Source organism: Panthera uncia, chromosome B4, assembly GCF_023721935.1.
Source record: "Panthera uncia isolate 11264 chromosome B4, Puncia_PCG_1.0, whole genome shotgun sequence".
Classification (NCBI taxonomy): domain Eukaryota; kingdom Metazoa; phylum Chordata; class Mammalia; order Carnivora; family Felidae; genus Panthera; species Panthera uncia.
In genome coordinates this window covers 4,756,348-4,828,436 of record NC_064809.1, presented here as the reverse complement: position 1 = coordinate 4,828,436, position 72,089 = coordinate 4,756,348, and the positions used below count along the sequence as shown (strand labels likewise).

Genomic DNA, 72,089 nt, shown 5'->3' with positions numbered 1-72,089 from the left:
TATAATCATCAAAGGAACAATCCAACAGGAAGACATAACAATTGTAAATATTTATGCGCCCAACACTGGAGCACCCAATACATAAAGCAGGCAATACCAAACATAAAGGAACTAATCTATAGTAATACAATAGTAGTAGGAGACTGTTAACACCCCATTTATATCAATGGAGAGATTATCTAATTGGAAAATCTACAAGGAAACAGTGGCTTGAATGACACATTACACCAGATGGATTTAGCTGATATATTCAGAACATGCCATCTTAAAACAGGAGAATACACATTCTTTTCAAGTTCATATGAACAGTTTGCAGACTAGATCATGTTAGATCACAAAAAAAGCCTCAACAGCTTCCAAAAAACCAAAGTCATTTCATGCCTCTCTTCTGACCACAGCCCTATGAAACTAGAAATCAATCACAAGAAAAAAAAATCTGAAAAGAGCACAAATACATGAAGATTAAACACCAAGCTACTAAACAATAAATGATTCAACCAAAAAATCAAAGAAGAAATAAAAAAATGGAAACAAATGAAAATTAAAACACAACAATCCCAAACCTTTGGGATGCAGCAAAAGTGGCTCTAAGAGGGAAGTTTACAGCAATAGAAGCCTACCTTAAGAAGCAAGAAAAATCTCAAACAACCTAAGCTTACACCTAAAGGAGCTAGAAAAAAAGTAAACAGAACACAAAAATATCAATATGAAGGAAATAACAAGGATTAGAGCAGAAATAAATGAAATGGAAGCGCAATAAACAATAGAACTGATCAATGAAACCAGGAGCTTGTTCTTTGAATAGATCAACAAAATTGATTAACCTTTAGCCAGATTGAGAGAAAGAGAGAGAGAGAGAGAGAGAGAGAAAGAAAACTCAAAATTATATCAGAAATGAAAGAAGAGAAATAATAACCAACACCATAGAAATACAAAGGATTATAAGAGAATATCATGAAAAAGTATATGCCAATGAATTGGACAACCTAGAAGAAATGGATAAATTCCTAGAAACACATAACCTGCCAAAACTGAAACAGGAAGAAAATTTGAACTGTCCAATTATCAGCAGCGAAAGTGAATCCGTAATCAAAAAACTCCCAACAAACAAAAGTCCAGGATCAGATGGCTTCACAGGCAAATTCTACCGAACATTTAAAGAATAGTTATTACCTACTTTTCCCAAACCATTTCAAAAAATTGAAGAGGGAGGAAAAGTTCCAAATTCATTCTATGAAGCCAGCAGTACCCTGATCCCAAAACCAGATAAAAACACTACCAAAAAGAGAACTACAGGCTAATACCTCTGATGAAGATAGACGCAAAAATCCTCGACAAAATACTAGCAAACCAAATCCAACAATACACACACAAAAAAATCATTCACCACGATCATGTGGGATTTATTTCCAGATGTCAGGTGGCTCAGTATTTGCAAATCAATCAATGTGATACATCACATCAATAAGAGAAAGGATAAAAACCATATGATCATTTCAATAGATGCAGAAAATGCACAACCCCCATTCATGATAAAAACCCTCCACAAAGCAGGGTTAGAGGGAACATACCTCAACATAATAAAGGCCATATATGAACAACTCACAGCTACAATCATATTCAATAATGAAAAAGTGAGAGCTTTTTCCCTAAGGTCAGGAACAAGACAAGGATGTCCACTCTCATCACTTTTATTCACCACAGTACTGTAAGTCCTAGCCACAGCAATAACACAAGAAAAAGGAATAAAAGGAATACAAATTGTAAGAAAGAAGTAAAATTAGCAGTATTTGTAGATGGCACGAAACTATGTATAGAAAATTTTGATGACTCCACCAGAAAACTACTAGAACTGATCAATGAATTCAGTGAAGTCTCAGGATACAAAATCAATGTACAGAAATGTGTTGCATTTCTTTTTTTCTTTTTCTTTTACCTTTTTAGAGAGAGAGGGCATAAGCAGCAGAGGAGGCAGAGGAGGCAGAGGGAGAGAGAGAGAGGGAGAGGGAGAGGGAGAGGGAGAGGGAGAGGGAGAGGGAGAGGGAGAGAGACAGACAATGACAATCTTAAACAGGTTCTACACTCATCATGGAGTCTGATGTGGGGCTTGATACCATGACCATGTGTTCATGACCTGAGCCAAAATCAAGAGTCAGACGCCCAATCGAATGAGCTTCCCAGGTACCTTCTGTTGTATTTCCACACACTAAATAATAAAGCTGCAGAAAGAGAAATTAAAAACACAGTCCCACTTATAATGGTACCAAAATAATAAAAACACATAGGAATAAACTCAATCAAAGAGATGAAATACCTATACTCTATAAACAATAAAACAATGATGAAAGGAATTAAATATGACACAAACAGAAAGACATTTCATGCTCATGGATTAGAAAAACAAATATTGTTAAAATGCCCATACTACCCAAAGAATTCTACAGATTCAATGCAATCCCTATCAAAATACCAGCAGCATTTCTCACAGAGCTAGAACAAACAATTCTAAAGTTTGTATGGGAACACAAAAGACCCCAAATAGCCAAGGCAAGCTTGAAAAAGAAGAACAAACTGGAGGTATCACAGTCCCAGATTTCCAGATATACTACAAAACTGTAGTAATCAAAACAGTATGGTAGTAGCATAAAAATAGACACACAGATCAACGAAACAGAATAGAAAGCCCAGAAATGAGGTAAGAAGATACAATGGGAAAAAGAGAGTGTCTTCAACAAATGGTTTTGGAAAAACTGGACAGCTATATGCAAAAGAATGAATCTCAACCAGTTTCTTACACCATGTGTAAAAATGACTCAAAATGGATTAAGTACCTAATTGTGAGTCATGAAGCCAGAAAAATTCTAGAAGAAAACACAGGCAGTAATTTCTCTGACATTGGCCATAACAACATTCTTCTAGATACGTCTCCTGAGGGAAAGGAAACAAAAGAAACATAACCTTTGGGGCTACATCAAATAAGAAAGCTTCTGCACAGGGAGACCGTGGGAAGATTGTGCAGCAGAAGCAACCTAAGTTTGCCTTATCCTGTGGATACAACTAAACAACACTTGGATCAGCTTAAATAGCACAGAGATGGGTCCAAAGACTGACAGAATGAGCTCCACAACTAAAAGGTAGAAAGGAGGACACACAGAAAAAGAGAGGAAATGTGGAGACAGGATTTGAGACCTCAAGGAACTGTGGCCATCTGCAGATGAGAAGGAACAGGAAGAGTGGGTGAAGGCCGAGAAACAGATGACCCTACCAGGGATCCTGCCCTGGGAAGATGAACTTCTGTAACACTTGGCTTTGAAAGCAAGAGGGGCCAAGTTTTGTGAGTTCTTGTAACCAGCAGGACTTAAAGCCTGGAATTCTTAAAATCAGTGTGTTCAGCTCTGGGAGAGACCTGAGGGTGTTAGGAAGCAGAGTCCCTGTCCTTAAAGAGGCAGCAGGACAAGCAGGCTGAGCACATAGAGTGTAGAACCAGCACTTGGAAAAAAGCCAGAGGCAGATGAGAAGGAGAATGATTTACTCATCACAGGGGTGTCCTGGAGAGATAGGGATCTCAGAAAGGCTCTCCAGGAACAAAGGAGCTGGCAGGTACCACTTCTCTCCTCTGCCTCCCAGCATAAACACAAGGCCACCTGTGGGAACTATTGCAACACCCACACATGCTACCTAACTTGCCTGCACAGTGCCTCCCCCCACTTTAGGAGATCTGCCCTTCCCAATCACACTTGCTTCGGTCCCAGCACTTTGGGCCCCTCCCAAAGAAGATCAACACAAAGGTGACCGGCACTGTGTCTCCTCACTAGTGCCTTTTGCAGGGCCTTGGTCTTGGCCTCCTTGGTGGAGGCAGGTGCTGCAGAAGCCTGTGGCAAACTTTGGTACAAGTGCAGGATCCACCCACATGCACTTTGCAGATCTGCTGAGTTTGGCTGGTCCAGCAGCTGTGGCTTCAAGCCTCAGTTAGTAAGCAGATCAGCAGGTACCTTGTTAAAACACACACCACACTCCCCAGGGACCAAACACTGACCACAACAGGCAAAGAGAGCCACTTTAGGTAACTGAACTGAAGAGAGGCAGGAACAAAACAGGACACATGCAACACACACAGGAGTGTGAAGTGCCAGGTCCCGGGGAAGAAGAGACACAGCACCGCAGGGCATTTCAGGACCTCTTCTTCATAAGACCATTACCTTCAACAGCAGGAGATGTAGTGACTTTCATAACAGACAGAAACAGAAACAGAACATTAGACAAAATGAAGATACAGAAAAATATATCCCAAAGAGAGAACAGGACTAAACCACAGCAAGAGACCTAAGTGAAATGGATATAAGTAATATGCCTTATATAGAGAATTTACAGTAATGATCATAAAGACTTGAGAAAAGAGTAGAGAGCATCAGTGAGACCTTTAACAAAGAGATAAAAAAGAACCAAGTAGAGATGGGAAACTTAATAAATGAAATAAAAAATGTACTTGACAGAATAATGGCAGGCTTGATGAAGCAGAGAAATGAATTAGTGACCTGGAAGACAGAGTAATGGAAAGTAACCATTATGAACACACAAAAGGCAAAAATATTATGCAAATTGAGAATAGTTTTTGGGAACTCGGTGACTCCATCAAGCATAACAACATTCACTTCACAGGGATCCAGAAGAGGAAGAGAGAAAAGAGGAAAGAACATTTATTTGAAGAATTAATAGCTGAAAATTTCCCTATGCTAGGGAAGGAAACAGAAATCCAGATCTAGGAGGCACAGGGAGCCCCTAACAAAATCCACCCAAGGAGGTCCACACCAAGACACATAGTAATTAAAATGGCAAAAAGTAATGATAAAGAAAAATCTTAAAAGTAGCAAGAGGTGGGACAGCTGCGTTGCTCAGTCAGTTAAGTGTCCAAATCTTTGTTTCAGCTAAGGTCATGATCTCATGGTTGTGAGATAGAGCCCCATGTCAGGCTCTGTGATGAGTGTGGAGCTTCCGTAAGATTCTCTCCTTCTCTCCCCCTCTGCCCCTCTCCCTTCCTCACTCTCATGCTCTCTCTCTCTCTCTTAAAAAAAAAAAAGCAACAGAAAAGATGACAGTTACATACAAGGGAAACTCCATAAGTCTATCAGGAGATCTTTCAGCAGAAACTTGACAGGCCACAGGGGAGTGGAATGATATATTCAAAGTGCTGAAAGGGAAAAATCTTCAGCCAAGAATACTGCATCCAAAGACGATCATTCAGAAGAGGAAGAGATAAAGAGTTTCCCAGAAACACAAAAGGTAAAGAAATCCATCAACAGTAATCCAGCTCTACAAGAAATGTTAAAAAGCATTAAAATTAAGTGTCTCTGTAAAAATCAGTCAAGAGACTCACAAAATAAAAGGATGTAAAATATGACACCAAATACCTAAAACATGGGAGGAGAGAAGTAAAAATGTAGTGCTTTTAGAATGGGTTGAAGTTAATATGATCCTCAACTTAATATAGATTGTTATATACTTAAGATATTATATATAAACCTAATGGTAACCACAAATCAAAAACTGGTAATAGATAAGCAAAGAATAAAGAGAAAGGAATCCAAGTTTATAATTTATAATCCAGCAAACCATGAGAGAAGAGAGCAAGAGAAGAAAGGAACAGATAAGGACTACAAAAAAAAAAAAAAAACAAAAAACAAAAAACCCAACAACAACAACAACCAGAAAGCAAGTAACAATATAGCAATAAATACATAGTTATCAACAGTTACTTTGAATGTAAATGGACTAAATGCTCCAATCAAAAAATATAGGGTGATGGAATGGATAAAAAGCAAGACTCATATATATGCATATATATTGACTCATTTTAGACCTAAAGACCCATGCAGATTGAAAGGGAAGGGGTGGAGAAACATTTATCATGCATGAGATGTGAAAAGAAGTATGGGGTAGCCATACTTATATTGCACAAAATAGACCTTATTTTTATTTTTTTAAATTTTATTTATTTTGAGAGAGATGGGAAGCATGAGTGGGGGAGGGGTAGAGAGAGAGAGAAAGAGAGAGAGAGAGAATCCCAAGCAGGCTCCTCACTATCAGTTCATAGCCCAATGTGGGGCTCACACCCACCATGAGATTATGACTTGAGCTGAAGTTGGATGCTCACACCCACCATGAGATTATGACTTGAGTGAAGTGGGACTGACCCACCCAGGCACCCTGCACAAAATAGACTTTAAAACAAAGACTGTAATAAGAGATAAAGAATGATATTATATAAACATCAAGGAAACAATCCAGCCAGAAGATACAATTGTAAATATGCACCCAACATGGGAAAACTCAAATACAAAAAGCAATACCAAATGTAAAAGAAATATAATAGTACAATAACAGTACGAGATGTTCAACACCCCGCTTGCATCAATGGACAGATCATCCAAACAGAAAATCAACAAGGAAAGAGTCTTTGAATGACACATTGCACCAGATGGATCTAACAGATGTATTCAGAACATTCTATCCTAAAACAGCAGAGGACACATTCTTTACAAGTGCACGTGGAACATCCTCCAGAATAGTTGTCTAACATGGAGACAAATAAAAATGAAAACACGTTGTCCAAAATTTTGGGGATGCAGCTGTTCTAAGAGGGAAGTTGATTGAAATACAGGTCTACCTCAAGAAGAAAGAAAAATTTCAAATAAACAACCTAAACTATACCTAGTGGAGCTAGAAATACAAGAACAAAACCCCAAAGCAGTAGAAGGAAAGAAATAACAAAGATTAGAGATGAAATAAACAAACTAGAAACTGAAAAGAACAATAGAACAGATGATTGAAACCAGGGAGTTGGTGCTTTGAAAAGATTAACAAACTCAGTAAACCTTTAGCCAGACTGATTAAAAGAAAGAAAAAGAGAGAGGGCTCAAATAAACAAAATCAGAAATGACAGAGGAGAAATAACAACGGACACCACAAAAGATTGTAAGAGAATATTATGAAAACTTATATGCCAACAAATTGGACAACCAAGAAGAAATGCGGGTGGGGGGATGGGTGAAATAGGTGATAGGTATTAAAGAGTACACCTATGATGAACACTGAGTAATGTACAGAACTGTTGAATCACTATATTTTTTAAAATGTATTTTGGAGAGAGGGAGAGCACTAGCAGGGGAAAGGGGTAAAGGGAAAGAGAGAGAATCTTAAGCAGGCTCCATGCTCAGCCCTCATAGGGGGGCTCAGTCCCAAAACCCTGGGATCATACCTTGGGCTGAAATCAAGAGTCAGATGCTCAACTGACTGAGCCATACATACACCTTTGAATCACTATATTGTACACCTGAAACTAACATAACACTGTGTGTTTACTATACTGGAATTTTAAACATTAATAAGAAAATTTTAAAAACTTAGAAAATGGGGATAAATTCCTAGAAACATATATCCTCCCAAAACTGAATCAGGAAAAAACAGAAAATTTGAAGATGCCAATTAGCACCAATGAAAATGAATCAGTAACAGAAAACTCCCAACAGACCGAAGTCCAGGACCAGGACTTAACCAAGGAGGTGAAAGACCTGAATCTGAAAACTATAAAACACTGATGAAAGCAATCAAAGATGACACAAACAAATGGAAAGACACCCCACGCTCATAGATAAGAGAACAAATATTGTTAAAATGTGCATACTACCCAAAGCAGTCCACTGATTTAATTCAATCCCTGTCAAAATACAAATAACATTTTTCACAGAACTAGAACAAATAATCCTAAAATTTGTATGTAATCAAAAAATATCCCCAATAGCCAAGAAGAACAAAACTGGAGGTACCACAATCCCAGATTTCAAGACCAACAAATGGCGTTAGGAAAACTGGATAACTATATGCAAAAGAAGGAATCTGGACCACTTTCTTAACACCATGCCAAAAAATAAGCTCAAAATGGATTAAAGACACAAATGTGAGACCCGAAACCATAAAAATCATACAAGAGACCACAGGCAGTAATTTCTCAGATATTGGATGTGGCAACATGTTTCTAGATATGTCTCCCAAGACAAGGGAAATAAAAGCAGAAATAAGCTATTAGGACTACATCAAAATAAAAAGTTTCTCCACAGCCAAGGAAATAATCAACAAAACCAAAAGACAACCTACTAAATGAAAGAAGATATTTGCAAATGGCATATCTAAAAAAAGGTTAGTGTCCAAAATATATAAAAAACTTATAAAACTGAATACCAAAACCCCCAAACAATCCAATTTAAAAATGAGAAAACATGAACAGACATTTCTCCAAAGAAGACATACAGACGGCCAACAGACACATAAAAAGTTGTACACTGTCACTAATCAGCAGGGAAATGCAAATGAAATCACAGCAAGATATCACCTCGCACCTGTCGGGATGGCTAAAATTAAAAACACAGGAAACAACAAGTGTTGGTGAGGATGTGGAGAAAAAGGAACCTTCTTTCACTGTTGGTGGGAATGCAAGCTGGTGCAGCCACTTTGGAAAACAGTATTGAGGTTCTTCAGAACATGAAAAATGGTTACCATATGATCCAGTAATTCTACTTCTGGGTATCTATCCAAAGAAAACAAAAACACTGAATTTGAAAAGATAGATGAACCCCTATATGTTTATTGCAGCATGATTTACAATAGCCAAATTATGGAATCAACCCAGATGTCCACTGATAGATGAATGGATAAAAAAAGATGTGTTATATATAATACCATTCAGCCATGAAAAAAATGACATCTTGCCATTTACAACAACATGGATGGCTCTAGAAGGTATAATGCTAAGGGAAATAAGTTAGAGAAAGGCAAATACTGTATGATTTCCCTCATGTGGAATTTCAGAAACAAAACAAATGAAAGAAGGAAAAAAGAGAGAAACAAAAAAACCAGGCTCTTAAATGTAGAGGAAAAAACTGATGGTTACCAGAGGCAAGGTGGTTGGGGGATGGATGAAATAGGTGAAGAGAATTAAAAGAACACTTACCCCAATGAGCACTGAGTAATGTATAGAGTTGTTGAATTACTATATTGCACACCAGAAACTAACATAACACTGTATGTTAATTATGCTAGAATTAAAATTTAAAAAGAAAGGCTAGATGCAAAAATGAAATAAAGACATATCAAGACAAAAGATGAGAGAATTTGTTGCCAGGAGACCTGTACTATAATGTTAGAAGTTCTTCAGTCTGCCCCAAATAATTCCAGATGTAGTCTTGGTTCCCAAAGCAACATAGAATTCTTGAAATGCTAAATTAAAATTATATAGAAAAGATATTTTTCTCCTTTTAAACAATGTCTTTAAAGACAATTGATGGAAGAAGCACTTTGAGAATGACAGAGTACAGACCTTCAAAAAATCCACTCCTCTATAAAAAGCAACTGGCAAAAGTTGTCAAAATGATTTTGTCAGAATTCTGGAATTTATACAAAGGCCTACAATAATCTGATGAAATTTATTTAAGAGACATGGCTGGATCACAGTAAAAAGAGTAAGCGTTGTGGCATTTTGACTTGCCCTACTCTTCCCCCTTCCCTGCCCAAGCTATGCCGTGTTTGGTAAAATCAACTGCCTCACAACCATGGTAGCTATGAGAATCAGTACCCTAGCAGACATCAGAGACATGTCCCAAGCAGACTTTTGCTGGGAACTTATCAATGTGAAAGGTAATGTGGGAAAATGTGAGAATGAGAAAAAAATAATTTTAAGACAACGAGAGTTAATGTTTTTTTGAGACTTAGCAGAGATGGGTACATTCTAAGTATTAATCTGCCTAAGCTGTTTGAGAACAGATGTATGTGAAACAGATACCCAGTCTTCTGTTGTGTGCATCCAAAGTGAGACATCTGTCAGTGGACCTTGTGGTCAGAAATAATGGAAGCAGGGTTTAAACCCCAAAGTGACCTGTCATGTGAATTATTGAAGGATTAATTACTCAGTAAAACATAATGTTTTGATTCATCACTCTGCATATAAGAAAATACTTCTTAAAAAATTGTCAATCTGTTTCTAAACTGTCACATTTGAAGGAATTTTTAAAAGATGCATGTGAAAAATCAAGTTCACCAAGTAACTGCATGTTCTGTTTCTTAAATATTTAAGTGCTCCGAAAGGTCTAAAAACTTATTGTATAAATATTAAATAGTCATATTTAATGGCAGAGAATTGTCACTATTTAATCTGCTAGAGGCTTCCTAGAAAGATTCTACTCACATGGTTTGTCTTTATTTCACCTGAAAAAGATTTTGCTTAGTGAAAAATACCCAAAGCAAAAAACATTGATTGAAAACAATCAGTGGCAACTCTTGTTTAAGAGGAAGCCACCTGAGAAGGTGAAACCAATTTGGGAAAATGAGAGGGTAACCAAGGACTTAAACGGAAGACCTGGTGAATGAGATCTCTATAGGGAGCTTTTAAAAACTCCAATATATCTGTGAAGATCTAGGAAGCCAAGTATGTGTGTAGAGTTGTGCACATGGGCAGAAAGAACTCCAAGTATGATAAATTAAAAGAGATCCATATTTACAGACATCAGCATCAAACTAGTGGAAATAAAAGAGAGAATCCTGAAAGCAACAAGGAAAAAAGGAGGGGGAAAGACTCATTATGTACACTAATAAGATTAACAGCTCAATAAGATTAACAGCTAACTTCTCATCAGAAACCATAGAAGCCATGGGGCGCCTGGGTGGCTCAGTCTGTTAAACATCAAACTCCTGATTTCAGTTCAGGTCATGATATCACTGTTCAAGAGATTGAGCCTCATGTCAGGCTCTGTGCTGACAGCACAGAACCTGCTTGGGACTCTTTCTCCCTTTCTTTGCTCCTCCCCTGCTCAAACACTCACTCTCTCTCAAATAAACAAACTTAAAAAAAAAAAAAAAAGAAACCATAGAAGCCAGAAGGCACTGGGATGACACAAAGTGCCAACAAACAAACAAACCAAGAATTCTATATCTAGCAAAACCATACTTCAAAGCTGAAAAAAAAAAATCCCAGGTAAAAACAAAGAGAATTTGCCACTGGCAGTTTTGTCCTAGAAATGTCAAAGGTGGTTCTTCAAACTGAAATGAAAAAAACACTAGACTATAATCCCAATCCAGATGAAGAATATGTATTAGTAAAGGCAACAACATAGGAATATATAAAATGTAGTAGAGGGGCACATGGATGGCTCAGTCGGTTAAGCCTCCAACTCTTGATCTTGGCTCAGGTCATGATCTCACATTTCAAGAGACTGAGTCCCACATCAGGCTCTGTGCTGGCAGCATGAAGCCTGTTTGAGATTCTCTCTCTGTCCCTCCCTCTCTCTCTCTCTCTCTTTCAAAATTAACAAACTTAAAAAAATAGTAGATATGTATTTTAGTTTGTAACTTTTTTCTACTATGTGATTTAAAATATCATTGCTCATATCAATACTTATAAAACTTTTAATGGGCATATGATGCATAAAGATACAATTTGCATCACAGAAACAGCAAACAAAAGGTGAGATAATGAAACTTTACTGGAGCAAAGTTTTTATACACTGTTGCAATTAAGTTGGTATTAATCTGAACTAGATTGTCTTAAATTAAGATGTCAATTATAATCTCCACAGCAATACTAAAAAAGAAAAACCTTCAAAAATATACTAAAATAAATAAAAAAGAATTTGAATGGTGCACTATAAAATATCTATTTAACATATAAAAAGGCAGTCATGCAAAAATAAAGGCTCAAAAAAGAAATAAACATATAGAAAATAGCCAGATGGCAAGCAAAAAGCCCACTTTATCAGTGATTACATGAACTATAATGGATTAAACATTAAAAAAGGCATAGATTGTCAGATGGATTAAGAAAACATTATACAATAATTATACAATAATACAATAACATTACATTATACAATAATTATACAATAATTATACAATAATAAACTGTTTACAAGAGATACATCTAAGATTAAAAGACACAAATAGGTTTAAAGTAAAAGGATGGGAAAAGATATCCTATGCAAAAAGTAACCAAAAGTGAGATGGAGTAAATAGTATAACTAAGATCAGACAAAGTAAACTTTAAGAGAAAAATTGTTGCTAGAGACAAAGAAGGTCATTTTATAATGATAATAGTGTCATCTCATCAAGAATATATAACAACTGGGGGACCTGAATAGCTCAGTCGGTTAAGCATCTGACTTTGGCTCCGGTCATGATCTTGTGGTTCATGGGTTCAAGCTCCACCTCAGGCTCTGTGCTGACAGCTCTGAGCCTGGAGCCTGCTTCAGACTCTGTGTGTCCCTCCCTCTCTGTCCCTCCCCTGCTCATACTCTATCTCTCAAAAATAAATAAACATTAAAAAATATAACATATAACACCTGCAAACATATGCATCAAACAAGAGGGCACGAAAACAAATAAAGCAAAACCTGATAGAATTGAAGGGAAAGCAGACAAGTCAACAAATTCAAGAATGATAGTTGGAGGCTTCAACATCCTACTTTCAATAATGGATGGGACAGTTAGAAAATCGACAAGGGACTGGAAGACTTAACCAGCACTATTAATCAATTGTACCTAATAGACATCTAGGAAACAATTCACCCAAAGCCAGCAGAATACACATTCTTCTCAGGTGCTCCAGATAGATCATATGCTATGTGATAAAAGAAGGTTCAATAATTTTGAAAGGATTGAAATCATAGAAAGTATTTTCTGCAGTCACAATGGCAGGACCTTTGGGAAATACACAAACGTGTGGAAAATGAACATGAGGTTTTTTGCTTTTTGAACAACACATGGGTAAATAGCCAATTGGTCAAAAAAATAAATTATATCAGATATTATACAGGAGGCATAATTACTAACCTTATAAAAGTAAAGAAGATTATAAGGTAATACTATATAAGAAACCTACAGCAAGTGAAGAGATTAAATCAGTAATTAACTTTGCAGTAACAAAAGTGCAGACCCAGAAGTCCTCACTGACAGATTCTATCCAACATTTAGAGAAGAATTAACACCAAGATTTTACAAAATCTCCCCCCTAAAAATGTAAAACAAGGGAACACTTCCAACATCATTTTATAAGTTTCCTATCATCCTGATACCAGAGGTAGAAAACATAAGCAGAAGACTGAAGACCAACATCTCTCATAAATACAGATTCAAAAATATTCTATAAATTTTATATAGTCCCAATAGTTTATTTTTGCTTTTGTTTCTCTTGAAACCTCAGGAGACCTGAGGAGAAAGGAGGTCATGACCAATGTCGGAGAAATTACTGTTTTGCTCTCTTCTAGGATTTTCATGGCTTCAGGTCTCACATTTAGACACTTAATCTATTATGAATTTTTGTGTATGGTGTAAGAAAGCTGTCTAGTTTGATTCTTTTGCATGTAGTTGTCCAGTTTTCCCAGCACGATTAGTTGAGGAAACTGTCTTTTTCCCATTGCTTATTCTTGCCTCCTTTATCAAAGATTAATTGACTATCTAATCACACGTTTGTTTCTGGGCTCTCTATTCTGTTCCATTGATCTGTGTGTCTATTTATGTGCCAGTACCATGCTGTTTTGATTACTACAGCTTTGTAATATAGCTTGAAATCCAGAATCATGAAGCCTCGAGTTTTGCATTTTATTTGAGAGAGACAGAGACAGACACAGAAATAGAGAGAGAGAGAATCTAAGCAGGTTCCACTCTTACCATGGATCCCAATGTGAGGCTCAATCCCATGACCCTGGGGTCATGACCTGAGCCAAAAACAAGAGTCGGATGCTCAACCAACTGAGCCACCCAGATGCCCTTTGCTTTTCTTTTTTTAAGATTGCTTTGGCTATTTAGGGTCCTTTGTGGTTCTATACAAATTTTAGGATTGTTCTATTTCTGTGAAAAAATGCTGTTGGTATTTTGATTGCCTTGGGTATTGTGGGCATTTTAACGATATTTGTTCTCCCAATCCATGAGCATAGAATGTCTTTCCATTTATTTGTGTCCTCTTCAATTTCTTTCATCAATGTTTATGGTTTTCAGAGTATAGGTCTTTCACTTTGGTTAAGTTTACTCCTAGGTATTTTATTATTTTTGGTGCAAGCATAAATGGGATTTTTTTTCTTAATTTCTTTTTTTGCATCTTCATTATTGGTGTATAGAATGCAGTGAATTTCTGTATTTTGAATTTATATCCTGCAACCTTACTGTATTCATTTGATCATTTATACTGTTTTTTTTTTTTTTTTGGTTGAATCTTTCAGGTCTCCTACATATAGTATCATGTCATCTGAAGATAGTGAAAGTTATACCTCTTATTCACCAGTTTGAATATTAATGGAATAAAATACTAAAACTATATGAGAATCACAATAAGTACAAAAAAGTGACAAAATCCAACATACTCTCATGATAAAAGAATTTTTTAAAATTTGAACAGAAGGGAACATCTCCAATCTAATAGACAATATCTATAGAAATCCTTTCTAATATAATACCTACTAGTAAGAGACTATTTTACCACTAAGATCAAGAATAAGACAGGATGTCTGTTCTCACCAATTCTCTTCAACATTGAACTGGAAGTTACAGCAAGGACAAATACACAAGTGAATGGGGGTGGGGGTGGGTAACACACCTATATTGAAAAGGAAGAGGTAAAAGCATGATCTTGTATATATAATTCCTAGAGAGTGCACGTCTGCACCAGAACTATTCAAACTGATCAATGAGTTCAGCAAGGATGCAGGATATAAGATCAATATACAAAAATCAATTGTATTTCTAAATGCTAGCAGTGAATAATCCCAGACAGACAGCTTTCACAAGGAGACCCCTCCAGGAACAAAGGAACTGGTGGGCACTATTTCTCTACCCTACCCTTCAGCATAAACATAAAGCCACTGGTGGGAACCAGCACAGAGCCAACCCTCACTACCTAACTTGCTTACAGCAAGCCTTGCCACCCCCATGCTCCAATGGAACAGCCCCTTCCAGTCACATTTCCCTCAACCCCAGAGCAGTGGGTCTCCTCCTCCAGAAGACTGACCCATACCTTGTCCACACCACCTTTCCTAGTGAAGGAGTTTTGCAGAGCCTCATTTGGTGGTGGTGGCAAAAGGTCTCCTTTCACAAACAGACCAGAGGACACCTAGTTATAATGCACCACATTCAGGCCAGGGACTAAACACTGCCCACAACAGGCAATGCAGATGACTGACCTGAATTATAAAACAGGTGGGACAAATCAGCAGAGCACACACAGCACATAGCAGAGACACTCCCTGTAGTGACAGGCCCTGGGGAACAAGGGAAACTACATAGCAGGGCACTATAGAACCTCTTCTTCATAAGGCCATTACCCTCAAGCACAGGAGATGTAGCTGAATTCCTAACACACAGCAACAAGCACAGAAACTTAGACAAAATGAGAAGACAGAGAAATTTATCCCAAATGAAAGAACAGGACAGGGCCACCACCAGAGATCTAAGAGAAACAGACCTAACTAACATGCATGCCTGATAGAGAATTTAAAGTAATGATCATAGGATATTCACCAGACTTGAGAAAAGAGTGGAAGACACAGGTGAGACACTTAACAGAGAGAGAGAGGGCTCAATAAATGAAATGAGAAACACGCTAGATGGAATGAACAGCAGGCTGGAAGAAGCAGGGGAATGCATTAATACCCTAGAAGACAGAGTAATGGAAAGTCATCAAGCTGAACAAGAGATAAAAAATGAATTATGCGAAATGAAATTAGACTTAGGGAACTCATATTATAGGAGTCCCAGAAGAAGAAGAAGAGAGAAAGGGGGCAGAATATTTATTTGAAGAAATAATAGCTGGAAACTTCCCTAATCTGGGGAAGGAAACAGATATCCGGATCCAGGAGGCACAGAGAACCCCTAACAAAATCAACAAAAGAGGACCCACGCCAAGATACCTTGTCATTAAATTGGCAAAATGTAGGGATATGGAAAAACATTTTTTTAATAGCAAGACAAAAGAAGACAGTGACTTACAAAGGAAAACCCCTGAAGCTAGTGGGGGACTTTTTAGCAGAAACCTTCCAGGTCAGAAGGGAGTGGCATGATACATTCAAAATGCTGAATGAGAAAAAACTGCAGCCAAGAATACTCTATCTGGCAAGATATCATTCAGAATAGAAGAGAGGATAAAATGTTTCTTAGACAAGCAAAAACTAAAGACATTCATGACCACTAAACCAGCTCTGTAAGTAATAGTAAAGGGGGCTCTTTGAGTGGAAAGGGGAGACCAAAAGTGATAGTATAAAGGTAGGAAACTAAGTAAAAATGAAAATTTCTGTAAAAAATGTAAAAATATTGTCAAAAAACTCACAAAATAAAAAGGTTATAAAATATAACAACATACACCTAAAACGTGGGGAGGAGAGCAGTAAAGAATGGGTTCAAACTTAAATGACCATCAACTGAATATAGACTGCTATATGCAGAACAGGTTGCATACAAACTTATCAGTAACCATATATCAAAAATTACTAATAAATATAAATAATAAAGAGAAATAAATCTAAATATATCAACCTCTAAATTCAGCAAACCATGAAAGACAGACAAGAAAGGATCAGAGAAAATCTTCAGAAACAACCACAAAACAACTAGTCAAATGACAGTAAATACATACCTATCAATAATTATTTTGAATCTAAATGGACTAAATGCTCCAATCAAAAGACATAAGATAGAATGGATAAAGAAAAAAAAACCCAAACCCAAGACCCATCTATATGCTTCCTACAAGAGATAATTTTACATCTAAAGACACCTGCAGATTGAAAGTGAGGGGATGGGGAAAAAAAAAGAGCATGAGGGAATGGAGAAACATCTACCATGCAAATGGTTGTCAAAAGAAGCTAGGGCAGCAATACTTATATCAGACAAAATAGACTTTAAAATAAAGACTATTAACAGAGACAAGGACTATATAATAATGAAGGGGGCCATGCAAGAAAGTATAAGAAGTATAAAATTTTATGCACTCAACATAGGAACACATAAATATATAAAAAAGTTAATAACAAATGTAAAGGCACTAATTTATAATATACAGTAATAGTAGGGGACTTGAATATCCCACTTACATCAATGGACAGGTCATCTAAACAGAAAATAAACAAAGAAAGAATGACTTTGAATGACACATTGCACCAGATGGATTTAACAAATATATTCAGAACATTCTATCCTAAACAGAATACACATTCTTTTCAAGTCCACATGAAACATTTTCCAGAATAGATTGCATATTAGCCCACAAAACAAGCCTCAATAATTTCAAGAAGATCGAAGTCACACCATGCATCTTTTCTGATCACAACACTATGAAACTGGAAATCAACCACAGGAAAAAATCTGGAAAGACCACAAGTACATGGAGATTAAATCACATGCTACTAAACAACGAATGGTTCAACCTGGAAATTAAAGAAGAAATAATGTGGGGTGCCTGGGTGGCTCAGTCGGTTAAGCATCTGACTCTTGATTTCAGCTCAGGTCATTTTCTCATGGTTCATGAGTTCAAGCCCCACATTGGGCTCTGTGCTGAGAGTGTAGACCCTGCTTTGAATTTTCTCTCTCCCTCTCTCTCTGCCTCTCCTCCACTAGCGTGCGCGCTCTCTCTCTCTCTCTCAAAATAAACTTAAAAAAATAAAGAAGAAATAAAGTACATGAAAACAAATGGAAATGAAAACACAATGGTCCAAATCCTTTGGTATACACCAAAAGCAGTTCTAAGAAGGAACTTTATAGCAATACAGGTCTACCTCCAGCAGCAAGAAAAATCTCAAACAACCTAAACTTACACCTAAAGGAGGTAGAAAAAAAAACATACAAAACCTAAAACCAGCAGAAGGAAGGAAACAATGAAGATTGGAGCAGAAATAAATGATATAGAAACTAAAAACCCAATAGAAGAGATCAATGAAACCAGGAGCCAGTTCTTCGAAAAAAATCAATAAAAGTGACAAACCTCTAGCCAGACTTACCAAGAGAAAGAAAGGACTCAATTAAAATCACAAATGACAGAGGAGAAATAACAAGAAACACAACAGAAATACAAACAGTTATAAGAAGACATTACAAAAAACCATATGCCAACAAATTGGACAATGTAGAAGAAATGGATAAAATCCTAGAAACATGTAAACTACCAAAACTGAAACAGAAAGAAATAGAAAAGTTGAACAGACTGATAACCAGCAATAAAATTGAATCAGGAATCAAAAAAAACCTCCAACAAACAAAAGTCCAGGACCAGATGGCTTCACAGGCAAATTCTACCAAACATTTAAAGAAGAGTTATTACCTAATGTTCTCAAACCATTCCAAAAAAAATAGAAAAGAAAACCTCCAAATGTATTCTATGAAGCCAGCATTACTCTGATACCAAAGTCATATAAGGACACTACTAAAAAAGAACTACAGGCCAATACCCATGATGCATACAGATCCAAAAATCCTCAACAAAACACCACAGATCAAAGCCAACAATACATTTTAACAAGCATATACCGCAGTCAGTGGGATGCAAGTGTGGCTCAATATTTGCAGATCAATCAATGTAATATATCACATATTACAAGAAAGGAGAGGTACCATATGATCAGTTCAATAGATGCAGAAAATGCATTTGACAAAGTATAACATCTATTCATGATAAAAACCCTCAACCAAGTAGGTGTAGAAGAAACATACCTCAACATAATAAAGGCCATACACGAATAACCGACAGCTAATATCATCCTAAATGGTGAAAACCTGAGAGTTTTTTCCCTAAAGTTAGGAACAAAACAAGGATGCCCACTGTTTAAAAAAAGTTTTTTAATGTTTATTTATTTTTGAGAGAGGAAGAGAGAGACAGAGTGTAAGCAGGGGAGGGGCAGAGAGAAAGGGAGACACATAATCCAAAGCAAGATCCAGGCTCTGAGCTGTCAGCACAGAGCCCAACTCAGGGCTCGAACTCATGAACTGTGAGATCATGACCAAAGCTGAAATCAGACATTTAACTGGCTGAGCCACCCAGGTGCCCCAAGGATGCCCACTCTTAACACTTTTATTCACCATAGTGCTGGAAGCCCTAGCCACAGCAATCAGAAAACAAAAAGAAATAAGAGGCATCCAAATCAGTAAGGAAGAACTAAAACTTTCATTATTTACAGAACAAATGGTACTATATACAGAAAACCCAAAAGACTCCACCAAAAAACTCCCAGAACTGATAAATACAGTAAAGTCTCAGGATACAAAATCAACATACAGAAATCTGTTACAATTCTACACATCAATAATGAAGCCATAGAGGAGAAAATAAGGAATCAGCCCATCTACAATTGCACCAAAAATAATGACACGTAGGAGTAAACCTAACCAAAGAGGTGAAATATCTGTACTCTGAAAACTATAAAACATTATTGAAAGAAATAGAAGATGACACAAAGAAATGAAAAGACGTTCCATGCTCTTGGATGGGAGGGACAAGTATTGCTAAAATGTTTTCACGACCCAAAGCAATCTATACACTTGACGCAATCTCTGTCAAAATACCAGCAGCATTTTTCTCAGAATTAGAACAAACAATCCTAAAATTTGTTTGTAACTGCAAAAGTCCCCAAATAGCCAAAGCTATCTTGAAAAAGCAAAGCAAAGCTGGAGGCATCAGAATTCCCAGACTTCAAGTTCGATCGTAAATCTGTAGTAATCAAAACAGTATGGTACTGGCATAAAAAGAGAGACATAGATCAATGAAACAGAATAGAAAACCCAGAAAGGAACTTAGACCCATAAGGTCAATTAATGTTTTACAACTCGGACGAGAATATCCAATTGCAAAAAGACAGTTTCTTCAACAAATGATGTTGGAAAAACTGAACAGCTACATGCAAAAGAATGAGACTAGACTACTCTCTTCCATTCTCTGCAAAAATAAACTCAAAATGGATTAACGACCTAAATGTGAACCATGAAATCTCTTCCTAGAAGAGAATACAGCCCGTAACTTCTTCGACATTAGCTGCAGCAACTTTTTTCTAGATATGTCTCCTGAGGCAAGGGAAATAAAAGCAAAAATAAGCTATTGGGACCCCATCAAAATAAAAAACTTCTGCACCGCCAAGGAAACAATAAAAAAAAAAAAACCACTAAAAGGCAACCTACTGAATAGGAGAAGGTATTTGCAAATGACATATCTCGTGAAGGGTCACTATCCAAAATGTATTAAAAACGTATAAACTCAACAAAAACCAAATAATTAAAAATTGGGAAGACCACATGAACAGAAATTCCTCCAAAGAAAACATCGGGGCGAGCAAGAGACACACGAAAAGATGTTCAACATCACTCATCATCAGGGAAATGCATATCAAACCCATGATGAGATGGCACCTCGCACTTGTCAGGATGGCTAAAATCAACAACACAAGGAACAACAGGTGTTGGCGAGGATGTGGAGAAAGCAGTGTTGGTGGGAATGCAAACTGGTGCTGCCACTGTGGAGCGGAGTGAACAGGATGGAGTTAAAAATAGAACTACCTTATGATCCAGCAATCATACCACTAGGCATTCACCCAAATACAAAAATACTAATTCAAAGGGATACATGCACCCTTATGCTTATAACAGCAGTATTTACGATAGGCAAAATATGGAAGGACAGCAGAATAGAAGGAACTGGTTTCTGGAAACTTTTGGAGCAGAGCCACTTGCCAGTCAGACTGCCAGCCTGCCTCTTCCTGTCAGGGGGAGGGTAAAAAAAAATAGTCTTGTTGGGGCGATCGTGTTTTGGGGATTCTTCGTACCCTAATATATTTGGTAAATGTCTCCCTAGCCCAGAATGCCAGTGGGAAGTACGCTGTATTTCTATGCTACAGGCTCCAAGAACAAAGTATTTGTTAAATAGATGAGTCATAAGAAAACATAAGTCCATTCTCAGGAATTTAACCATGACTCAGAGGAAATGTATTCAGACGAAACCAAAGAATCCTACCTGGAGAAATAAAAGTGAATAAATGAAAAGGTATCACATTCATTCCCGAGTATCAGGTTAAATTCAGAGGGATGAAGTCATTCCTGCACTGGGCACCCTAAAGCAAGTCCTTTAAAGCTTTATGTGACTGCCGCCCGGCCCATTGCTTTTGCTTATGCAGAAAGGGAGGGGAAATCACTCCCTTAGGCTTTGTCGGGGATCTCTGATGCTTCAGGCTAACATGGTGTGAACTTTGCTCAGGTGGGTGCTCCTTCTCCTGGGTGGCAACATAATCCTAATATTTACCTGACACCCTTAACCCTTACCATTTGGAAGAATGAGCGAACGAGAGCGCTAACATCTTAAAAAGGAAAAGGTAGACTTACCCTACCAAGTTATAAAACCTACAATCTGCTGTATGGTTTTAAAAGTTATGAAGATAGTATGTTTTATAGTCAACATGAAAAGCAGAGAAAAGTAGAAAGAACACATCGCCCCCTCAAAAACTATTCCCACCCGTTACTGTTAATAGGCTGGTTTGAGATTTTTTCCCCTATAATTTGGTATTATTTTAAAATACAGATGTAATCATATAATCTTCACATTTTTGGTTTTGATTTTTAACCTAATCTTATAATTTTTCAAGTTATTTTATATTGGCTCCAAACATTTTTAAAGATCCCTTAGTATAAACCACTTGCCCATTACTTTGTGTTGAAATGTAACAACTTTTTACTGTAATAATCATGCAGTGAATATCTTATTCTATATTTGCTATTTTTAAAGTTTATTTTGAGAGAGAAAGAAAGTGGGAAAGAGAGAGAGCATGTGCGCATAGCAGGGGAGGGGCAGAGAGAGAGAGAGAGAGAGAGAGAGAGAGAATCCCAAGCAGGCTCTGTGCTGATGCAGAACCAGATGTGGGGCTCAAACTCACAAACCATGAGATCATGACCTGAGCCAAAATCAAGAGTCAGATGTTTAACCAACTGAGCCATCCAGGTGTCCCTAGTATTTTTAGTAGATTCCCAGATATCAGACATTGGGTGTGAAGTTTCTAAAGACTCTCTTGATATGTAATGCCAAGTTGATTTTTAGAAGTTTCCTAATTTAGGGCACCTGGTTGGCACAGTCGTAGAGCACGCAACTCTGGATCTTGGGGTCCTGAGTTCAAGCCCCACCTTGGTCATGGAGCTTACTTTAAAAGTTTCCTACTTTATACATCTGCCAGCAGAACTGTAAAGTGATGGCTTCGTAATAGGTTTCTCTTTCTACTTAATATTAAATATTGTCATTTAATAGTTAAAATTAGAATTAAATTACCCTTCATTAGGATACATAATTTGTTAATTCTTGTGTTTGCTTCACGCAGTTGTGATTCTGAAGCGGGAATAGTCTGCGTACATTATGGCTGACTAATTTTGTAACCTCTTCAGTGAAGCTTCGTAAACTCCACCGAGGCTTTGGACCCAGACTAACCTGAGCTATAATTGCAGCTCTGACCCTTACTATGTGTGACCTTGGGAAAGTCAACATGTCAGAATCCTGCTGGGTAGGGTTTCATGAGTGTTAACAGCAGCGTTCGGAAAGCAATTAGCGCATAGTAAACATTCAATCCGTGTTTGATCCAGTACAACCACAACCCAACACCACAGTCTGTTTTAGGTTTACCATTTGTGAGTTTGTTCTTTAATTGTTTGCTACAGCTAATAATGTACTAAATAAACCAACCATTTATCTATTTTCTACACTTATTTTCTCAATTTTTTAGTTTTTGTTTTGTTTTGGAAGCTGGGCAATTTAGCCTCTAGCTACTAATGGGACAGATATGTTTGGCCTAGACTTCTGTCAATACTTCATATTATACTTTCTATTTTTTTGGCATTTAAAAACACTTCATTCAGTATGCCTTATGTATTTCTTTGGCGAATTCGGGGACAAAGATGTTTATTTTTAATTGTGAAGTATTTCAAACATACAAAAATAGAAATATTGATATTTATGTACTTACATGAAGATTAAAAAGATGCTAATTTTATGTTGTATTTAAGATACCCCTCCATTCTTAGAACTAAAATTGTACAAAGTACTTCTCCTCTTCTAGGGAAACATTATCTTGAAATGGAGGGGTTATCATTCCTCTGCGTATTCCTGTTCTTTTGGGGCATACATGAAAGTGTGTTTTTACACAATGGCATCATACTGATAATATTCTTGTATTCTTGCCCGTCCCTTTTTTACTCAAACTTTAGAAGCAGTTTTGGGGTGCTTGGCTGGCTCAGTTGGTAGAGTCTGGGACTCTTGACCTCAGGGTTGTGTGTTCAAGCCCCACATTGGGTGTAGAGATTAAAAATAAAATGTTTTTTAAAATTTGAAAACATTTATGGGGCGCCTGGGTGGCTCAGTCAGTTAAGCGTTTGACTTCAGCTAAGGTCATGATCTCACGGTTCGTGGGTTCGAGCCCCGGGTCAGGCTATGTGCTGACAGCTCAGAGCCTGGAGCCTGCTTCGGATTCTGCGTCTCCCTCTCTCTCTGGTCCTCTCCCACCAGTGCTCTCTCTCTCTAAATAAATATTTTTTAAAGACATTTAAACACTGTTAAAATATATATCCAGGTTGATGCATGTAAATATTTGTTTTATTAATAAACTATTTTATTTATTTATTTTATTTATATTTATATATAAATATATATATATTTATATATGTAAATATTTATATTTATATATTTATATTTATATATATTTATATATATGTAAATATTTATATTTATATATTTATATTTATATATATTATTTATATTTTTATTTATTAATAAAATAACACAATTCATTCGTTCCCTTACAATTAGATGGCTTCTAGATCTTCTGTTGAAAACAGTGCCACAGTGCAGATTTCTGCACATCTCTCACAGCACACTTGGCAGAGAGGCAGAAGTGCGTCACCATAGGGTGTGTATAGAGTGACCATATAATTTACCCTGTGGCCCAGGACACTCGGGAGATGAAAGGAAGGCTTACTAATAATTATTCCGGGACAAGAGGCTGAAGCCAGGAGTTTCCCCAAAGAGCCTTAGGTGTGTGCCTCTTCGGATTTCCTAGGCTTTGTTAGAGTGGTGATACCATTTGGCCCTCCTACTTGTTATGTACAAGAGTTCGTGTTTCCTCACAGCCTCACTGACCCTCCTTATTGTCAGACTTTAAACTTTTAAACCCAGCCGAATGGGTATAAAGTGGCATCTCACTGGCATATCAAATGATTTCTTTCTCTGTGACTTGTCCATCCGTATACTTGATTGGCTTATCTCTTTCTCATGGATCTGTAGAACGTCATTATGTTATACCACGGATCAATCTTGTTGACTACATGGATTGCAACTATCTTCTTTCTAACTGTGGTTTATCTTCTCTGTTTATGGGGTCTTTTGTCATACAAAAGCTTTTTATTTGACTGCAATACTTTTCACGACCAATATTTTCCTTTAGGCTTGTGTGTTTTGTGTCTTAAGAAATTCTTCCCAGGTGGCTCAGTCAGTTAGGTCGCCGACTTCAGCTCAGGTCATGATCTCATGGTTCATGAGTTCAAGCCCTGTGTCGGACTCTGTGCTGACAGCTTAGAGCCTGGAGCCTTCTTCAGAATCTGTGACTCCCCCTCTCTCTCTGTCCCCTCCCCAGCTCATGCTCTGTCTCTGTCTCTCAAAAAATAAATAAACGTTAAAAAAAAAAAAAGAAATTCTTCCCTATCATAGTGTCAGGACAGTTTTTTTTTTTTTTTTTTTCTATGTTATACTCACGTTGTTGTTTTTCACACTTGGCTTTTTAATCTGGAGTTAATTTTCATGTATGATGTGATTTTATGTTTCTTCACATAGACATTTGACTCAATACAATTTATTAAATACGTCAGTCTTTCCCATGGATGCTCCCTCTACTGAACACCAGGTTCCCTCATGTAAGTGAATCTGTTTCTGGAAAGTTCTTTTACATTCCACATTATCATGCTGTTTTATTACCAACTTAATTGCCACTTCACAGAAAGTTATCTGGCAGGCAATCTAACTCTTTAAGACTTCTTAGTTCATGATGTGTGAGAGTCTCTAATACACCATTTTCCAAATAGCTGTCTTATTTCAAAGGAAAAAAGTTATGATCTTATAAAAGGACATTTATGTTAAAAATGTAGTGGTTAGTTTAAAAAATACCTACTTAAAAAAGAGGCGATCAGTAAATATTTGCTAAATGAATAGAACTTTTATTATATCATAGAGAGTCTTCCCATAGATTTGAAAGATAATCAGACACTCGTAATGAAGTGAGTATACAGGGAACATACCTCAACATAATGAAGGCCACATGTGACACGCCTACAGCTAACATATACTCAACACTGAAAAGCCAAAAGGTTTTTCTCTCAGATTAGAAACAAGGATGCCCATCTCTTGCCACTTTTATTTAAAGTAGTATTGGAAGTCCTAGCCAGAACGAATAGGCAAGAAAAGTAAAAGGCATTTTCAGATGACACGATACGAAAACCATAAAGTATTCCACAGAAAATCTGCTAGAATGCATCCAGTACAGTTTCAAGATACAAAATCATTCTACAGCAATCTGTTGCATTTCTATACACAAATGACAAACTATCAGAAAAAGAACCGAACAATCCCATTTACAATTCCATCAAAAAGAATACCAAGGAATAAATTGAACTAAGGAGGTCAAAGACCTGTACACTGAAAATTATGACACTTATGAGATAAGCTGAGAAAGAAAGACACAAATAGATGGAAAGGTATTTCATACTCATGGACTGAAGGATATCATTAGAATGCCCATCCTCCCCACAGTATCCATAGCTTCAGTGCAATTGCTATCAAAATTCCAGTGGCATCATTTCACAGAAATAGAACAAGCCTCATATCGGTCTGAAACCAAAAAAGGACCCTGAAGAGTCAATGCAGCCTTAAGGAACAACAACAAAGGGGGAGGTATCACACTTCCTGACTTCAAACTATATTACACAATCCGTGGTCATTAAAACGCTATAAAATTAGCATGAAGACAAACACGTAGAGGGATCGCTGGGAAGATGGCAGAGCAGGAGGACCCTGAGCTCACCTTGTTTCATGGATACAACTAGAGGACACTCACATTAGTGTGTATCACCCACAAAAGGACCCAAAGACTGGCAAACCAAACTCCACAACTAAATGTAGAGAAGGGTCCACATCAAGAGGGTAGGGAAGGGCAGGGATGGGTGGGGAGCTAGACAGACCCCAGGGACTATCTGTGGGAGGGAGGGCCCCACAGGTGCAGAGAAGGTGCACTGTCAAACTGGACTTAAAACATGGGATTTTAAAAATAAGCAGGCTGGATCAAGGCGAGCCCAGAGAGCAGGAGGCAACTGAGTGCCCACCCTTAAAGAGGCAGCACAACAAACACCCTGTAGAGATGTAGACAAGAAGCAGCAATTTGAAAATTTCTTGGGGCATACAGAAGGGAATGTTACTTACTAATCTCAGAGCAACTCCCAGAGAGGCAGAGATCCTTGGGGGATTCTCCAGGAACAAAGGAGCTGGCAGGAGCTCCCTCCTTCTCCCATCCCCCACAGCACCTCCTACCATAAACACACAGCCACCTATGGGACCCGGTGTTCCCTGCACTCACTATACAACTTATTCACACCACGGGAAATGCATGCTTCGGCAGATCCAACCCTCCCACCCCCAGCCAGGCCTGTCTCATTCCCAGTGTAGCAGGGCCCCTCCTGCAGAGGACCAGTGGCGTGCAGTATGTCACAACACTGCCCTGCCAGCCCGTGCGTGTTGATGATCTGCCCTCTAAAACACTCTTGGCCAGAGGCCATCCAGGATGGCATCACAGGCCTGGCAGTGTGCGAAAGCTCCAACAAGGGCCAACACCACTATACCGTGATTCCTGCCCCGGGGAGAGGGAAAGGTGAACACACATAGCAGTCAGCCTGGGACCCAGCAGTGTGTTAATGGCAGACATCTGGTCTGACTAGAGGCCCTGCACACCAACGAAAGCTTCCCAGGGGACAACACAGGAAAAGCACCCTGGAGTTTAATGCCACTGCATCTCAGGCTAATGCCTGGTCTGACTCAACTCAAGCCCACGGCAGCCCCAGACTGACCCACTAACACCACAGGAACCAAACACTGCTCACAACAGGCAAAGAGAGCCACTGCAGACAATCGGGCTGGAGGAAAAAGTGGCCCAACCACAAGTAGGGTAACACAACACACCTAAGAGACACCCTAGAAGTACCAGGTCCTGGTGCACAGGGGATACTACACTTTAGGGTACTACAGGACCCTTCTTCATAACGCCATTGCTTTCAAGAATAGGGAGATGTAACTGAATTTCCTGACATATAGAAACAGACATAAAGAGAAAGAGGAGACACAGCAACATGTCCCAGATGCAAGAAAAAGAAAAATCACAGCAAGAGACCTAAGTGAAATGGAGACAAGTAATATGATAGAGACTTTGAAGTAATGGTCATAAAGATCCTCACTGGACTTGAGAAAAGCGTGGTGAACCTGATGAGACCCATAATAAAGAGATAAAAAGAACCAACCAGAGACAAAGAACACAATACATGAAATTAAAATTCACTAGGTGGAATAAACAGTAGATAAGAGGGAGCAGAATAATGAATCAGCGACCTGGAGGACAGAGTGATGGAAAATATTCAAGCTGAGCAAGTAAGAGAAAAAACATTATGCAAAGTGACAATAGACTTAGGGAACTCAGTGACACCATCAAACATGATAACATTCACATTATAGGGATCCCAGAAGAAGAAGAGAGAGTAAAGGGGACAGAAAAATTACTTGAAGAAATAACAGCTGAAAAGAGTACCAATATGGGGAAGGAAACAGAAATCCAGATCTAGGAGACCCAGAGAGCCTGCAACATAATCAACCCAAAAAGGTCCACACCAAGACATATGGTACTTAAAATGGCAAAAAGTAGTAATAAAGAAATAAATCTTAAAAGCAGCAAGAGAAGGGCACCTGGGTGGCTCAGTCGATTAGGCATCTGACTCCGGCTCAGGTCATGATCTCACAGTTCGTGGGTTTGAGCCCCACGTAGGGCTCTGTGCTGACAGCTCAAAGCCTGGAGTCTGCTTCAGATTCTGTGTCTCCCTCTGTCTCTCTGCCCCTACCCATCTTATACTCTCTCTCAAAAATAAATAAACACTAAAAAAAAATTTTTTTTAAAAAGCAGCAAGAGAAAAGATGACAGTTACATATGAAGGAAACCCTATAAGTCTATCAGTGGATCTTTCAACAGAAAGTTGGCAGGCCAGAAGGGAGTGGCATGATATATTTGAAGTGCCGAAAGGGAAAATCTGCGGCCAAGAATACTGTATCCAAAGGCTATCATTGAGCATAGAGGAAGAGATAAAGAGTTTCCCAGAAACACAAAAGTTAAAGGAATTTACCAACACTAAACCAGCTGTGCAAGAAATGTTAAAGGCGACTCTGAGTGGAAAGAACATAAGCAGGAGTAAGAAAAGTAGGAAGGATCACAGCAGGAAAATTAAGTATATCCATAAGAATCAGTCAAGAGACTCACAAAATAAAAGGATGTAAAGTATGATGCCATATACTTAAAACATGGGGATGGGAGGGAGAACAGTAAAGAATGGGTTCTCTTTTCTATAAGTTGTACCAAAACATCTACTTAACTTCTTTCATTTATACCATTCCTTTAAATTAAGGAATTTGTTACATCTCCCCAAAAAAGAACAGGTTCAAACTTAAGTGACCATCAACTTAATATATACTACTATATGCAGAAGATATTATATGCAAACCTAATGGTATCCCCAATTCAAAAACCAGAAATAGATGTGTAATAATAAAGAGGAAGGAAGCCAATTATATAACTAAAGGAAGCCACTTTATTATGAAACAAGAGAGCAAGGGAAGAAAGGGACAGAGAAGACCTTTGGAAACAAGTAACGAAAGGCAATAAATACATAGTTATCAATAATTACTTTGAATGTTAATGGATTAAGTGCTCCAATCAAAAGACATAGGGTGATGGAATGGATAAAAAGTAAGATTCGCACATATGCTGCCTACAAGTGACTCAATTCTGACCTAAACATCCATGCAGAGTGAAAGGGAAGTGATGGAGAAGCGTTTATCATGCATGGGATGTGAAAAGAATATGGGGTAGCAATACTTATACCAGACAAAATAGACTTTAAAACAAAGACTATAACCAAGAGACAAAGAAGGACACTCTCTATATAATCATCCAGGGAACAAGCCAACAGGAACACATAACAATTGTGAATATTTATGCACCCAACATGGAAGAACCCAAATACATAAAGCAGCTAGTGGCAAACATAAAGGAACTAATCTATAGTAATACAATACTAGTACTTGATGTTAACGTCCCATTTACATCAACGGACTGATCATCCAAACAGAAAAGCAACAAGGAAACCGTGGCTTTGAATGGCACATTGCACCAGATGGATTTAACAGATATATTCAGAACATGCCATCTTAAAAGAGGAGAATACACATTCTTTCAAGTGCACATGAATAGTCTCTAGGGTAGATCATGTTAGGCCACAAAACAAGCCTCAACAGATTTCAAAAGACAAAAGTCATATTATGCGTCTTTTCTGACCATAGTGACCAACATTATGAAGCTAGAAATCAACCACAGGGAAAAAGTAATGGAAAGAGAATACATGGAAAATAAACAACGTGCTACTAACCAAAATATGATACAACCAAGGAATCAAAGAAGAAATAAAAAATACATGGAAACAAATATAAATGAAAACACAACAGTTGAAAACTTTTGGGATACAGACAAAGTGGTTCTAAGAGGGAGATTTATAACAATGCAGGCCTACCTTAAGCAAGAAAAATCTCAAACAACCTAACATTACATCCAAAGGAGCTAGAAAAAGAACAAACGGAACACAAAAGTAGCAGGATGAAGGAAATAATAAGGATTAGAGCAGAAATAAATGAAATGGAAACTAAAAAGACAAAAGAACAAATCAATGAAACCAGAAGCTGGTTTGTTGAATGGACCAACAAAATTGATAATCCTTTAGCCAGACTCGTAAAAAAAAAGAAAAGACTTAAATATACAACATCAGAAATGAAAGAGAATTAACAACCAATACCACAAAATACAAACGATTATAAGAGAATATCATGAAAAACTATTGACCAACAAATCAGACAACCTAGAAGAAATGGATAAATTCCTAGAAACATATAACCTGCCAAAATCGAAACAGGAAGAAAATTTGAACAGACTGATTACCAGCAATGAAATTGAATCAGTAATCAAAAAACTCCCGACAAACAAAGTCATGACAAGATGGCTTCACTGGAGAATTCTATCAAACATTCAATTAGTTAATTAATTAATTTTAAGAAAGTAGTTTCTTTTAAGTTTATTTATTTGGGGAGAGACAGAGACAGCTTGAGTCGGGGAGGGGCAGAGAGAGAGAGAGAGAGAGAGAGAGAGAGAATCCCAAGCAGCCTCTGCACTGCCAGCTCGGAGCCTGATGCATGGCTCAAACCCCTGAGATCATAACCTGAACCAAAGCCGAGAGCTGGATGCTCAACTGGCTGAGTCACCAAGGTGCCCCTCTATAAAACATTTAAAAGAAGAGTTATTACCTATTTTTGACACTATTCCAAATAATTGAAGAGGGAGGAAAACTTCCAAATTCAACCTATGAGGCCAGCATTACTCTGTTACCAAAACCAGATAAAGATACCACCAAAAAAAGAGAAGTAGAGGCTAATATCTGATGAACATTGATGTAAAAATCCTCAACAAAATACTAGCAAACCAAATCCATTAAAACACCCAAAAAGTCATTCACCACGATCATGTGGGATTTATTTCCAGGTGCCAAGTGGCTCAGTATGTGCAAATCAATCAACATGCTACATCACATCACATCAACAAGAGAAAAGATAAAAACCATATGACATTTCAATAGATGCTGAAAATGCACAACATCCATTCATGATGAAAACCCTCCATAAAGCAGGCTTAGAGGGAATATACCTCAATACAATAAAGGCCATGTTTGAAAAACTCACAGCTAATAATGTACTCAATGGTGAGAAACTGAGAGCTTTTCCCCTAAGGCCAGGGACAAGACAACGATACCCACTCAAAACATTTATTCACCATCATATTGGAAGTCCTAGCCACAACAATCACACAAGAAAAAGGAATAAAAGGAATACAAATTGTAAGGAAGAAGTAAAATTTGCACTATTTGCAGATGGCATGAAAGTATATACAGAAAATTTTAAAGACTCCACCAAAACACCACTAGAACTGGTCAATGAATTCAGTAAAGTCTCAGGATACAAAATCAACGTACAGAAATCCATTACATTTTTATACATGATAGAATGAAGCTGCAGAAAGAGAAATTAAAAAAACAATCATATTCATAATAGCACCAAAAATAATAAAACACCTAGGAATAAACTCAAAGAGGTGAAAGACCTACCACTCTGAAAACTATAAAACACTGATGAGAGAAATTAAAGATGATGCAAAGAAATGGAAAGACATCCCACGCTCATAGGTTGGAGTAACAAATATCGTTTCGATGACTCTACCATCCAAAGCAATCTATAGATTCAACACAATCCCTATCAAAATATCAGCAGCATTTTTCACAGAGCTAGAACAAACAACCCTAAAACTTGTATGCAACCACCAAAGACTCTGAATATCCAAAGGCAAAGAAAAGCGAAGCTAGAGGTATCACAATTCCTGACTTCAAGTTTTATTACAAAGCTGTAGGAATCAAGACAGTATGGTAACTGGCATAAAAACAGCCATGTACATTAATACAGATGAATACAAAATCCAGAAATAATCCCATAACTATATGGTCAATTAATCTCCAACAAAGCAGGAAAGAATAACTGATGGAAAAAAGATAATTTTCAGTAAATGATGTTGGGAAAACTGGACAGCTAGCTACATGCAGAAGAATGAAACTGAATCACTTTCTTATACCATATACAAAAATAAATTCAAAATGGATAAAAAAAAAAAAAACCTAAATGTGATACCATAAAAATCATAGAAGAGAGCACAGGCAGCACACACAGCAATGTGTGTGACATTGGATGAAACAATATTTTTCTAGATTATGTCTCCTGCAGCATGGGAAATAAAAGCAAATATAAACTAATGGAACCACATCAAATAAACGCTTTTGCACTGCAAGGGAAACAAGCAATACAACTAAAAGGCAACCTACCGAATAGAAGATATTTGTAAATGACATATCTGATAATGGGTTAGTATACAAAACATATAAGAAACTGATACAACTCAACACCAAAAAAAAAAAAAATTCAATTAAAAATGGGCAGAAGTCATAAACATCCATTTTTCCAAAGAATACATGCAGATGGCCAACAGACACATGAAAAGATGCTCAACGTCACTCATCACCAGAGAAATGCAAATCAAAACCACTATGAGATATCACCTCACACCAATCAGAATGGCTAAAATAAAAAAACGCAATAAATAACAAATGTCCATCTGGAGAAATAGGAAGCCCTGTGCACGGTTGGTGGGAATGCAAACTGGTGCATTCACTGTGGAAAACAGTATGGAGATTTCTCAAAAAGTTAAAAATAGATGTACTCTATGATCCAGCAATCACATTACTGGGTACTTACCCCCCAAATACAAAAACACTAATTCAAAGGGATACATGTATCTGCATGCTTATAGTAGCATTGTTTACAACAGCCAAGTTATGGAAGCAGCCCAAGTATTTGTAGATAGGTGAATCGATAAATATATGGTATATATACACAGTGGAATATTATTTAGCCATAAAACGAGTGAAATCTTGCCATTTTCAACAACATGAATGGGTTAGAGAGTATGATGCTAAACAAAATAAAAGAGAAAGGCAATATCATATGCTTTCACTTATATGCAGTATTTAAGAAACAAATGAACAAAGGAAATGAGAGAAAGACAAATCAAGAAACAGATTCTTAACTGCAGAGAACCAATGGTTGCCAGAGACGACTGGGTGGGGGATGGGTGAAATAGGCGAAGGGGATCAAGAGTACACTTATCATGGTGAACACCGAGTAATGTACAGAACTGCTGAGTCACCGTATTCTACACCTGAGACTAGTATATTGCTGTATGTTAACTACACTGGAATTTAACAAAATAGACGCATAAATTGATGGAACAGAACGGCATGCCCAGAAATAAGTCCGTGAGTGTATATGGTGAATCAATTCACAAGAAATGAGCCGAGACCATACCATGGGCAACGGACAGTCTCTTGGACAAATGGTGTTGGGGAAACTGGATAACTACATGCAAAAGAATGAAACTGGACCACTCTTGTAAAATACACAAAAATCAACTCAAAATAGGTTAAAAACTTGGACCTAAGACCTGAAACATAAAACTGCTAGAAGAAAATGAGTGGTAAGTTCCTGGACATTGATTTTGGTGATTTCTTTTTTCTTTTTTTTTTTTGGATTTCACACCACAAGCAAAGGTAACAAAAAAGCAAAGACAAACAACTGGAACTACATCAAAGTAAAAAGCTTCCGGGGCGCCTGGGTGGCTCAGTCGGTTAAGTGTCCAAATCTTGGTTTTGCCTCGGGTTGTGATCTCATGGTTTCATGAGTTTGAGTCCTGCCATCAGGCTCTGCACTGACGGTGCAGAATCCCCACTGCTTGGGATTCTGTGTCTCCCTGTCTCTCTGCCCTTCTCCCACTTGCATTATCACTGTCTCAAAATAAATAAACTTTTTAAAAAAAAAAAAGTAAAACTTCTGCACAGTAAAGGAAACCATCAGCAAAATAAAAAGCAAACCTATTGGATGAGAGAAAACTATTTGCAAATCATAGATCTGATAAGGAGTTAATACCCAAAATATATAAAGAACTCCTACAACTCAATAGCAAACAAATGAGCTGATTAAAACACGGGCAGAGGACCTGAACAGTCACTTTTCCAAAGGTGGCATACAATTGGCCAACAGGTACACGAAAACATGCTCGACATCATTAATCATCAAAATCACAATGGGATATCACTCCACACCTGTTAGAATAGCTATTAACAAAAAACCCCAAGAAATAACAAGCATTGGTGAGGACGCAGAGGAAAGGGAACACCGCACTGTGGCACAGCCATCATGGGAAACAGTATGGAGGTTCCTCAAAAAAATAAAAAATAGAACTACCACTTCTGGGTATTCATATGAAGAAAACGAAGACCCTAATTTCATGTGGTGGTTTCTTCCAACATAATGCTGTTTTATCTACATTGATAAGCTGGCGTAGCCAACTTTGTTTTCTTTGCTAGATCTTCTGGACCTTGCTGCTTCACCACGCAGGTTTTTGTTCGGGAGACGGGCAACCCAGGTCTGCGAGTTTTTCTTCTGCGGCTTCCTCACCTCTCTGTGCGATTGAGGAATCAGGGCCTTGCTCTGGATGAGGCTTTGGCTTAAGGGAATGTGTCTGGTTCACTCTTTCATCTAGACCAAACTTTGTATCAACAATAAGGCTGTTTGCTTTCTTATCATTCCTGTATTTGCTGGAGTAGCACTTTCAGTTTCCTTGAAGAAATTTTCCTGGGGTGCCTGGGTGGCTCAGTTGGTTGAGCGTCCGACTTAGGCTCAGGTCATGATCTCGCGGTCTGTGAGTTCAAGCCCTCGAGTTGGGCTCTGTGCTGACAGCTTGGAGCCTGGAGTCTGCTTTGGATTCTGTGTCTCCCTCTCTCTGCCCCTCCCCCACGTGCACTCTCTCAGAAATAAACGTTAAAAAAAAAAAAAAAAAAAAAAAAAGAACAGAACTTTTCCTTTGCCTTCACAAGTTGGCTAATTGTTTGTTGCAAGAGGCCTAGCTTTCAGCCCGTCTTGGTTTTCGACATGCTTTCCCCACTAAGCTCACTCATGTCTAGCTTTTCATTTAAAGTGAGAGATGTGCGACTCTTCCTTTCACTTGAGCAGGTAGAGGCCATCGTAGGGTTGTTGATTGGCCTGATGTCAACATTATTGCATCTGAGGGAATAGAGAGGCCCGAGATGGGGAGACTGAGGGAAAGAGCCTGTCAGTGGAGCACACAGTATTTATCAAGTAAGTTTGAGGTCTTCCATGGGTGTGGTTCACGGCCCTCCAAACAATACAACAGTAACATCGAGGATTATTGATCATAGATCACCATGATACTGAAAACATTTGAAATACTGCAAAAGTTACCAAAAAGTGACACTGAGACACAAAGTAAGCAAATGCTGTTGGAAAAATGGTGCTGATAGATGCTTGCCACAGGCTTGTCACAAACTCCAATTTGTTAAGAAAAAAAAAAAGGCAAGATTTGCAAAGTGCAATAAAGTGAAATGCAATAAAATGAGTATGCTTGTATGCAATTAAAGGAAATTAACACAAAGATAAGTTACTATTTAATAATATTTTAAAGAAATTTATTTTAACTTGGAGGAAAATTAACTTAGATTCTAACCGCCGCAAAAAATTCCAGACTTAAATACTTACCAGCAGAACAGAACAAAAATAACATACCTGCTCTGGCCCTTGCTAGGGAAGTACATTCCGAATATGAAGAGGGAACACTCTCAGAGTATGTGTGTCTGAATATATAAACACTTAAAGCTCTTCTGTAATACTGAAATCAAGCAACAGAAGAAGGAAAAATTTACAAAATAAGCTAATGAGGAAATATCTGCTAACGTTTAACAAATAAGTAGTAGGTACGTACACAAACAAAAATATATGGTTTATAAATACATATGGCTTACACAAATATACAGTCTATACTAAGACCTGGAAGAGACTTTGCCAAGGAATAAAAATCAAAGAAAATACAAACATACAAACAAGGCATCGTCATAGGAAAAAACATCCCGCAGCAAACACATTTTTTAAACGTACGGTTAATACAGAATGCAAGAAACTGGCAAGAAAAATGCAAAAGCCTAATTATGGTACGCAAAGGGGTGCAAAGCCACACTAATAGGCTTGAGATGTCACTTGCAAGGCTGGGGCTGTGACTCCCCAGCAGCTCTGGTCAGACCGACAAGGTTCAGCCTCCACTCATTGCGTGCCTGTGGTCTGGACCGGAGGAACATTCGAGTCGTCCAAGCGAGAGATCAGACCTTCCGCACTCCAGTAGTCCTCCTGTATTTCCGCATCAGGTAATTTCTGGTATTTTTACTTTCCAGCCCAAGCTAACTTCTACAGGTAGGCTCAGCACAGGTCAGACCGGGTGAGAAATCTCGTGACCAGGCCGCAAGGAACTTGGACAAAGTTAAACCTGCCGCATCGCGCAACTGCCTTTTGTAAAAGCAAAGCAAAGCAAAGCACAAGGGCTCATTCAGTTGTCCGCCTAGACTTATTAGGAAACCGGCTCTTTCCCGCCGCGAGGCTCGGAAAGGGGCGCCTGCTGGGTCCTCCCGAACCTAAGCGATTCAGGTGACAGACACGGGGAGCGTCCCCGCTCCGGCAGGAAGCCCGACTCGGCGTCCCAAGCGCGGAGCGGCCCTGGGGCGCCGCGGGGGCTGCAGCCGAAGCCGGGTCGGGAGCACCAGCTGGGCGCGCACGGACTCCCCGGCGCCAGGCCGCAGCGGAACTACAACTCCCGTGGTCCCTCGGGCGGACGCCGCGCCCCGTAGGCCCGCCCAGCCAGCGGAGCCCCGCCCAGGTCGCGGGCGCCCGAGCCGCCGGAGTGTGCGGACGGGCGCGCGGCGGCGGCGAGCGAGCGGGCGGGCGGGCGTGCGGCATGGAGCCCCGCGCGGCGGACGGCTGCTTCCTGGGCGACGTGGGTACGTGCGGGCGCGAGCGGCGTGGGTGCGGGGGGCGCGGGGACCGCGGGGCTGTTCCCGGCCGGACAGGTGCGTCGGAGGACGCCGGCAGGGGCGTTTCGGTGGGCCCAGGTTGGAGCGCCGCCGTGTCCTCACGGGGAGCGAGGTCGGTAACCCCAAGCATCTCAGGCGCTCTCTGCGTCCGGCCTCTTGGCCCCGGTCAGCCAGTCGCGGGACTTCCCAACCTCAGACCCATCGGCGCACCTTGGGGAAGGCGCAGGGAGGGGTGGGCATGGTTATCCCCAAGTTCAGAGCACCCAGAGTTGCCTCTGGGGGACCGCTCCTAGGGCATCCCCGCAGAGCCCGGTGTGGGAGCCGGAACATCTTCCAGGGGCCCTGTGGGAAGGTCGTGTCGCACTGTCATTAGCATCCTACAGGTCTATCCGGCTGTGACCGAAGGCGTGTGCCCCAGAAGGAAGATAATGCCCTTGTGACAGGTCACCCCATGTTTAAAAAAAAAAAAAAAAAGCCATCTCGGTTCTTCCTACCATTCAGGCTACGGGAGAATAAAATGGATCCGAGGGCAAAGGGACATTCTGTGGGGAAGGAGACTTCCCTAGGAAGTAAATACTACAGATGAAGTGACCCGAGAAAGCACGTAGAAAGCCTGGAAGCAAAAAAACCAAAACCAACCAACCAACACTAAAGTACTTTGACACTGGTAAAAACAGTGCCAATAAAAGTGAGACATCTTAAGGGTAAATTTGGCGTAAGGGGACTTGAAGTCATAGCAAGGCAGATATTTGAATGGGTCCTGGAAAATAGCCACCTTGAACATGATCAAAGACATTTAGTAAACATCTGCTTTTACTTGGCATTCCACCGCAGGCGGGTGCAAGACTTTGACCCCTCCAGTGCCATCTGTGTTTGGTTCAGTTAAAATAAGCAAAGAATGGCTGACCAGGGCCACGTGGACACGTTTTCATGCTTGTGTTCATTGTGTTCATTAATAGCGCAGCCTTCACTTTTCTGAGCATAGTTTAAGGAATCTTTAAGAGAAGAGCTTGCTCAACCAATGGGTTTTACAGCTTCTGGGGTTCATGGATATTTTTGACTGTCATTGTTTATTTCCTCTAAAAATAGGTTCCTGACATTTTCATTCTCAGCATTAAGGGATAAGCTGAATGTATTGAATCCAGAACACCGCTATCCCAGCAGAAGCAATGGCCCACTGTAGGGACTGTAACCCATTTTAACTTTCTGATCTGAAATTGTAGATGTGTGGTGTATATATACTTCAAAGCACGTAGATTTTTCTTTTTTTTTTTTTAATAGAACGTCTCACAGAGGTAAAGATTATACTTATTAAGGCCATATTGTAAAGCTCTGCAGAGAATTTAGGGCAAGCCACCTCCTAAGTGAATCCTATATTTATAACTTAGCCAATGTAATACAGGTTGTTACGGACCCAAGGGCAAGCATCCTTTTGCGAAGTGGAAAAAGGGATCCTGTGTTCAGGATCTGTACTCAAGAGCTGTATTCGAGAGGCTGGCAGACAATGACAAAAGGGTACCTTAAGGATTTGAGGTTCTAAGCAAGGTGAGCTGGTTTTTTTTTTCTGTCATCCTTAGCCGTGAACTCTAAACACAGCTCGCTGCCATCGGGGGGGATCGCTACCATCTGGAGAGAGAAAGGAGAGACGGTTTCTGGGACCCCGAGAAGAGCCTGGTGCTGCTTAGGTTATGTGCCAGTGCTGGTCACAAGCCCAGAGGCAGCTGCAGTACGCTTATTATTGATAATTTAGAGGTACGGTGGAGTTCACACAGCTAGAAAGAGGCAAGGCTGAGGTTTAAACCCAGGCGGGGCTTTCCTGGGTTGCTGGTTTTATGCTAAAAGGCTCACACCCTTCACATCAAGTACATTCATCTGTAATCAGTTTGTAGGGCTACTTGGATTGCTGGGCTGGGTGGATAAGCCACGTCCTACTGTGGGTTTCTCAGGGGACACGGAAAGCTTTTACTGCCTACCTCCCATCTCCACTTGTTACTATATGGCCTTTCCCGCCGTGAGACATGTGTCTGCCTGTGGGGTCCACGATCAGAGGCACAGCTTGGTCTGCATCCCCGTGCCTGGGAACCTACACAGGCACACCTTGGAAATATTTTGGGTTCAGTTCCAGACCACCACAGTAAGTGGATGTTGCAATAGAATCACATGAATTTTGGGGGGTTCCCAGTGCATATAAAAGTTATGTTTACACTGGCCTGTCGAGTATGCGATCCTCTGAAAACATACCTTAACTGTAAAAGTGCTTTAGTGCGAAGAATGCTAACTGTCATCTGATCGTCTTGCTGGTGGAGGGTCCTGCCTCGATGGTGATGGCTGCTGATTTAGCAGGGTGGTGAAAGTTGGGGTGGCTGTGGCAGTTTCTTAAAATAAGATAACGAACTTGGCCGCGTTGCTGGACTCTTGCCTTCACAAACTTTTTCTGGAGCATGTGATGCTGTTTGATAACACTTTATCCCCAGAAGTTCTTTCAAAATTGGAGTCAGTCTTCTCAGACCTTGCTGCTGCCTTGTCAGCGGAGTTTATGTTATATTCTAAATCCTTTGCTGTCATTTCAACAGTCTTCACCAGGAGTAGATTTCATCTCAAGAAACCACTTTCTTTGCTCCTCCGTGAGAAGCAACTTCTTTTCCGTTCAAGTTTTGTCAGGAGATTACAGCCATTATTCCACTTTACGGCCCCACTTCTGATTCTGGTCTGCTCTCTCTTTCCATCTCATCTGCAGTGACTCCCTCCACTGAGGTCATGAGCCCCTCAAAGTCCTCCACGAGGGCTGGAACCAACGTCTCCCAACTCCTGTTATCCTGTGAATGTTGATATTTTGGCCTCTTCCCATGAATTATGAAAGTTCTTAATGGCATCTGGAGTGGTGAATCCTTTCCAGAAGGTTTTCAGTTTTCTTTGCCCAGATCCATCAGAGGAATCACTATGGTAGCTATAGCCTTATGGAATGTATTTCTTAAATAATAAGACTTGAAAGTTGAAATGACTCCTTGATCCGTGGGCTGCAGAATGACGTCGTGTTAGTAGGTATGGAACCATGAATCTCGTTCATCTCCATCGGAGCTCTTGGGTGACCAGGCACATTATTAATGAATATTTTGGAAGGAATCTTTTTCCAAGGAAGAAGTCTCAACAGTGGGCCTAAAGTAGTTAGTAAACCATGTTGCAAACATACGTGCTGTCACCTGGGCTTTTTCGTTCCATTTATAGAGCCCAGGTAGCCTAATTCTTAAGGGCCTTGGGATTTTTGAAATGGTCAGCGAGCACTGGCTTCAACTGAAAGTCACCAGCTTCATTAACCCCAGCAAGAGAGTCAGGCTGACTCCTCTCTAGCTATGAAAGTCCTAGATGGCGTCTTCTCCCAATAGAAGGCTGCTTCATCTCCACCGATCATCTGTTTGGCATAGCCACCTTCGTTAATTTTCTTAGCTACATCTTCTGGATAGCCTGCTGCAGCTTTGACATCAGCACTTGCTGCATCATCCTGTGCCTCCATGTTTTAGAGCTGTCCTCTTTCCTCAGACCTCACAAACCAACCTCTGCCAGCCTCCAGTTTTTCTTATACAGCTTCCTCACCTTTCAGCCTCCATGGAATTGAGGAGAGGTGGGGCCTCGCCCTAGGTTAGGCTCTGGCTTAAGGGAATGTTGTGGCTGCTTTGATCTTCTGTCCAGACCATCTGAACTTTCTCCAGATCAGCTGTAAGTCGGTTTCACTTTCTTATCATCCACGTGTTCGCTGGAGTAGCACTTTTAATTTTCTTCAAGAAAATTTTGCATTCACACCTTGGCTGTTGGGGTCAAGAAGTCTAGCTTTCAGCCCGTCTTCGCCTCCGACACGCCTCCCTTACCGAACTTAATCATTTCTAGCTTTTGATTTAAAGTGAGGGATGTAGGACTCTTCCCTTCACTTGAAGACCCAGAGGCCATCGTAGGCTTATTAATTGGTCGTAATTTCAGTGTGGTGGTCTTAGGGAATAGGGAGGCTGGGGAAAAGAGCTGGTTGGTGGAGAAGTTGGAACACAATGTTTGTCGATTCAGTTCACCATCTTACGTGGGCACGGTTCATGGCATCCTGAAACATCACCATGCTAACAAAGATTATTGGTCACAGATCACCATGACAGATGTAGTGAAGTTTGAAACATTGCAAGAATTAGCAAAGCATGACAGACACAAAGTGAGCAAACGCTGCTGGAAAAATTGCAACACGGGATTGCCACAAGCTTTCAGTTCGGAAAAAAACGCAATTATCCACAAAGTGCAAGAAATGGAAGGTGCACTGGCTTTCCTGAGCTGCATGTCCCTTTTTTGCTATATGATCCAGGGCCTCGCCCTGCCCTCCTCTTTTGAAGGTTGCAACCCCTCGTCCTACCTGTGGGGTTTTGCTTCTTCCAGTGTGACTCTGGAATGATAGCCACTTTTCACTAACCCCCAAGACAGGTGTGCCCATGCCTGGTAGTCACTGCTAAACATACATACTGGGGGGTCCCCTTCGTGAAGTGGTAAATAGAAAGTTCCACAAGCTTGGCTTTTATATTTTGTGAGAATCAAATCTGAGTTTCAGCTCTCCTTTTGCTCCGTCCTCCACCCCCCCACTCATATGATCAAGTCCCCATTTCATGGGGTCACAGGCTCTTTGGCTAGCAGACAAGACAGGTAGGCACGATTGGGGAGGAGGGGTATTATAAATGGACCGCATTTACTGAGCACTTTGTGCCAGGCCCCACACTAGGTGCTTTCACTCATTATAATCTACTGAATTTTCATAACCCACCAATGAATAAACTATTATCATCATCCCCATGTACAGGTGCAGAGACAGTCAAGGGAAGCTACGTCCCACAGAAGCTGATAAGTGGCTGAGCCAAGTTTCAGATGTAGCAGAGCTTAGTCCCTGTGCTGTCCCTGTGGTGTCCTTTCCACGGGCTGGTGGGGACAGGGGGGCAGGCTGACGGGACACAGACGAGATGCTAACCCAGGGTGGGTAGGGGCAGAGGTGGGGCAAGTCCTCCTGGAAGAAATAAGCACTGGATTGCAGCGTGGAGAGGTACAAGCAGAACTCATCCAGGGTGAGTGGGAAAAGGTGGGAGTGAGGTGAGATGGGGGGAGAAAAGGGCCTTCATTCAGAGGGAGAGGTATTGTCTAAAGCAGTGGTTCTCAAAGTGCAGTCCCCAGGCCACAGCGTCAACATCAGCATCATGTGGGAACTTATTAGAGACGCAGATTCTCAGGCACCAAGACCTGCTGACTCTGGGGTGGGGCTCAGCAGTCCATTCTCATAGCCCCCAGGTGGCACTGTTGGACCCTCAGGTGTGAGGGCCACTGGTTAAAGGGATCAGGAGGTCAGAACACTTTTTGTATAGCCAAAGGGAGTGATGGGGAGGGGTGAGCTAGTGTAGGAGAGAGAATTTTACTCCCATTTTGGGATCAGAGCAGTGCCTTGATCAATTACAGGTTTGTTGAATGTATACATTGAGGTTGGAATGAATGTAAAAATAGTTTTAGTTTGAGATGAATAAAAATGAGGATAATCTACCAAACTCATGAGAGGAGAGTCCCAGTAGCACTTGAAGGACTTTTATAGCTGTAAACATTTAAGAGGAAACGGCTCAAATCAATATCCTTCCACCTTAAGACACCGGAAATAGAAAACTAGAGCTGAAGGAGGTAGAAGGGGAAAAATAATAAAGATTAGACAGGACATCCATGAAAACTGGAGCTGAAGGAGGTAGAAGGGGAAAAACAAAGATTAGACAGGACATCCGTGAAATAGGGAATAGAAAAAACAACATAGAAAGCCAACAAAACCAAAAGTTCTCTGGAAAGAGCAATGAAATCGACAAACCCCAAGGAAAAAGATGCAGATCACGAAGATCAAGGAGGAGAGGGATGACGTTACTCTGGCCCTTCTAGAAACAAGGACCACAGAGGGACAGCGTGAACGGTGGCATGTCAGTCTGCCAGGGCTGCTGTGACAAAATGCCACTGGGTGGCCTGCACAGTGCACGTTCATTTTCTCACAGCTCTGGAGGTTGGAAGTCCAAGATCAGGGGCTCAGCCGGGCTGGTTTTTGCTGAGGCCCCTCTACCCCTTGGCTTACAGATGGCCACTTTCTAACTGTGTCCTCACATGGCCCTTCCTCTGTTCAGGCCCATCCCAGGTGTCTGTGTCCTAATCTCCCCTCATGAAGACTCCACTTAGATGGGTTTAGGGCCGGCTCTAATGACCTCACCTTGACTTTATTACTTCTGAAACCGTGCAGACTCCAAGTGCAGTCACATTCAGAGGTATATAGGGTTCAGGCTTTGCTTACGAATTTTGGGGACAAAATTCAGTCCATAACCAATTGTAGGCCAACAGATTAGAGGATGTACACGAAGTGGAGAAATTCCAATAAAGACACAAACTACCAAAATTGGCAAAAAATAGACACCAAAACGGACTCAAAAAAAAAAAAATAGAAACTCTGAATAGACTTGTAGCAAATGAAGATGTGGAATTAGGAATTAAAGCTTATAGCAAAGGAAAGCCTAGACCCAGAGATCTTCCCAGATGAACTTGACCCAACATTTAAAGATTCAATACCAGTGCTTTCCAATTTTTGGAAGAGACAATAATTTCCTGACTCATTCTATGGAGCCAGAAAAACCAGATAAAAACATCAATCATAAGACAAATGACTTACGAGTGTAGATATAAGAGTCCTGAGAACACTAGCAAACCAAACATGCTATGGCATCATGACCAAGGGGGTTTATGCCAGAAATACATAGTTGGTTTAACATCTGAGAGTCCGTTAATGTACTAACCACTTCCACAATTAAGGAAGGCCGGCAGGAGCACTGCACTAGATGCAGAAAAAGCATTGAACAAAAATCCAACGCCATCTGGTGATTAGAAACAACAACAACAACAACAACCAGAAAGGGAGGTGAATGTCCTCCACCTGATAAAGGCCACCTGTGAAAAAGTCACAGCTAAGCTCATCCCTGACGTGAAAGTCGACGAATAAGGCCGGGACGTGCTCTTACCGCTTCTGTTCAGCATCGAGCTGGAAGTCCGAGCCAGGGCAGTGAGGCCGGAAAGAGAAGAGGCATCCAGATTGGAAAGGAGGTGGTGAAACTACTTCCGTTAGCAGGTGACACGATTTTACACGTACAAAGTCCTGAGGAACCTGTTAAAGTGGAGTAAAAGGTGGTCCCCACTTTCAAGGCACTCCTGGGCAAGGATGGGGTGGAGAGGGCGTCAAGCTGTAAATGAGGGTGTGCGTGCGAGTGTCGTGGAAGAAGGGGAGACTTCAAACGGGTGCAGGTACGGCAAGTGACAGGAGACTCTAACGGGAGATTCTCCTGTCCCGGCGGTCCAGTCTGCAGAGATGGGGGATCCCAGGCGGAGAGGCAGGTGTGGAAGGGCGGGGGGCATGGAGCAGCTACAGGTGGCACTGGAGAGGGGTCAGTGGGGGGGGGGGAAGGGCTCAAAGAGGTGAGCAGGGCCCAGGTCGCCACCCCCGATAGGCCGTGCCAACGAGTATGACCTCCACGCTCCGGCAGTGGGGATGACCGGAGCATTTTGAGGAGCGTTTCGGCCAACTCCGTGATCCTGCATCGGGTGCTGGGTTTCATGAAGCGTCCTTGCGACACTGCTATGGTCTCCTGACCTGGGTACACGTGTCCCCGGGTCTCAGCACTGGGTCTGCCTTCCTTTCCAGGTTTCTGGGTGGAGCGCACCCCTGTGCACGAGGCTGCCCAGCGTGGCGAGACCCTGCAGCTGCAGCAGCTGATTGAGAGCGGGGCCTGTGTCAACCAGGTCACCGTGGACTCCATCACGCCCCTGCACGCGGCCAGCCTGCAGGGCCAGGCGCAGTGTGTTCAGCTGCTGCTGGCCGCCGGGGCCCAGGTGAGGGGCCCTTTGGGACAGACCCCCGGGGACGGGAATGGATGGAGCGCGTATGGAGGGAGGGGAAATACTAAGAGGCTCGGGATTCGAGTTGCAAAATGCACAGAAAGTAGAGAAACCACGGGGGAGGGGAAGGAAGCCTCCAGCGTGGGGTGTAGTGGAGGCCAACAGAGGAGCCGGCTCTGGGGCAGCAGTGGTCACGGCTGGGCTGCCGGGAGGGCACGGGTGGCCAAAGAGCGGGCGGTTCTAGTTTCTCGCGAGGGAGACGTCTGTGAGGGCTGGAGGCCGTGGCTGAAGAGCCACTGCCTGGGTCCAAGAGCAGGATTCTAAGCGCAAGATCGGGATCTGCTTCCCTGTGCACCTGCTCCTGCTTGCGGGCTGGCTTGAGCCTCCAGCCGTCGCCGCGAGCAGAGTCGCTGGGCGGAGGGCAGCGGCAGCAGCGGGCCAGGAGCCCGGAGCGTGGGCTGCAGCCTCCGGGCCGAACGCACTCAGGAGCTTGGCTGTGAGGGCGCTCCCGCAGGAAGCGGACCGAGCTGTCGCGCGTACCCACACAGCAGCTGAAGTCTGAGCACAACCCGCCAGCCTGGGGGTCGGCTTTCCCCTCCGGGTCATTTCCCGGCTAGAGGGGGCACGATAAGCAGCTCCGGGCAGCCCTAAGCCGGAATTAAAACGCCCTTTTTACATCCTGCCTTCGTCACCATGCAGTCTTGGGGGGGAGGGGGGCCTAGGGGACGGGTAGGAGGTGGCAGAAGTGAGACCGAGTTGACCCTGTCCCAAGAGAAGAGCCTGGAAAAGGGCCCCTCCCGCACTTGGTGGGCTCAGAGGCGCTGCCAGCCCGTCTCCCTTTGTCCTTGAACGCCCTTGCCTGGGACGGCACCTTGGCACACGCTGCAAAACTACTGCTAATGAGGGTCTTTGCAGAGATGAATGTGTGTCAGGATGAGGAAGCGAGTCGTGTGGGCTTTTCCCCTCCACCCTGACGCTCGTTTCTTCCTCCCCACCAGGTGGACGCCCGCAACATCGACGGCAGCACGCCCCTCTGCGATGCCTGTGCCTCCGGCAGCATCGAGTGTGTGAAGCTCTTGCTCTCCTACGGGGCCAAGGTCAACCCCCCTCTGTACACGGCGTCCCCGTTGCACGAGGCCTGCATGAGCGGTGAGTCCGCGCCAGCAAAGCGAGCACTGTAGCGGAAGCCGTCAGCCGGCCGAGGTTCCCCACCTGCCCCCATTCGGTTTCTGGAGCTCGGGTACCCGGCCGTGGAAATCCTCAGCTTTTCCTCCTGCAGACCCTTCCCCGCCAGGAGCAGGGGCCATGGTTTCTAGGGTAGGATTCTACTTCTTAGCTGGGTCTCCAGGGCCTTTCAGATACTAACGCTGGAAATCAGCCTACCCTGTGGTGGCTCACTTGGTCTTCACCGTCTTCTGCCCTGTGGACCCCTGTTGTATTTCGAGGAGACCCAGCACGGGCCCAGGACAGGGCGCTCATCCTGGGGGCTCGGGGAACAGGTGGGATTTCAGCCACCCTGCAAGAAGGAGTAGGTTTCAGAGGAAGAGGAAGGCCACTCCAAGCAAGAGAAAGTGACTTGTCCAGGCTCATTGGACCGGAAGCTCCCAGGAGAGGGGTGACAGAGAAGACGAAATTTAGGGCGAGACCGGCAGGTGGGAGATCTTTAAATGACACACTAAGGAGTTTGGATTCTACTCTTCTGAGCGAAGTTTGCAAACGTGTGGCCAATATTTTGATTGGCCGGCACAGTGCCAGCCAGTGTTGTGTTCGGGTGTCTGAGACGCCACTTGCACTCAAGTCAAGAGAACGTGGTACGGTTCCAAGGGCACTTTATGAAACCCAGGACCCTGCATAGGATCACAGAGTTGGTCCCAACGCTCCTCAAAATCCTTGGGTCATCCTCACTGCTGGACGGGCCTACCAGTCATACTTGTTGGCCTGTCAGGGGTGGCGACCTGGGCCCTGCTCACCTCTTTGAGCCCTCCCCCACCACCGGCCCCTCTCCGGTGCCACCTGTAGCTGCTCCGTGCCCCCCGCCCTTCCACACCTGCCTCTCTGCCTGGGATCCCCCACCTCTGCAGACTGGAGCGCCGGGACAGGAGAATCTCCTGTTAGAGGTTACGTGCTCCACCTGGCCTGTAGAGTCCTCTCATGCTCTGGGCTGATAAGGGTCTGGAATTTTCTCTGGTCATTACTTTCTGTCTTTCCTGGTAGAGGGGGATGGGGAGACCATTATGAATTTCTGTCCCGCTGTTAGGCAGATGGGGAGGGGGGCAGAGAGCTTTTCTTATATCTGCCGTGTAATTGCTTTAAGCTCAAAATAATCCTTATGCTAAAGAAGCAGATTTTGGGGGTGGCGTAGCTGCTGCTCTTCCATAGAGGAGCGATGGGGCTGGGGTATCCTGACGTGGAGAGAGGAGTTGGAGCCCAGGCAGGGTGGATTCATTTAAAAACCTTTAGGGGAAGAGTCAGCAGGATTTAGTACGGGGGAGAGGACTACGCAGTGGTCCAGACATCCCCAAGAGAGTGGCCAGCAGAGGGCTGTAGGGAAGAGGCTGGATTTCAGGGCCACACGTGGAAAACTTGGCCGCTGCTGACGATGAAGCATGAATAAGTGAGGAGAGAGGATGGAGCCTGGGACAGAATGAACCTCCACCCAAACCCAGTTAAAGATGCCAGGAAAGAGGCAGAAAAACACCTGCCAGGGAGAAGGCTGGGGGACCTCTGAGGTCAGGAAGCTTCGGGAAGCTCCTCCAGGGGGCTCGGACTCGGGCTGCCAGTAGCTTCAGCTTATCACCTCCAGGCCTGGTGCTCCCGACGCCACTTAGGAGACCCCGGAGGTGGGGAGCACCTTCCTGCTGAGGAGCCGGGTCTGGCTGCTCAGAGGTGCTGTTCCCAAACCTACTGCTCTCCCACGAGAGGCTCACCCGTGCCCTCTGTCCCTCGTGCCGCCAGGCAGGGCCGGGGGAACCGTGCACGCCCAGAAAGCACAACGTTCTGGCTCCGCAAGGCAACTTGGGGTTGTGACCCACTTTCAGTTGGGGTGCGGTTCTGGTTCCCCATTCTCCCCCAGCAGGCAGGCGTGGGCTTACCTGTTCAGCTGTGCTTCTCTCAGGCTTATTTCAGATGTGTATGCTCATTAACGGTCCTCATCCTTTTCCGCTTGCTTTAAGGAAGTTCCGAATGCGTGAGGCTTCTTATTGACGTGGGGGCCAATCTGGAAGCACACGACTGCCACTTCGGGACCCCTCTTCACGTCGCCTGCGCCCGGGAGCATCTGGACTGCGTCAAAGTGCTGCTTAACGCAGGTGTGCTGGCGCCTGCTGCCGCTGGCGTGTCGGTATTTTTGCCGCGCAGGCGTGGTGGGCTTACACCCGTGGTGCTCGATGTGGGGTGTTGCATTTATACGCGTGCTCCTCAGTGCAGCTGTGTTGTGTTTACTCCTGCTCTTCAGGGCAGGTGTGCAAGTCCATTGGCTTTTATGGCTGCTCTCCTCAGGGCAGGTGTGTCCTGTTTCTGCCTGCCCTGCTCGGTGCAGGAGTGTTGGTGATCGTAGCCGCCCTGCTCGGCACAGGTGTTCTGTTTACCTGCACCGTGCGCTGGCCGTGCGCTGGGCGGTGGACTCAGACCAGGTTGAAAGTTGGCTCTCCCTCTTGCCAGCCGAGACCGTGGGCCTCAGTTTCTATACCTATACAACTGGAAAAGGAAACCTTACTTTGGAGGGTTGTCAGAAGGATTTGTGATCATGTTTCTGCAGGGCCTGATGCTGAGTGCATGCTAATCGTTATTTTTGGTGGCCTCGGGACCATCCCCAATACCTGCCTAATTCGATCGCCATCTAAATTTTTTTTAATGTTTATTTATTATTGAGTGAGATAGAGTGTGAGTGGGGGAGGGGCAGAGAGAGAGCGGGAGACACAGAATCCGAAGCAGGCTCCAGGCTCCGAGCTCAGCACAGAGCCCGACAGGGGGCTCAAACCCACAACCCACGAGCTGTGAGATCATGACCTGAGCCGAGGTCGGACACTCAACCAACTAAGCCATCCAGGCACCCCGGGTGCCTTCTAAATCAGAAAGAGATGGGGATCCGAGGGAAATGGAGCTGGCAGCATGTGGAATCCAGATCCTTGTCAGGTGTTCAAAAAAGGATAGGGAGGCTCCCAGGATGAAAAATAAAAAACAAGATGGAAAACAACCCAGTGAAGTGGAGGTTGGCTTCAGGACCTGTCTACCACAGGAGTTTGCAAATGTAGCCAAACTGGGTATTGGGAAGGAGTTTTCATTATGAACCCAACTTAAACATTTTGTTGGAAAATTTTAGCTCAGCCATGCTGGGTGCAGCTTAGGATAAAAAAACAAAACTGGTCAGGAATAGAAAGCTTACCAGTTCTCTCCGGAGGACGGTCGTTTGAGCTTAGGTTGTATGTACTTTTCTATTTGTGAGTCTTGCTCACTTTAATGTGCACTTTTAAGTCTTGAGCAAAAAGGATTCATTTTGTATAAGGTTTGCCATTGGGGTCGTTTTTATTTATATATAAAAAAATTTTTTTTAATGTTTATTTTTGAGAGAGAGAGGGTGAGCAGGGGAGGGGCAGAGAGAGAGGGAGACACAGAATCTGAAACAGGCTCCAGGCTCCGAGCTGTCAGCACAGAGCCTGACGCGGGGCTTGAACTCATGAACTGTGAGATCATGACCTGAGCCAAAGTCGGCTGCTTAACCGACTGAGCCCCCCAGGTGCCCCACGCTTTTACTTTTTATATAGTGAAAGAATGTCTAGATGAGAAGCAGCTCTAGATCTTCTGGCCAATTCACTCAGCTTTTCTATTAGCCTAGGGTACCTGCCCGGCATTACTGCCGAACTTTTGAAATAGTTTTCTGGTCCACAGCCATCTGTACAGCGCGTGGTACCTGTGTGCTCAGTACACCTCAGCACCCGTCCTTTTTTCCTTCCTCTCCTTGTGGCTGTAGGGGGAAGGATAAGATTCGGGGTTTGAACCCCAACATCCTTTCTGCACAAAGTCCTAACTTAATGGAAATGGTTCCTCATGTGTAAGCAATGGAAAACCCACTGTAGGGGCTGCGGGGACCAGAAGGAGGCAGCTTTCGAGGCCAGTTTGTCCTGAGGGTCAGCAAGATCATCGAGCCCTCACGTTCCCTGAAATTTGGAGGTCTCCTGTCCAAAGTGTTCACTTGATCCTATGCCCGGGGCCCCTAACGGCGTTAAAATGGCTGCATCAGGGTCGGGCTGAAATCCAAATACTTTTTGCTCAGGAGGCTTCTGGTAGCTTTCTGAGAAGAGTGAAAAACCACTTGTCCAGATGCCTGCCTAACCCTTCCCTCTTGTGTCCAAGAGGAACCTGCGCCCAAATTGGAACCTGGGTCCAAACCGAATCTGGGCCCTTCTTCCAGACTCAGCCGAATTCTGATTGGGTGGGGCCCAGATTATTTGAACCAATTACTGGGGCTGGGGGAGGGATTAGCCAATCAGGACCCACACCCAAGGCTGGAGCCTAGGTCATCCCACCCCCACCCTAATAGCACACGGCCACTGCAGGCTGTCAGCGCGGCGGGGCTGGCTGGTCAGAGTGGGAGGGCGGCTGTGGGGTTCACGCCGGTCTCAAGCAGGGGTTCCCCGGATGCGCCAGTGGTGGCCGCCACCACCAGGCCGTCAGCTCTGGGCTTGACTGCAGCTCTCCTGTGACAGCTCCTCCTCCCTAGATCAAATGGATTCTTTTCAAAGAAAACGTTTTCAGCTGCAGGAAACCTCAAGCATACAGAAAAAGTAGGGAGGGCAGCACGTGGGTTGCTCTTAAAGTAGCCATTCTTCACGTTGGTGGGGGGGGGGGCAGGCCCCTTGGAAAGCCCAGTGGAAGCGGCATCTCTGGAAAGCAGGTGCCCCCCGACCCACGGGGTGGGCACCGGATGGCCCAGCTGCAGGTTAGTTGTGCAGAGGAGGGGGCGGGTGAAGGTGCAGCGTGGGGAAGTAATAGCGACGCTTAACAGCTGCCACAGGATTTAGCTCCGCAGGAAGTGGTCAGAAGGAGTGATGGGTGTTACAGGGCCAGGTACTGAGCTGCGTGGCTTTAATGTCCCTGAACCGGCTCCGTCCCCCTCTTTCCCTCTCCCTGTCTCCTCCTCCCCCTCTCTCCTCCTCCCCCCTCTCTCCTCCTCCCCCTTCCTCTCCCTCCCTCTCCCCCTTTCTCCCCTTCCTGTCTTTCCCTCTCTTTCTCCCCCTCCCATCTCTCTTCTCCCCTCCCCCTTTCTCCCCCTCCCTCCTCCTATCCTCTTCCCCTCCCTCTTCCCCTCTCCCTCCCTCCTCCTCCCCCCTACCCCATCCCTCTTTCTCCCTTTCCCCCCTGCCCCCCTCCCTCTCTCTCTTTCTCAGTTCAAGGCACATTATCATCATCAGTTCCCACGAAGCCACCTTCTTCCCCTTCCCCCTTTCCTCTACCCTGCCCCCATTCTAACGTGAATGTGTATGTGCTTCATCTGTGTTTTTGTAAGACACTCATTACGGGTTGGGACATGTATTTTTAATCGACCTAAGTGGTGCTGTGTTACAGAGTTTGCCTTTTTGCTGTTTTTTGTCCTGCTCTGTAGTTTCAAGCCCCCCACCCCCATGTACTCTGTTTGCCCAGGGGTGTGGCTCCCCAGCTGCAGAGCATGCCGGACCCCTCCTAGTCTCCCCGTCCAAAGGAGCCCAGCGCACGGTGTAAAAAGGTCCTGTTTTGTACCTTGGTATGCCACCTGGTGGAAAGAGTCACCGTCCGAGGCCTGGAATCCTGAGAAGCCCTAGTAAGCGGGATGGAAGGGAGGTGTGAGTTGTACAGCCACCCCTAACCGTAGTGTTCTCCTTGACCTTGAGAGGAGCTTGACCGCCTGGGCCCCCTTCTCTCTTGCTATAAGTAGAGACAGTCTCTTTCCTCCTCACTTGGCAAGATTATTGTGACAATTAATGACCTGCGAGACAGCTGCCTGCACTTCAGATCGTTAGACTTTACAGTTTATTTTTCGTTGCAAGTTTGCGTCTAGCGTCCAGGCCTGCCTTTGCTTTATGACCGCGGAACTATGCGAGTCTGTATTCTGCCGGGCAGGTATTGGAAGAGCGCCCTCAGGTGGTGGAGCGGGTGCACGGTGCGGGGATGTTTTTTGAACGGACTGCCCTTTAGTACTATTTTTACCATGCATAGCTGTTGAATTAAATAGCTAGGTAATGTAGTCTTTTTCCTGAGGGATTTTTTTTTTTTTTTTTTCCCGTACCTGACTTGGGAGTTTGGGCTGTGGGCAGTGGAGAGCATTACTTGTATTGTCTCATTGCGGTGCTTGGGGATTAAAACTATTTTAAGTCAGAAATCCGAATTACCCACTATTTTCAGTGGGACAGGAAATCTAATAGCCTTACACCCCTTATTTCCTATTTTGGGCCTCTAAATTTATCATTACATGGAGACAGGCTGGTGATATGATTTCTTTAAACCCCACTTTGCTGATATTTTGTGACTGTGACTTGAATCTATTTTGGGGGGATAGCTTCAGTGATGCTGGACTATTTGCTTGGCTTCTTTAAAATTCTTCTGGCCACCTGGGTGGCTCAGTTGGTTAAGCGTCTGACTTTGGCTCAGGCCATGATCTCCATTTGTGAGTTTGAGCCTCACATTGGGCTCTGTGCTGACAGGTGGGAGGCCGGAGCCTGTTTCGGATCCTCTGTCCTACTTTCTCTGTGTTCCTGCTCATGCTGTCCCCAGAATAAATAAATATTTAATAAAATAAAATAAAATGCTTTTCTCCTACCCTCCTTTCTCTTATAACCTCCTTATCCATTAGGTGCAGACTTCAAAGAAGTTGGTATTTTCTTAAAAAAAAAAATTCCAAGGCTGTAGGAGATCCCCTTGCATAGAATTGGCGATGGCTGTGCCCTAAGAATGACGCCTTACACAAATCATAGTTTTAGCAAAATCTTTACTTTTTAAAGCATCTAAAACTACTGTAATTAGCTACTACTTGTTCACCTCTTTCTGGATGTCTACTATTGTCCCCAAAACAGATGGATTCACAAGTGAGACACCTCATCTCTTACCTGAACTGGTGGATGATGTTTGGGGAACATTACCTGTTTTCCCTTTGAGCTTCTCTTTTGTGAAAGATGTTTATGTTTAAGGACTCTTCATCCATTCATGCAGCACACGTTGTTAGCGCCCCTGCCCTGCGCCCGTCGTGCGCGTGTGGGAACCATCAGAGAGCCTCAGGACCAGTGGGGACGGACTGCATAGGGTCATAGAACTGCTTCTGACTCACAGAGGAGTTTTCTGTTTTATCTTTCTTCTTTTTGCTTCTGTTTCCAATTATATTACTTTCTTACCGCGATCTGTGTTTAGCTCTCTTGCCATAAGAAAAAACGTTAATTACCGCATTTGGATCTTGAAGATGATTTTGAGTGGGGCGCCTGGGTGGCTCAGTCAGTTAAGTGTCCAACTCTGTACTTTGGCTCAGTCATGATCTCACAGTTCATGGGATGGAGTCCCTGAGTCTGGCTCTGCACTGACGTCACGGAGCCTGCTTGGGATTCTCTTTTACTCTCTCTCTGCCCTCCCCTCCTTGTGCATGCACTCTCACTCAAAATTCTCTTTTAGTGTTTATTCATTTTTGAGAGAGAGAGAGCAAGCACAATCGGGAGAGGAGCAGAGAGAGAGAGGGAGACCCAGAATCTGAAGCAGGTTCCAGGCTCTGAGCTGTCAGCACAGAGCCCGATGCAGGGCTCGAACCCATGAACCAGGAAATCATGGCCTGAGCTGGAGTCAGATGTTCAATCAACTGAGCCCCCCGGGCACACCTCTCTCTGAAAATAAGTAATAAACAAATATTAAGAAAAAGAAGACAGGTGGAAGGCTCCATGGTCTTGTAGACAAAAAGATTTTGAAAAGGCTGTGGCAGAGTCTGTCTGGATTTTCTCTCCTGGGGGATCGCTTCTGTGCACTGTGCTGAACGAGAAGGTACCGGTCGGGGTTTCTCCTGGCTGTGCGTACCCTCCTCAGTGATACCGTTCCTTGCTTTGGACCCACAGGGGCCAATGTGAATGCAGCGAAGCTTCACGAGACAGCCCTGCATCACGCAGCCAAGGTGAAGAACGTCGACCTCATTGAGATGCTCGTCGAGTTCGGAGGCAACATCTACGCGCGAGACAACCGGGGCAAGAAGCCGTCTGACTACACGTGGAGTAGCAGTGCACCCGCCAAGCGCCTCGAGTTCTACGAAAGTGAGTAGAACTCACTTTCCTGTTGTTGTTGTTTGAGTGGTGCTTGCTTGTTTGGAATTGCACGAATCCGCTGTGCAGGAAGCTTTGTCCCAGATGGTCTGTCCAGCCCTGTACAAGGCAGTCAGCTGTACTGATCCCTGTGAGCAGCCCTCGCTCGCCCTTCAGGGGACAAGGGACAAGTGATCGGGAAAAAGGACAAGACTTCTCTGGGTACAGATTTTTAAATGAGTTCACACCACCTTACAACCACATGAGGCTTTCAAACACCTCTTGCTTGCGGTGGGGGGGTGGGGGGGGCGGGAAATGATTTATTCAAATTTTTGTCGGCCCCACCCAACCAAACTCCAAAAGAATTTAGAGGCAAGTACCATCCACATCTGTCAAATGTTTCCTGGAAGACAGTTTTCCTGCATCCAAATAATCTGGAGATAAAGGAACATGGGAAAATGAATTTCTCCAGGACTTGTTTTTTCTCTCTCAAAGAACGTATTTCATGAATCTGCAGAAGTTGAGAATATTGTGTTTGGCTTATTTATATTTTTATCAAGCAGATATTTGCATCAAACATGGGGGTTTTTTAAATATTTTTTTTTAAGTTTATTTATTTTGAGAGAGAGCGAGCAGAGGGGAGGGGCAGAGTGAGGGGGAAAGAGAGAGAATCCCACGTAGGCTCCACCGCTCAGCGTGGAACCCAGTGTGGGGCTTGATCTCGTGACCGTGAGATCATGACCTGAGCCGAAATCAAGAGTCGGACACTTAATGGACTGAGCCATCCAGGCACCTCTCTACTTGGTTGTAAAGAATCGAATTGTTCTAGGGGCACCTGGGTGGCTCAGTCCGTTAAGCGGACTTCAGCTCAGGTCCTGACTTCAGCTCAGGTCATGATCTCACAGTCCGTGGGCTCGAGCCCCACATCAGGCTCTGGGCTGACAGCTCAGAGCCTGGAGCCTGCTTCTTATTCTGTCCCCCTCTCTTCCTGCCCCTCCCCTGCTTGCACACACATTCTTTCTCTTTCAAAAATAAACATGGAAAAGATTTTTAAAAAATTAAAAAAAAAGAATCAAATCGTTCTAAAAGGCAGTTGTGAGGCCAGACTCTGCACATGTTCTGGCACCTCAGCTCCAGGGGCCTCCAGGTCCTTTCCATCTTTGGCCCTGGTTTGCTGGCCAGCTAGCGACAGGCTTCGTCTCTGGTCCTGAAGGCCTGACCCTCAGCACTGGGATGTGCATGCACAGACGGTTTCAGCCGGAGCAGTTTTGTGACACGTGTCACTTCTCGTCGGGTGCCTTGGCCCTGCTGTACACGGTGCTGAGAGCCTGGACCCACAGGAGCTGGTGGCCAGGCCCCTGCCCAGCACTAGCCCTCGCCCTGGCCCTCATTTGTCTGCAAGTTTGAGAAACGAGCCTAGTAGCCTTAGATTAGTCCTTGGCTGACAAATCTGTGTGTCAACTTACGACTTTATAGAAAAGAGGAAAAACCTCCCCAGGATCCCACAAAATGAAACCCCAGCACACATCACCCGTATCCCATTTCCTGATCTTCCTTCCTAGGTCCCGTCCGTCCGTCCTGGTAGCCATCCAGGGAAAGCATGCAGGGCTGGCCTATTTCCGGTTCCACCTCGGTATTTGCTAAGTTGAAGGATGTTATGCTATTTCCTTAGGCTGACCTCATGTGCTTCCTGTTCCCTTTCAGAAACCCCTCTGTCCCTGGCACAGCTCTGCAGGGTGAGCTTGCGGAAGGCCACTGGTGTCCGAGGACTGGAGAAAATCAGCAAGTTGAACATCCCTCCCCGGCTCATCGATTACCTTTCCTACAACTGAGCTGCAGGCGCGCGAGGCAGGAGCCGGCTGGGGGCCCCCTGGCCTCTCCGAGCCCAACGCTGGGCTGCTTGGCCCTGCCTCGTCTGCGGCCGTTCCACTGCTGTAGATAGAGCAACGCTCCCAGAGGCTGTGCCGGCTGGCCTGCTTTGTCTTCTCTGCAGACTCCTGGACAGTGTTGCCAAGGCACTGAGAAGGCCCTGCCTGGTCCCGGCCGTCCGGCGCTTTCAGGAAGGGCTCTGCAGGGAGCGCAGGGGAGGGCCAGGCGGGGCCGGGCACCGGGGTGGCCCTGGGCATCTGGAGGGAGGAGCCTGAGCTACAGAGGTCAGGGTTGGTCCCGACCCTGTGGCCTGGGACAGCTGCTTTGGTGATATCCTGCCGCTCGGATGCTCTTTTCTGGAGCTGCGGTTGGCACTTTCCAGGGCCCACCTGTGCCCAGCTGCACCCGTCACTCAGGGGGCTCTACACGGATCTCGGTCGGGGAAGGGCTCGGGCCGTTTATTCCCCACAACCAGCACAGTGCTTCTTGGGACCTTTTCGGGCCCCAACTCTTAAAAAGCTTATGTGGGGATAAGACGCTTGCAGAGCGTATATAGGCTGTAGCGCTTGGGTGCTGTCAGTGGGTCTCTACGACAGGTGACGTGTTCCAGGAGTTCTTCCAGGCGCGGAGCGCCAGCCGACTTTAGGGATGAGGTCTCCTCTGTTCCTGCTGTTGCCGACTGAAACCTTCTCCTACCCTGAATTTTGCTCACTCCTTTGAAGCTCTGAAGTCAGTAGAAGAGGTTGCCAGCGCCCAGTGGGTACTCACAACCACCGATTCGTGCATTTTGCAGCCACTTACGGGACATCTGTTACGTTTCAGGAGTTGTCGGAGTGCTTTGAACCGGTGGGAATCAGGCTCCCGGTCCAAGGCAGTGAAGGAATCTGTTCCTGTAGTGCTAGAAACAACGAATTCCACCCTGTAGGCAGGAGGTGAACTCACTGATATTCGGATTGCATTTGTCTAAGATTCTGTCTCCTAATTGAAAAACCAAAACCAGGGAGTTAAACTAGAGGACGTTTGTACAATTAGCTCATGTGTATCTAGTTTCTGAGGGAACGGGGAAGACACCCTCCTGTGAGTCATGCCCGAAGCCGGCGTCCCCAGAAACGCGAATGTCCCCAGGCGCTTCCGGGAAGGCCTGCCCAACAGAAGGAGCCTGGATTGCTGGGCTGCATGACTGACCCGCGGGGTCTCTTCACGGTTCCTCGTGGGGCCCACATCTGGGGAGAGTTTCACGGCTGCCGCAGGTATTTTCTGTCTGCGCTGTTTGACCTGAGAATGAGCCACTCCCGTTCCGTTAGAGTCTGAGATCCGAGTTGGGGGTAAATCCGTGTTTTTGCATGTGCCAGTAACGACAGCGACAAACAAAGCACCGGGATCTGCCCGGGCATCTCTGGAACAGAAGCTTGCCCCTAGCAGTGAACGCCGACGACACTTCCTCACGCGGCACACCGAGTGCAGGGTCAGACCCCACACCCACTGCTCAATAAAAATCGTTTGGGTCCATCCTTATGTTCCCGTGGCCCTTGTGTTGGGAGCAGAAACGCGGGACGGGCTTCGCCCTGTCGAGAGGGCTGCTGTCGTCTTCTTGTGTTTTGGAAGGTCACGTGATGGGGCCTTGCCGCCCCCCCAGATTCATTCCTTTCTGCCTCTCCTTGTCTCCTAGTGCTGATGTACCGCCCTCAGGTGGGGACACGCTGCCCCGGGGGATCAGATGACTAAGATTTTAGGGCCTCCTGTCCCTCCCCCACTCCCCCGCCCCCGGCTTTAGTGAGATGTAATCGACACGGAACCCACCCGAACCCTTAGTAGGGCTGTGACCGTAGATGCATCTCTGTCCCTCGGAGCCCTGGCCTCCCCCACTGCAGCGGAAGGATGGAGGCTGACCTCGATCATTAGAAGGACATCGGTGACCAACTCCTCAATCTTACACATTTGAAAGTGTGTTCACTCCTATGTTCTTGTGAAGCTGAAAAATAAGGTGATTAAAAGATGCCTTGAAAAGTATAAAGTGCTCCCCAAACATAAAAGTTACATGTTTGTGTCTGTACTGTGGTTTTGTTGATGTCTGTAGACTTTACAGCCGTGTAAATGATTCTCTTCTGACCCTGGGATGGTCCTGGCTTATTTCAAGATAGTCCTGACTTAGGATGGTCTGGACTTATTTCATAGATCAGAAAGAGCGCTCAGTTTACATCATATATATACATATATATACGTATATATATATATACGTATATATACGTATATATATATATACATATATATATATATATATATTTTTTTTTTAAAGAGTATTTTGAGAGCACAAGTGGGAGAGGGGCAGAGAAAGTGAGAGAGAATCCCAAGTAGGTTCTCGCTGCCAGCACAGAGCCCAGCATGGGGCTCAAACTCACGAAGCCATGAGATCATGACCTGAGCCAAAACCAAGAGTCAGACTTAACTGATTGAGGCACCCAGGTGCCCCTCTCAGTTTACATTTTAAAACTCGATGTGTCGCTGACAGATTTGGAGAGACATTTGCAGCACAGATAACAAATGACTGGTAATCAAAATATATAAAGACCTAGAAATCATTAAGAAAAGGATTCATAACCCAACAGATGAAGGAAAACAGGCAAAGACTCTGGACAAGAAATTTATGAAAGAGAAACCTCGAATGTCCCCTGAAGGGAAAGGGTGGTTAGTAATGATCAAGGAAATGCAAATTAGTAAATACTTAATTCAACAAAAGGATATCAATATATGGCATCTTCCTGATTAAAATTAAAAGGTCTGATAGTTTATGTGGATGGGGCATAAGGGGGACCCAGCTAATGGGGGTGTCAGTTGAAGTGTGTATTTTGAAGGGTAGTAGATGATACTGAGCCCCATTAGAAGTGCATACCACACGTGCTCAGTATTTCTCCTTTTATAAACGTGCGTTAAACTCAGGCATATGCTGCAGAGACGTGTATGAGGAAGTTTACGCAGCAGTGTTGGTAACAGTGAAAGACCCCGTTAGAAGGGGTAAGGTGGAGAGTATATTCCTACAATGCCTATGTTCTGTTAAGGTGAAGGTGAATTAGAGTTACATGTTTTCACTAATAGACTAATCTAAATGCTAATAGATTTAAGACTTAGAATGGGAGATGGAAAAAAAGTTGTGCACCTTATTTATGTGCAGTATGGATCCATTCATATCCTGAGTATCTAAGGATACCTGTGTGTATAGTCAATGCACACCATCACGGAGCCAGTGTCATGCTGGGGGCTCGTCCGGGCGAGGAAGGGACGTGTGACTTGGGAACAGGCGCAAAGGGAGTGTCATCTCTCTGTGACATTTAATTTCTTAAAGTTATAAGCAAACACAGAATTCTATTCAGGTTGGGCAGCAAACAGGTAACATGGGTGTATTCTCTATGTGTTTTGGTGTTTTGTGTTTTTTCATAATAACAATGTAAGGCCCAGAGGAGGAACAAATGGCAAAAATGTCTCTTAAGAAAAGAGGAAGAGATCCCTGCCACTGTTATAAAGTGGACTCTGTTTAAGAATACTTTTCAGCTTGGGGCACGCACCTGGGTGGCTCAGTCGGTTGAGCGTCCGACTTCGGTTCAGGTCATGATCTCACGGTCTGAGTTCGAGCCCTGCGTCGAGCCCTGTGCTGATGGCTCAGAGCCTGGAGCCTGCTTCAGATTCTGTGTCTCCCTCGCTCTCTGCCTCTCTCCAGCTCATGCTCTGTCTCTGTCTCTCGCTCTCAAAAAATAAACATAGAAAAATACTTTTCAGCTTCGTACCGGCTACGAGGTCCTATTTTGGTTGGGAGACCTTACGTTTCACAACAGTTGCTAACACTCGCTCACCGCCCATATTTTTGGGCAGGGAAACAGGTTGTAGCTACTTTCTTAGGTAAACTAGACTCCGAAAGCCCTGAGCGTGCCGTGTGGCTCCCAGGGCCTGCCCGCCTCTCATCTGAGGTTTTAGCCCTTAGGTGATTGTGAACCTTCTAGATGTGGCTCTGGGCAACGCTCCCAGCCACAAATCCTCCTCTTTGGAGAGATGGGAGCCTGAGGACCTGGTTCACTAGGAAGACCCATCTTCGGGCTCCGGGGCGCTGCCGGCCCCCCCACAGGTTGAAGCAAGGGGAGGTGCACTGTCCTGCCCCTCTCTGGGCCCCCTCCTGTCACGACGGAAGGACGGAAGGACGAGGCGTCGCCTCCTTTCCTCCTCCCCGCTCTGATGTTCGCACTCACCGAAATGCCGCACGTGGCATCCCGTCCTTACTTCGGGATGAGTCTGCGCAAAGCTTCGAAGTTGTTGGGGACAAAAAGAATGCCTTTCGTAGCACGTCCCCTTTCCCTCCTGGGTTGCTTGGCCGTGCTTTCTGTCCGGGGGCAGCAAGCCACCCTTACTTTCAAGCCGCCGCGCTCCGTTACTCATGAACGTGGGCCTAACGCGGGCCCTGCACACAAGGCCCCCTGTGTGCTCACGTCGTGAGCCGCCGTCCGTCCCACAGCCGTCAGGAGGGCCAGCAGGCTGGCGGCTGTCCCGGCCTCGGGGCGGCTCTGTAGCCTTTATTCTTCTCCCTGTAATGGCCCAGAAAACACCTCCAGCCCTGGGGCTTTGCTTTCTCTCTTTCCTCCGTGTGGGCACCTCATGGCATTGACAGCCGAGCCCCATTATGTTGGTGTGAAAGTCTTGTGATCTCCGGCAGTTTGAATGAAACCGTGTCTTAAGTGCGTCCAATCTAAACAAGGCGCCTCCTATAAGCCTAATGTCTCAGAACCATAAATCAAGGGAGAGAAGATTCATGAGAGGTCTCCCCCACCCCACCCCCCACCCCCCAAACACACACTTACTTCTTTATATGAAATTTTCCTTTCCAGCAGCTGGTCTGCAGGTGTGTGGTTCCGGGGACCCAGACGTCAGAGCGGAGAGAGAAGTTGAAGCTGAACCCTGAGCCAGGTTGTGCGATTACTTCGGCTTCCTGCTCTCTGCGTGATCGATGCAGGAAACCCCCAATGCTTCTTGCTGTTAATGCAAATCCTGAGACTCATTCTGCTGCGTTAGAGACAGAGTGCCAGATGGGACAAGAGGCAGGAACGTTGACTCAAACCTCGGTTCACTTTCCCCGTGCAGCCAGCCAGCCTGCCCGCCCGCTAGCCTACCCTCCCTCTAGCCACCCATCCAGCCCTCCCTCCCTCCCTCAGTTTCCCCTCCTGCCCTCTCTCCACCCAGCCAGCCAGCCAGCCATCCCTCCTCCCTCCCTCCATACATTTATCCTTTGTTCCTTTCTTTTTATTTACTTTAAAACAGTTGTTTCATTTTAGGTTCTCTGCTGGTCACTAAGGATTAAAAAAAAAAATCCATAAAAACGAAGCTTGGCCCTGAAGGATTTCAGGGACCATTTCTCGGGGAGGAGACATGGGAACAAGTGCTGTGTCCAGAAACGTGGTGGTTGGGGCATGAGCCTCACACAGGACGAAGAGCTAACTCTGCTCTTGGCAGAGGAGGGAAGCGGGATGCCCGGGATTCGGCTCCCGGGTCTTGGGTTAATCAGTGCAACTGCGTTCATTTTTATATTCACGGTGCTGTGTAGTTTACAAAGCCTTATAAAATGGCCATTACTGGCTGTACGTTTCTGTGGTAAATGACTCGTTAGGTTTTTTTTCTTTTGGTGGCGGTGAGTGGGGGATGGAAGTCAGAGGGGTCCCTTGCTTCTTTTAAAAAAACAAAGAGGGGGCGCCTGGAGGGCTCAGTCAGCTAAGTGTCCAACTTTGACTCAGGTCATGATCTCACAGTTTATGAGTTCGAGCCCCACGTCGGGCTCTGTGCTGACAGCTCGGAGCCTGGAGCCTGCTTCGGATCCTGTGTCTCCCTCTCTCTCTGCCCCTCTCCCTCTCACACTGTCTCCTTCTCTCCAAATAATGGACGTTAAAACAAAGAGTATACAATTTTATTCAAGGAACATAGCAACAATATGCTTTGATTCCATATACCAGACTGGAAATGGAAGAAGGGCAGGCAAGGGAAACCAGCTGTCCTTTGTGGCATCAGCGGAGGGGACACCAGCCAGCGCCGTGTGGGGATGGGAACTTTCCACTCAGAGCAGGTTGACAGTAGGGTGCAGCTTTGGATGCCTATGGTGCCGACCAGAGCGATGTTATCTGAACGCCTGGATGACATCCGCCTCTCCCCGCCCCCGCTGTCCCACCAACAAGCAATTCCCAGACCTGAGAGCTGCACCTGAAGGGCTCGGGGGGCCTTCCCCAGACAGTCTGACCTTGTCCGCGGATCACGCCTGTGCAGCCCTACAATAGGGCAGCATAATAACTAAGCCTCAATGAAGCCAACTGACATTTCTAGTGATGAGGAGACTGTGGCCCAAGACGGGGGCCTTCGGTTCTTATTTTGAACACGTTCCTTCACAGAAACAAATATTACAGGTTCCCAGGCCAGCAGCCTCCAAGCACGTATCCCTTCACATTCTAGAAACACTTAACTGTGATGGTTAGGACATTCTGCGGGCTTCTGCCCGGGTCCTGGAGGAATGAAACCCAGAGTAAGGCAGCCGGCCAGCTGCAAACACAGGTTCCTGCTGGGGGCTGTCGGGAACGGGCAACCATGTCCCGTAAGCACGTATGATGGAGTCCAAAGGACAGATGGTCAAGAAACGTGACTGCATCTACTCGAGCCCAGCAAAACAAAACATGATTTCCAAGATAGGCTTCCGATTTGTCCGGACCATGAGAAAAAGCAGGAAGAGGTGGAGGGGCGGGGAAGCTTTCCTGGGATGCCAGAGGGGCTGTGGGAACCTGGAAAGGTTTTACAAGTTTGTACCATCGGGTGGTTCCTTCTCATCACAGGTGCACTTCCAGATCTATTGTGTGTCACCAGAGAGGCCAGTCTGAGCCAACAATGGCAGGGGGAGAGTGAGAAAGATTTGAAAAAAGCTTCTCAAGCTACTGGGCAAAAGTCAGGTGAGAAAGTGACAATGTTGGGACGCCTGGGTGGGTCACTCAGGTAAGCCTCTGACTCATGGTTTCAGCTCAGGGCATGACCTCACAGTTTGTGAGTTCGAGCCCCACATCAGACTCTACGCTGACAGTGTGGAGCCTGCTTGGGATTCTCTGTCTCCCTCTCTCCGCCCTTCACCTCTACCCCCTCCCTACTCTCTCAAAGTAAATACACATTAAAAAGATTATAAAGAAAGCAACAATATATAGGTTAGAGATAATCAGAAATCTGGCCCAGCATAGCCTAGTTACTACCTGGAAAAATATTCACGGACAGGACACTTGAGGGTAGATGGTGAGAAAGGGATTCTATGAGGGGTGTGAGGGTTAATTTTATGTGTCACCCTGATGGGGCCAAGGGACGCCCAGGTAGCTGGAAGGTTATTTTCCAGCTATTATTTCCAGTTATTATTTCCAGGCACATGCGTGAGGGTGTTTTCACAAGAGATGAGCACTGTGTTTGCAAGACTGGGTAAAGCAGGCGGCCGTCGGCAAGGTAGGCATTGCCCACTCGGCTGAGGGCCTACGTACAACAGAGAGGTGGGGGAAGGGAGAATTTGCCCTCCCTGCCTGAGCTGGGCCATCGCTTTTGTCCTGCTCTCAGACCAGGACTTACACGACAGGTTCCCTTGCTTCTCAGGCTTTTGCGCTTGGACTGAATCACACCAGCGGCTTCCGGGTTCTCCAGCCACAGATGGGAGACGGTGGGACTTCTCAGTCTCCATAACCATGTGAGCCGACTCTGATAATAAACCCTTATATCTGCATGTATCTCTCTATATCCCGTTAGTTCTAGTTCCCTGGAGAACCCTGGCTACCACAACGACTGAGTGGTTCGCAAATCTCGCTGTCATAACTCAACGTGGTGATCCCGTTTGACCTTGAACCTAGGACCCATCATTTGCTATGCACCAGTGTTGTTTAGATTTGGCATTTGTGAAGATACAGCCTATTACCTCCTGAGCTTTTTGCTTTTTGTCAGGGCGGTAATGTAGGAAAGCAGCTAGGCTGGGATTTCCGGGGCTCAGGGTCAGACGGAGCTGAAACGTCAAATCCCGCACCCCGATTTACCAGGGGGGCGGCAACGGTGGTCATGCAACCTTCCTGATCTATTCCAGTCGCTCTCAGCGCGGATCAGTCACCTGGAGGGCTTGTTCAAACAGATCGCTGAGCCCCACTCCCAGAGTTTCTGACTCGGTGGGTCTGGGGTGGGGCCTGAGCTACATTTCTAGTAAGTTCCAGGGCTGCTGCTGCTGGTGGGGGTATCGGGAGAAGCCACACTGTGAGGCCACTGCCCTTGTCTGCTGCAGTCCGCCCTTCACCAGACTGTGTCGTTTTACTTTCTAGCCCGGGTGTAAGGAAATGTCCTTGAAGCCTCATTTGTTAGGGAAACACGGAGTTTCGAGACTCCGCACCCAGCCAGGCTGTTTCCCATGTGGACCCTGCTCCTTGCTTCCTGGAGGAACCGCTTGGACCACATTTCTTTCTTTCCTTCTTTCTCTTCCTTCTCTTTCTCTTTTTCTCTCCCTTCCTTCCTTCCTCTCTCTCTCTCTTTTCTTTCTTTCTCTCTCTCTTTCTTAAAATATATTATTTTTTTTAATGTTTATTTTTGAGAGAGACAGAGACAGAATGTGAGTGGGTTAGGGGCAGAGAGAGAGGGACACACAGAATCCGAAGCAGGCTCCAGGCTCTGAGCTGTCAGCACAGAGCCCGACGCGGGGCTCGAACCCACGAACCGCGAGATCATGACCTGAGCCTCCCCAGGCACCCCAGGGACCAGGTTTCTAAGGCTGAGGCCCCGGAGACGCGCTCTGCAGGCCTTGACCGTAAGGCACACGGTGGTGTTGTCCCCCGTGCCGCCCTCTGCTTAGGCGTCCAGCTGTGGCCCAGCCACCCGGTGAATGTGGTGCCGACAGAGGAGGGCACATTACCTGAAACCAGCTGCAAACCATCTTCCTCAGGCCGCTCCGGCTACTGAAGGAAATGATTGATGAACGGAAAGGGCCCCGCGACGTCAGATAAATCTCTGTCTTACCAGTGAGTAAGCCCTTGCCCCGCAAAGCGGGGTTCTTTGGTGTTTCTTCTACTTCCGAGCAAGTCAAGGCCCTTTGGAAAGCCGGCCCTCCGCAGCTTTGTGAGGTCAAGGGGACGAATCCTGCCATCTTTCTGCACCAAAACACGGAAAACAAAGACGCAGCTTAGGGGGACAGCGCTGCCTACCAGAAGGTCACCTTGAGACAGCATCTCTCCGTGAGATACCCGCTCATATCGGGAAGCGGCCACATCCAAGCACATGGCAGGACGGGGAGGGCCTCTCACTTTTGGGAATTTGCCAGACTGTGTCCTGGGCCGCACCCTATTTCCTCAGGAGGCCCTTTGGCCCAAGCTGGGACATCTGGTCCCCTTAGGAAATCAGGATGCCCCCCTGGGCTTGTGGCGGGCTCCCCGGGGGACACGGGGAAGGCCGCTGCCTGGGGTCGGGATGATTTCCTGCAGGGAGGGAATGGGACAGCAGCCCAAGGTGAGGGACAGGAAAGCTGAAGCTTTTAGGAGCGTTTAGGGTGTATTCGACCACAAGGAGACCCCAGAATCAAAGTGGGGGGCGTCGGGGTGGCTCAGTGGGTTGAGCATCTGACTTTGGCTCAGGTCATGATCTCGGGGTTCCTGAGTTCAAGCCCCGCGTCGGACTCTGTGCTGACAGCTCGGAGCCTGACGCCTGCTTCGGATCTGTGTCTCCCCCTCTCTCTCTCTCTCAAAAATAAACATTAAAAAAAAAATTTTTTTTTTAACTGTGTTCTCTCAGGGAACAGGGAGTTGAGCTGCAGGCAGGCCCCAGGTCATCTAACCCCCAGCCCTAGACCATCGCAGGTGGTCCCCTGGGCAGAGGGCCACTGTGACGCCCCCACACGACAGTGTCCAGAGGAGGAAGCGACATTGTCTCTTTTCTGTTGTTCTCTTGTGGGAGGGGGAAGCATTCCCTAAATCTCCCCAGCCGACATCCCTTGTCTTTCTACAGCGCCCCCCCCTCTCCGCCCCACTCAGCAGACACGGGGTAGACTTGAATTCACGTCCAACCCTGAACCAATCGCCAACAAGGAGTCACTGAGATTTGTTCACACTATCACTGGGGGGAGTGGGTGTCGGGGGTCCACGGGGACCCCCGTGAAGGGAGCGCAGGGAATAGAGAAAAAGACCACCTTCCGTGGCACAGGACACGTGAGGTGCTGATCCGTGAATAAGGAGGAGGAGATGGCTGGGCTGTAAATGCCAGGGGAAGGAGCGCAGGGGAGTTTTATTCCGGGGACGGATTTCAGTCAGGGAGTGATAAGAGCAGAAACACGCATGCATATTCTGGAATGTTCTGGAAGATGGGCAGCAAGCAGCAAAGGGGGACGCGGGGTCTGTGAGAGGTATGAGAGGGAGGGAGAAAAGTGAGGAGGGTGGTGCCTGTCAATCCGGACTACTGTCCACTGGATGGGTGACCAACAGGGTAAGTGTGGGGGTGGCTGGTCTGGTGAATCCAAGCCTCAGCTCCTGGGAAAATGGGATGCCGTATAAAATAACATAAAGGGATGGAGAAATGGGGCAGGCTGCCCTGCGGCCACTCCCTCACCCACCTGAGGACCCTGGTTCCCAGTCACCTGACAGGGGCGCTCTAAGGTCACGCATCTGACCTTGCCGCTCAGAGCCGGGAGGCAGAGGCAGTGAAACAGCCAAGTCAAGAATGAAAAGACTTACGGACCTCGGAACTGGTGGAAATGAGGGCCGGGGAGCCTGGGTCCCGCCCGTGTGCTAACGGCCTAACTCCCCACTCAGCCTGTAGCATCAACAGAGCCAAGATTCCCAGAGTACAGAACTTCCTTTCTCCCCGCAGGGGCCAGCTTGTCCTTGCTGGCACTCAAAAGCTCGAGGGCATCCTTGGCTCTCTGACCTTGGCCAAGCTGGGAAGGTTCTCTCTCCTTTTATGTAACCCAAATAGCGACAGGAAGAGAGTCCCCGCAATCTTTATTTGGGGGAGTTAGCCCCCTGAAAGCAGTCCCACTATTTCCACATGTTTCCAGCATCAAGCTCAGCCTAGGGGCTCATTCTCTCCTGTAAAAACCCTGGCGTCCAGTCTCGTCACCCTTGTGAGTCGGTTCCTCAGGGGAGAAGGAATGGGACCGTCCTCTTGAAAGCCTGAGAGTTCCACTCTGAGCCTTCTCCAAGGCTCCATTCTTCAGTCTCTGTAGTGGTCAGGGGAGCCAGCTGCTGTAACAAATAGTCCCAAGCCCCAGGGGTATAATACGATATAGTTTACGTTTTCTCCATGGCACTGGGGACGTGGGTTGGTGGGAGGGCTCTGCTCCCTATGGTCAACACGTAGGGCCTTGGGGTTCTCTGAATCTCTTCCCACAGATAAGGGAAGAAAGTACACGTGGAAGACACCTTCTCCCCCACCTCAGCCGGGGCGGGTGGGGGGGGGAGATGCCCTCCACTGCCACTTATAGCCTATTGGGGAGAACAGGTTCCCCCTCGATGGAGAGGGGCTGAGAATGTAGCATAGCTCTCTGGTGGGGAGTTTGCAAGCATGGATACTGGCGAACAGCTAGCCAGAGGTCTGCCTCTGTGCCCAGGTCATGCGCATGTATTGAGACATGCCAAACGCATCCTCCTCCTAGAATTTCCCTCGGTGTGGTGGGCCAGATTCAGCTCGTGGGCCATAGTTGGCCAACCCCTGCTGTCAAAGCTTAAATATGCCAGAGCCAAAGTTTTTCAACTTTCTTGACTTTTCCCACGTGGTCCCAAGATGGCTGCCACAGCTCCAACCACCATGTCCTTGTTCCAGGCAGGAAGAAAAAGCAAGGAGCAGGGACAAAGCGGGGTCTGCCAGCTACATAAGCCTTGTTTATTGGAGGCCCCGCCCAATAGCTTCAGTTTTTTTAAAAAAAACTGAAAAATTAAAAAAAATTGTTTTAATGTTTATTTTTGAGAGAGAGAGACAGAACGTGAGCAGGGGAGGGGCAGAGAGAGAGGGAGACACAGAATCCAGGCTCTGATCTGTCAACACAGAGCCCAACATGGGGCTTGAACTCACGAACTGTGAGATCATGACCTGAGCCCAAGTTGGACGTTTAACCTACTGAGCCACCCCAGCGTCCCTAATAGCTTCTATTTAATGAAGATATTCTTATTAACGAAGAAAGAAGAACAGATAGTTAAGGGGTGACTTAGATGAATAAAACTTATAAGAAAACAAATAACAGATGTTAAATAGCACCCAGCAGTTCCTACCACTGCTGCTTGTTTTTTGGAAACAACCCTCCAAGAATCTGTCCATAAAGCCTCCCCCGTTCACTCATTTCAGGTCACGAACTTCACTCCGTGCTGAAGTCCTCAGAGGAGGGTACAACCTTCACAGTGTAACGTTGCAAAAAGACTTCTGGAACTTTCTGATCCTTGTCGAAAACAAGAGGCCACACAAGTCAACAACTCCTGTCCAGCTGCGTGGGGAACGAGAAGGCGGAGGCCGGGGAGCAAGGATGTGGTGTGGGGCTGCCCACAGTGACCGTGGGCAGCTGGAGGGGACAGCTGGAGGCTCCCGGCCTCGGGGACAGGACCGATGGCCCGCGGTGGGTACCTGGGACTCTGTCCGGGGAAGCAGATTCCATGACGTCTCTGGGCCGTCATTTCTAATGCTCCCTCTTCCAAAAGCATTTTATGACAGGGTGGGAGTTCTCGAGCCCCAGGTTTTGCTCTGTTTTTCTGCGAGTGTCTCCAAACTGCAGCAGAGACCCTGCGGACACTCTTGGTCCCGAGGCACGGAGTGCTGCAGAGAGTGCCTGACATGCACACCCAGGGAGGCCCATGTCCCTGGGGACGAAAGTGTCATAGTCTCTTCCGTTCTCTTTCCCAGCATCCCTTTCTCCTCTGCAGAATGGGCGCCTTCTTTTGAGCGACTGGTGACAAGGACAGGACGAGAAGTTACCATTAGAACCCGGGAGGGCTGGTAGGGAAGAGGGGACTGCCATGCCCCCTGCCAGCCTGTCCCCTTGGTCAAGTGACGGCCCTAGGTGGTGGTTTGCGTCCCCTGGTTTTTACATATTTTTAGTGACTCTGACACGCATCTGGGCCCCTCCCTTCTCTTTCTGGCACTTTCTCGTCCAGCTTCCATGTTTTCTAGTGTGTGGCTCAGACCTGTCCGTGCAGCTGGTGGTTCTGGAAGGAGATTCGTGCTGGATATCTGTGGCTTTGGGACTGGAATCTGTGTCTCCCACCATAATCGGTACCCCCACCACCGCCCCCCGCCAGACATCCGTGTGAACACGAGGAGGCGTCTGGCCAGCTGCAAACCCCCCGCGGCCTCCTCTGCCTCTCCTCCGTCTCGCTGTGAAAATGAGCTCAGACTGTGTGGAAGGCTCGCCAGCTCAGAGCTAAACTCCTCGGTTTTCAGGGCTTCAGCTCATGTGGGGCCTTTTTGGAATCTTCATAAATTCTCTCCGACCGAAGACGCGCTCCCTCTCTGGGCTTCCGCCTGTGTTACTTACAACCGCACTCAAAGCACCTGACGCTTCTGTGACAGTCTGATCAGACGCCATTCTAATAATTAATTCATGAGCTTGTGGAGTTGCCCAAACCGTAGGTGCCCTGAGGGTGGCGACCGGGTCCTGGCTCTCATCAGCCATAATCCTGGTGACCTGCCTGGGTGTGCCTCAGGATGGCGTGTCCCGTCCCCGGGTGCCCACAGTGCGGGGGAGGGGTGCTGCCGCGCCCTCCCCGTCTCTCCAGTGCATACTGGGCACTGAGGAAAGAGCCCGAACATCTCAGGACTTTATTTTGTTATCATTTCCACGTAGACACTGAGCCACGAGTAGCACGACTGCAGGCGAAGCCCCCTGGAGACGCCGAGAGGTCCGAGAGCGGACAGCTTGGCTAGGCCATTTCTGGGGTCAGTGGCTAAAGAGAGGGGGCTGCCTGATAGCGGAGTTTGAGCTTCAGCTGCAGCGTGGCGTGAACAGGTGATGACGTCCCTGCCCTGAGCTTGTTGACCAGACAAGGCAGGAAGCCTTCCATGGAGATTTCCAGAACCTGCCAGAAAGAAGTAGCCTTCTGGCCAAGATGTCGGCCACCACCAGCTTCACCCCCACAGCGGACAGAAGTTCAACTGCCCTTTGGGCTTTCTGACCTTTGAACCAGTAGTGATCGGCACGTCCTGGCCTCACGACCAGTCTGCAGAACCTTGACCTCAAGCCGGAGTCTATAACAACCGGAGACAAAGCTGGGTGGCTTCTATGTCAGAGACCAGCCCTGCCATGCAGGGTGGTCAGTGATGGGCCAGCTCCTGGAGGATCAATGGAGGAGATCGCTCGCGATTTTTCTGGAACCTTCTGTGAAGGTTCTCTCTCCCAAGGCCGGTCCTCCCTCTCTCCCAGGGAGAGAAGGCTTCCTCCTCCATCCCCTGTATCTCCCAAGGGAGTGTATGTGCCCTGGTCTGGCCGTCTGTCCTGAGCTCTAGCCGCCTCACCATCCGGTGCTGAGGGGGCCCTGCTACCTGAGGCAGGGACTGGCCACCACCACCAGAGGGCGTCTGCCCGTCTTTGGACAAGTCAGGATTTGCTCTGAGAGGACAGGGAAGCTTTTGAATCATGGGCCTTTGCTCTATCCTTGGGACTAAAGGAAGCATGTTTACTTTTTCTGCAAATAACAATGACGATGATGATTTGTCTTCATCAGCTTGGGCCGCCTTAGCCACAGACATTTATTCCTCGCGGTTCTGGAGGCTGCAAGTTCAAGACCAAAGTGCCGGCAGATTTGATTCCTGGTGAGAGCTCTCTTCCCAGCATGCAGATGGCAGCCTTCTTGCCATGTCCTCACATGGTGGCGAGAGTCAGCTCTGGTCCCTCTTATAAAGACACGAATCCTCCCACAACCTGATTCCTTGTCACTATTATGAAGCTTCCATTTCTCTCTTATTTTTTTTGAAGTTTATTTATTCTGAAAAATTCCCGTAGAGTTAACACAGCATTGTATTGGTTTCAGATGGACAATATAGTGATTCAACAATTCTATACACTACTCAGTGCTCATTGCGAGGAGTGTGCTCTTAGTCCCCACCACCTGCTTGCTGTCCCTCCCTCCCCCTGGTGACCATCAGTGTGTCCTCTGTATTGAAGAGCCTGGTTTTTCTGGTCTTTTTCTTTGTTTTCTTTCTTAAATTCCACATGAGTAAAATCATACGGTATTTGTCTTTCTCCGACCGGCTTATTTCACTTAGTATTATCCTCTCCAGATCCATCCGTGTTGTTGCCAATGGCAAGACTCCATTCTTCTTTAAGGCTAATCTTCCACTGTGTATTCATAGCACATCTTCTTTATCTGTTCATCTGTCGGTGGGCCCTTTTGGCCGCTTCCACAAATTGGCTATTGTATGTAATGCTGCTATACACATAGGGGTGCATGGATCTTGTCGAATTTCTGTTTTTGTTTTCTTTGGGTAAATACCCACTAATGGGGTTACTGGATCTTATAGCAATCCTATTTTTTAAATCTTTTTAAAAAAACTTTATTTTGAGAGAGAGAGAGAGAGAGAGTATGAGAGAGTGCACACACGCACGAGGTGGGGGAGGGGCAGAGAGGGAGGGAGACAGAGAATCCCAAGCAGGCTCCACGGTGTCAGCACAGAGCCCAAGGGGCTCAATACCACAAATGGTGAGATCACCACCTGAGCTGAAGTCAAGAGTCGGACGCTTAACCAGCTGAACCACCCAAGCACCCACCCCTAGTAACTCTATTTTTAATTTTTTGAAGAACCTCCCTCTGTCTTCCAGAGTGGCTGCACCAGTCTGCATTCCCACTAACAGTGCAGGAGGGTTCCCCTTTCTCCACATCCTCTCCAATACCTGTTGTCTGTGTTGTTTCTTTTAGCCATTCTGACAGGTGTGAGATGATATCTCATTGTCGTTTTGACTGTCATTTCCCTGATGATGAGTGATGTCAAGCACCTTTTCGTGTGCGTGTTGGCCATCTTTTTGGAGACATGTCTGTTCATGTCTTCTGCCCATTTTTAATTGAATTATTTGGTTTTTTTTTCTGATATTGAGTTCTATAAGTTCTTAATATATTTTGGACGTTAACCCCTTAGCAGATGTATCATTTGCAAATATCTTCTCCCATTTGGTAG

General features: G+C 44.9%; 1 protein-coding gene across 1 annotated transcript; it reads left to right on the top strand.

Moving 5' to 3' along the window:
- Positions 1–36,809: 36,809 nt before the first annotated feature.
- On the top strand, positions 36,810–57,443 carry ASB13 (ankyrin repeat and SOCS box containing 13). The gene is made up of 6 exons (XM_049624563.1): positions 36,810–36,873; positions 44,630–44,817; positions 45,822–45,972; positions 47,997–48,131; positions 53,886–54,077; positions 55,770–57,443. The coding sequence occupies exons 1-6, from the start codon at positions 36,831–36,833 to the stop codon at positions 55,895–55,897; spliced, it is 837 nt and encodes a 278-aa protein (XP_049480520.1). The 5' UTR covers positions 36,810–36,830; the 3' UTR covers positions 55,898–57,443.
- The last annotated feature ends 14,646 nt before the right edge of the window (positions 57,444–72,089 follow it).

What these genes read in the sequence shown, in the direction of transcription:
- ASB13 (XM_049624563.1), top strand. Translation starts at nt 36,831, where the DNA reads ATGGAGCCCCGCGCGGCGGACGGCTGCTTCCTGGGCGACGTGG. An exon ending in TGCTGGCCGCCGGGGCCCAG is followed by an intron (nt 44,818 to 45,821) that starts GTGAGGGGCCCT and finishes CCTCCCCACCAG; the next exon opens with GTGGACGCCCGCAACATCGA. An exon ending in GCACGAGGCCTGCATGAGCG is followed by an intron (nt 45,973 to 47,996) that starts GTGAGTCCGCGC and finishes GCTTGCTTTAAG; the next exon opens with GAAGTTCCGAATGCGTGAGG.